General features: G+C 48.3%; 3 protein-coding genes across 12 annotated transcripts; 2 read left to right on the forward strand and 1 right to left on the reverse strand.

Moving 5' to 3' along the window:
• Nucleotides 1-291: 291 nt before the first annotated feature.
• Nucleotides 292-6,990, reverse strand: LOC104353454 (parathyroid hormone/parathyroid hormone-related peptide receptor-like). The gene is made up of 13 exons (XM_086478175.1): nucleotides 6,913-6,990; nucleotides 5,125-5,230; nucleotides 4,570-4,680; nucleotides 4,322-4,446; nucleotides 4,021-4,115; nucleotides 3,474-3,660; nucleotides 2,873-3,026; nucleotides 2,624-2,684; nucleotides 1,985-2,051; nucleotides 1,592-1,686; nucleotides 1,076-1,217; nucleotides 911-952; nucleotides 292-654 (listed from the first exon to the last, which is right to left on the reverse strand). Exons 1-13 carry the CDS (start codon nucleotides 6,988-6,990, stop codon nucleotides 292-294), a joined length of 1,626 nt encoding a protein of 541 aa, XP_086334301.1.
• A 3,619-nt stretch (nucleotides 6,991-10,609) lies between these two features.
• On the forward strand, nucleotides 10,610-16,056 carry LOC104348945 (myosin light chain, embryonic). Of its 2 annotated transcripts, none has more exons than XM_086477930.1 (6): nucleotides 10,610-10,723; nucleotides 11,519-11,546; nucleotides 13,991-14,170; nucleotides 14,666-14,839; nucleotides 15,263-15,340; nucleotides 16,028-16,056. In XM_086477930.1, exons 1-6 carry the CDS (start codon nucleotides 10,625-10,627, stop codon nucleotides 16,054-16,056), a joined length of 588 nt encoding a protein of 195 aa, XP_086334056.1. In that variant the 5' UTR covers nucleotides 10,610-10,624. The 2 variants fall into 2 exon arrangements, with proteins under 2 accessions (XP_086334056.1, XP_009952647.1); XM_009954345.2 differs by having other exon boundaries at nucleotides 10,625-10,723; nucleotides 13,991-14,140.
• A 5,396-nt stretch (nucleotides 16,057-21,452) lies between these two features.
• On the forward strand, nucleotides 21,453-53,836 carry CDC27 (cell division cycle 27). Of its 9 annotated transcripts, XR_015184026.1 has the most exons (20): nucleotides 21,453-21,479; nucleotides 27,610-27,685; nucleotides 31,001-31,148; nucleotides 33,253-33,378; nucleotides 34,357-34,454; nucleotides 34,971-35,125; nucleotides 35,238-35,452; nucleotides 36,123-36,237; nucleotides 39,671-39,786; nucleotides 40,220-40,319; nucleotides 40,592-40,799; nucleotides 41,631-41,803; nucleotides 43,075-43,227; nucleotides 44,489-44,697; nucleotides 45,383-45,500; nucleotides 46,312-46,440; nucleotides 48,236-48,310; nucleotides 50,127-50,307; nucleotides 52,460-53,256; nucleotides 53,631-53,836. XR_015184026.1 is itself a non-coding variant. In XM_086477816.1 (19 exons), the coding sequence occupies exons 1-19, from the start codon at nucleotides 21,453-21,455 to the stop codon at nucleotides 52,540-52,542; spliced, it is 2,523 nt and encodes an 840-aa protein (XP_086333942.1). In that variant the 3' UTR covers nucleotides 52,543-53,836. The 9 variants fall into 9 exon arrangements, 8 of the variants coding, with proteins under 8 accessions (XP_086333942.1, XP_086333944.1, XP_086333946.1 ...); XM_086477816.1 differs by having other exon boundaries at nucleotides 39,653-39,786; nucleotides 52,460-53,836; XM_086477818.1 differs by having other exon boundaries at nucleotides 39,653-39,786; nucleotides 50,127-50,283; nucleotides 52,460-53,836.
• The last annotated feature ends 292 nt before the right edge of the window (nucleotides 53,837-54,128 follow it).

Consider the following 54,128-nt stretch of genomic DNA (forward strand, 5'->3'; position numbering starts at 1 on the left):
TTGAGCGTGGAGGATCGTTTCCTGGTGATGGTTCAAGGCTTTGCGGGCACGGACATCACTTACATCAACCGCTCGCGCATGGAAGGGCATGAGGTTTTGAACCGGCTGCTCGTTTTTAGGCCAGGTAGGTAGAAGGAGCAGGAGCCCGTGGTCCCTTCGCACGCTGGCTGTGCGAGGAAGGGAACTGTGTTGTTCCGGCTGCTATCCCCTACCCCAAAGCATGAAGGGAGCCCAAAGCATGAGGATCAGCATCTTTCCAGGCACCGCCGGGTGGGAAACGCACCGTTTGCTTCACAGCATCGTCTCCAGCTCTCTTTTCAGGCTGGGGTGACGCTGATTCAGGTCTGTGAAGTCCCCTATGTTGTCCCCGCAGGCTTTCTGGCTCATCTCCTGGGGCGGACAGGGTGAAAAGTTCCCCGAGGCAAAGGAGCTGGGGACGTAGCCCGGCAGGCTGGCCCGAGCAGGGAGCAGCAGCCCGCGCTGCTGCGTGCTCCCGGCCCCTCGCCCCGCGAGGCTCATGCTGAAGCTCGTGGTGGCGTGGGAGGCCAGCCCGCCGTAGCAGCAGCTCCCCGCCGCGCCGGTGGCACGCGCCTTCTGCTTGAAGTCCAGCGCCAAGCTTCTCCGAAAATGGGCTTTCTTGATCTCCGCCTGCACCTGAAGGAGAGATCAGAGATGGCTGCTGGTGCCCAGAGGCAGCAAAACAGGCATCCCTTCCTTTCCCCATGGTTTTCACTCCTACTGATTTTTTTTTTTTTTTTTTTTTTTTTTTTTTTTCCCCTTCCAAATCCTACCAAGAGGGATGGATCCAAGTTTTCTCCTCCGGTTATCCCAGCCTGGGGGCTGCGGGTTAACTTTGCCGCCCTTAAAAAGGCTGGAACAGGGAGTTCAGCTGCTCAGGCTTCTAACTTACCTCCCCGTTGCAAAAGCAGTAGATAAAAGCCACAAAGAAACCCTGCCAAAAGAGACAGAGGTGGAGTTTGAGACCTGAGCCGGGATGCCGTACGTGTTCCTCGCCCCTTCCCGGATGAGCACCGCTCGGTGTTTGGAGCAGGCAGGCAGCCCCGTGGCGGCGTACCTGAGAGGAGTTAAAGAGCATCTCGTAATGCATCTGGATCTGCCACAGGACCCCGGAGACTTCGGTGTAGGGCATGGCCATGAACACCACGTAATGGACTCCGAAAAGCGGCATCAGCACCAGCGTGGACTTGAGCAGTTTCCTGAGAGGAGAAACGCTCTGAGCCGCTAGCCGGGACCTGCCAGCCAGCCTGCAGCCCCCATGCAGGCGTTGGGAGGCGTCCTAGCGGAGAGGGCAGTCGCTTTAGGTTCTGCTGCTGCTGCCGTGGCTGGTTTGTGCATGTGTCCAGCTTGGAGAAGCGAGCAGGCAGAGCTTGAACTCCTGAGCCTGCCGTGCTGCTCAAACTGAGCTGCCAGAAGCGCCGGCTGCCATCGTCTGCCACCCTCCCTCCCTCCTGCAGCCATTCCTGCGCCTCTGCTCTTGGTTCACGACGCCCTGGGGAGCCACCTCAGCTCAACAGGCTGAAAATGAGCCAGACCAGGGCCAGGCCACGGTTTTGCTGCTGCCAGCACTTGCCTGTACTGCTGCCGGGGGTCCAGCTTCCCCGTGTTCGTCTCCCAGAGCTTGGAGGCCAGCACCCGAACGATGTTGAGGAAGAGGAAGAAGTTCACCTGCCGACAGACACCCGCTGCGGTTTTGTGGCCGCAATGACCTCGGGTCTGCCCGAGCAGCCCCCGGCACGAGGACAGGCAGTTCTGGGTGAGCTGCAGGCAGGGACGTGGGGGTGATGCTGTGGTCAGAGCAGGAAAGGGACCGGTGCCCCTGGATCCCTCTGCATCACCTGGGCCCTCCCTGTGTGCCGGGGTGGCTGGGGACACAATCCCAGTGACCACAAGCGAACAGCTCTGGGTCTCTGTTGATCCCCTTTCCCCAAAAAAGAATTGGGAGATTCAGCCCCGGGATTCTTACCACGATGGCGGCCAAGATAGGGACTTGATAAATCCACTTCATGTTCCCTGCGCTGAGGTCCCAGCACCTGAAGAGACCAGTAAAGAAACACCTTGGAGAATCCTGAAATCACTGGTAAGGAAAATTGCCAGCTGATGGCTCCTTGTATCCCCCAACCAACATCCCCATCCTCCCACCCTTCACTCCCTTCGTGGAGTTTGTGGAAATCTTGACCCAACTGCAGCCATGCTACAAACGTTCGTAACCATCACAGTGTGGCAAATTAGTTTTAAATTAGCACTGATGTTCCTGAAGGCTCCTCGGCCAACTCATCCAAACCTCCTGCTGTAGATTTGGTGGCCTTTCTCCTTTCAAAATGCTTAACTCTAGAACATGCCCTTTAGCATTCATCTTTGCATTGTTTATTGATTAATTTACGGTGTAAACCTGCATCCCTCTTCCTCCCAAATGCAGAACAAAACCACTATCGGTTTGGATTACTGAGAATTTTGTGAACAAGCCTTGTACATGTGCTCCCTCCTCTTACTCTTTCTGGAAATTTTCGTTTTCAAAAGTTCGGGTGCCCACAGGTATTTTGGGAACATTTGCAACCAGTCTTTCCCTCCCCAAAGGACTGTCGGAGAAGGTGGACCTACGTACTGTGTATCTGCCAGGGAGGCCCTGACGCTGGCCCAGACAGACACAAACACAGCAGGGAGACCTGGAGGGGCAGGAACCAGAGTGAGGAGCACGGACGAAGCATCGCATTTGCAGACTGAAGCAGTTCCTGGCAGCTGGTCTGCATCCCACTGCCCTTATCTGGGCACTCGGTGCCGCTCAGCCACGGCTGACGCCACAGTTCCCAGCTGGTCTCAGGGGCCACAGCGTGGGGTTGGGGTCCGTGCTTACCCCAGCCGATGATGATGAGGACCCACAGGTAGCTCTTGTTGGAGAGGAAGGCCATGAAGATCAGGCTGTGAAGGTAGAGACCTTCCACCAGGATCCAGTAGTGGTTGGTGGCCAGAAAATAGAGGAAGAGAGTCACCACCACCTTGCAGCCAACCTGTCAGAGAGGTGCCCATATCAGGCTGTCCCCTGAAAGCAAAACCTGGTGGCTTTTGCCCTCTGGCCAGCAAAACCCAGGCTGTGCCCCACAGGTGGCTCACGTTCCTCCTCTTGCAGGGAGCTACATCTCCCTGGGGTGTTCCAGCGTCAGACGTAGAGCAGCTGCTCTAGGTCTTTCCCACAGGAGAGGTATTTCCCGTACCAGGGCACTCGGAGCTCAGCTGGCCTGCGAGACCGATGTCCCCTCTGGCTCTGATCTCTACTGTGATGCCAGGATGGGGAGAAGCTGGGCAGAGCTGTAGGTGGGCCCTCATCCCTCCCCAACTGCACCGCCCCTGAGCAGCACAGCCCCGATCTGGGAGGACGCCAAGCGCATCCCCCTGCACCAAGGCTCCTAAATCCCCTTTTCCCCTGATCCTGCCTCTGGTCTCAGCGCGCCACTTGCCAGGTGGCTCCGTTGTCCTGGCGAGGGACCCATTTCTGCCTTGAAGTCGTCCTCCTGCATCTTCTCCGTCTCGCTGGCCAGCGTGTTTGAGTAGAGCACCATGTCCTTCACGAAGATGAACACCGCCCGGCAGATGAAGGAGGTGAAGAGGTGGACGTGGATGTAGTTGCGTGTGCAGTGCAGGCGCCTACGGAGAAGGGGGGCGACATGAGCCCAGCCCCAGCTGCCCAACAGCTCATCACATGTGGGCTCAAGCCATTGGGGGAGTCCCAGAAGTGACCTCCAAGGTGTCAGCCCTCCCGTGGGCACAGAAGCCAGATCTGGGGTCAAGGGGGGTGTCAACACCTTCAAGAGCAGGTTGGAGCGGGTGGGGAGCTGGTCATACCGGGTGTGGTTTGGGCTTTGGGAAATTATCTGACGTTTGTGGTGGGGTTTGGGGCCTGTTCCCGCTCCCTTAGGGGCTGCTCCCCCTCAGGGGATTGTGTGCGGGCGATGGGGAGAGGATGGTTCTCCCCGACATGGGGATGGGGCTTTGGCTTCTCCTTACTTGAAGTACGAGAGGATGCAGACGGCGACGATGAGGGAGGCCAGGGAGATGGAGTAGCCGACGGTGTACATGAGGTGCAGGCGGTCAAACACCTCCTGGAAGAGAAGGGCTGAGCTCCATGACCCCTCTGCAGCCCAGGCTCCCCACGGCCTCTGGGCTGAGAGCACGGGGGTGCAGGGCTTGTTTGGGGAGCGGAGGGGGAAGAGCCCCCTGCTCCCAGCCATTCCCCTGGCCTTTGCTGCACTCTTCCCAGGTGCCCATCCCGACCCCTTTTCCCAGCACCCTTGACACGAAAGGTCACCTTCTCGCGGCTCCGGCTCTCGGAGGAGAAGAGCAAAGCGCATTCGGTGTAATTGGCCCAGGTCTTGTTGGTGCTGAGAGCCATGGCCCAGGTCCCGTAGGCGCTGCAGTACCTGTAGGCATGACCTGGGAACGGCGACGGGGGCTGTGACAGCGGAAGGACCCGCGGGAAGCCTGGACACACCTCCCTGCTCAGTGGAGGATTGTCACCGAGAGGAGGTCGCTCCCCGCCCAAACACAAGCACTTACCCTTATGGTTGAAGTCGTAGATGTAGTCGGGGCAGGGGACCGCCACCTCCTGGCTGGGGGAGCCCTTTGGCCAGCAGATAATCCCGTCCCACTCTGGAAGGCAGCTGGTGTCTGGCCAAAGAGCAAAGACACGTCTCGCGTCTCAAAGAGGGCCGGGGCGTGCCGCCGGCTTCCCCAAGCGCGCGCTGGACCAGGGCGAGGAAAACGCTGCCACACGATCGCCCCTGGCCTGCAGAGCAGGGGGAGCCGCGGGGGGGGCGGGCAGGGGGACACGTCCCATCACATCCCACCTCCTCCAGGGGTGGCCAATGCCCCTTCACTGCTCTCCTTTGTGGTGTGCGGGGGGCGGTCTGGAAAATGGGGCGGCCAGCGCTGGCTAATCAGGGTGATGATTTGATTAGTGCTTAATTGTGCCCAGAGCAGCCAGGGTGCCAGGAGCTCTGCAAGCCCTCAGGAGCCATGTGTCCCTGGCCCCATCCCACTCCCATGGGAGGGGACAGCATTTCCCACGATGTAGCCAGCACCGCTGGGCCATGCGCAGGGGAGGGACACTACCTTTGATCTGCTCCAGCTGGGCTTTTATGTCTCTCTGACATTTCTCCTTAGCTTCTACCAGGAGATAGATCTGCTCTTCTTTTGTGAGAACATCATCGGGGTCAATCTGCCAAGACAAAACCGAAGTGATGACCCCACCGCCTCCACGTGGCTTGGCTCAGCCTGGCGGTGTCAGACGGCAGCTGGGCTCAGGTCTCTTCTTTGTGCTCACAATTTAGAGATTTATCCTCCCTGGAAGACCTCGACCCACCCTGGTGATCTCCATGTCCCCCGAGAGCTGCTCGGTGACATTAGCCACCTGTGGCTGGGACCCAGGATCCAGGAGCTGGGAGCGAAGGTGCTCTGTCCCAGCAGCACCCTGAAGGTGGCTGATGAGACACCCTCAAATGCTTCCTGACTTGGGGCAGGACCCACGTCGCTTCTGCTGCCACGAAACACCCTGTTTCTCCCTGTCACCGATGCCTGAATCCACCAGCCAATTAACACCAAGTCCAAAAGCACAAGGGGCTCAAGGGCCGTTATGGGAACATCATCTCCTGACATGGAAACGCCGCTTTGCTGAACCCCGCAGCGTGGTGGTGTCGCCCATTGACTCATAGCGTGGAGCAGGACCATCCTTGGGACAAGAAATGAAGGTCAAAGCCTCTTCAAGAGACGGGCAGAGAAGACAGGAGCGCAGGTGGAAAATGGACGTGCTGGTAGGCAAAGCTCGTGGAACAGCCGCGGCACAGCCGTGGTCTCCCAGCCCTCCCCAGGTGAGTCAGGTCTGCGTGGCTTTGGGCAGCTTCAAACAACATGGGGAAGAGAAAAGCGCTGCCCGCCTTCCTGCCCTCATTTTTCCCCCTTACAAGGCTGAAGCTGGCCACGAGCCGCCCCTTTCCACCCTGTCCGTGGTCCACATGCACGTCCGTTCGTGTTTCTGTGCTAGAAATTCATGGCACGTCGGGCTTCTGCCCCGGCTCCCTCCCACCCACCCCACCAGCAGGGCTGGGTGTCCCCGTTGCCCACCCCGAGCCCTTCAGAGCCGGGTCTGGCAGCCCCTGGGTAAAGTCGCCGGCCGGGGCTCTGCAAACGAGCGGGTGCCCAGCGCCGGGGGCAGCGCGATGCAGCCGGGTGCAGCCTGCGGCGGCTGCAGCCTCCGGGTCGCACCGCACGTGCAAACGTCTTTTGGGACATTTGGGGCTGAGGTGCTTGAAGGAGTTTGGAGCTGGGAGGAGGAAACACTTTGGAAGTGAAAAGGAGCTGGGGCGCAGGGGGTTCGTGTTGGCTCCCGGCCTGCCCATGTGTGAGCACGGCCAAATCCTGCCCCAGGGGGGGCACCCTGAACTCCCGTCCACGCTCTTCCCAAAAGCAGCCGTCTGGGTGGGTGGATGGGGGGGCTGGTGAGGGGTGCAGGGCAGGAGTGGGGGTCCTGGGCTTTGGGAGATGCACTGGGCGCACCCAGCTCTGCCCTCGCCGCATCCCTCCGGCCTCGCCCGCGCTGACGGTAAATCGCCCTGCTCTTTCTGTTCCCCTGGTGCCTCCGAGGCAGCGAACCCTGCCCTGGATGCATCCAAGAAACGGAAAAAAAAAAAAAACATCACATCGCGGTTGTCTCTATGGCTGCTGGAAAGATTTTAGCAGGAGCGGAGAGGCTCTGCCCTCCCACCCGGCTCCTGCCCGGCAGCTCTGCGGAGCGGGACGTGCAGCCGGGGGGCACGCAGCCCCCGCCCGGAGCGGGATGCACAATTAGCAATATTTAAAGCCGGGAGAGGGACCGGAGGAGCCCACGGGGCCACGCAGACTTACCAGGGCCCACACAGAGCTCAGGAGGCAGCAGCAGAGGAGAGCCACCGTGATACCTCCCACGGGGATGGGTGCCCCCATGGTCCCACCGTGTCACTCGGGTGGGGACCTCAGGGATGGCGAGCTGGAGAAAGCAAAGCCTTCGCCTGGGCACAGCAGCCTGGGCAGCCCGACTCACTGCCAGCGCGAGGCTGTGGGTGATGGAGAGGGCTGGCTGGTTCGGCAGGACGGAGCATCTTCTGGGAGCACCTTCCCGGCTGCCGTCCCCGTCGAGGCGAGGTGGCGGCGGTGGCACAGCCCGTCCCTGGGAGCTCAGGGCTGGGCGAGCACCCTGGGGCGAGTCCGCTGTCCCCGTGGGCACTGCCCCGGCAGCGCTACAGGGATCTGCTCGCCGGCTTACCAGGTACGGGGGGTTCTCCCCCCACCATGCTTGCTCCCACTCAGTCGCCACGTCTCGCCTGCTTTAAGCAGCTCCTGCCGCATGTGCAAACAATTCCCGTTCAGATGGGGATGGCAGAGGTTTATTGGCTTAGCCCTAGGTGCTAAAATCCCCTTCATTCAAGGCAGATTCCTCTTCTCTTTTCAGAAACTTCTCTCACTGCCTGGTGGCTCATTTTTCAGCTGTCACAGCGTCCCCCCGCTGCCCCCACACTGCTCAGTCCCCTCCAGCCCCAGACTGGTCTCAAGGAGCCAAAGGACGGTGGGGAAAATCGCAGCGAGGTGGCTGGAGGTGGGGAGGCAGAGGGTGCAAGCACGTGAGCATCACCTCGGCACTGATGCTCGGGAGATGGGATGTCTTTCAGGCAGATGCCAGTTTAACCCTTTTCTTTCTCTTGGGCGTTTTTTGGGGACACATGCTGTGTCCCACTAGGACAAGCACCTCGCTGCCTTTGTGCATTTGCTTTGCAGAAGGACCTCACTGCACAACTGCAGTGGCCAAATCAGCACTGCACCAGCAGGCAGGAGCAGGCAGGAGCAGGCAGGGCAGCCAGACAGTCCTGGCAGCGGGGAGTTTCCATCCTGTCTCGCGCACCAGTTCAGAGCTGGTCCCACTGCGGCCGACACCGTCCCCATCAGAGGGGTCCCTTGTCACCCTGCATCCCCTCGGCAAGGCCCCAGGGCTGTCCCCTGCGTTTTGGGATCATGCAGATGCCCGGCTTGTTCCCACCACCCTGCCAGCTCGAGCACCTTGTGTGACCCCAGCAGCCCAAGCGGCCCCCTGGGGAAATGGGGGCACAAAGCGGGGAGTCCTCGTTCCCCGAGCAGGTCGTCATTAGTGGGATGAGGCTGAAACTCAAAAGCCCAGGAGCCTCAGGCTTCCCGCCCAGGGCCTCTCCCCTGGCCCATGTAGTGCACGGCCGGGCACAGCTATTGCTTCCTCCGTAAATGCCAAAATCCTGCACGGAGCAGAGCCCCCGGAGTCTCCCGCAGCGAGGGAAGGCGTCTCAGCCGGCTGAGAGAGCAAAGCAAATCCAAATGACAGCACCCAGGAGGGGCTGCTGCTCCCCCTGATTAAACCAGACAGAAAAAGAAGCCTCTCGGTTGCTTTCCCTGCCACGGCAATCAGCTTTAAATCAAGGAGGGATTAGGGGCATCTTCAGCAGCTGCCCGTCTCCCCAGCCCGATTTAGCCACCGCCCCGGCCCATCGCGTGGGTGCCGACACCAGCCCGGTGGCATCGCTCTGCCGAGCGGCACCGCAGCTCCCGCGCTTGCTCATCGGGAGCCTGCGCGGGCACGGAGGGCAAGAGGAGGGATAAGCAGATAAATTGCAGGATTCATGTTTTCTGAAGGCACTTCTGGGTACCGATTTCTGACCCAGAAGCTGCTGGGGAGTGAGGACGGAGTTAAGGTGAGGTTATTTTGGAGTCGCTGGATGCTGGCTGAGGAGGAGGCAGCAGCTCAGGGGCTATTTGATTCCCACTGCCAGCGAAATCTGACCCAGGCTCCGAGTTTGCAGTTAGCAAAACATGTTGGGTTTGGGTTTGGGTTTTTTTTTTGCTAAATTACTTGCTATATTATGGATCTGGAAAGTAATTATTGCAAATGACACCCATCCAGCCCCCTCAGCTCCCCGAATCCGCTCTAGCAAGTGGGAGATGACGGCAGACAGCAAATTTCCCAGCAGTTTGCGGCTGCTCCCTCCTCCTGAAAGACCCCCGTAACCCGGCTGGTGGCGGCTCAGCCTCCAGCTTGAGCAGCGTTTTGGCAAGGAAGAGGCTGGGGGGGGGGCTCTGAGGACAGGGCTGAGCTGGTGACGGCCCCTGTTCCCTCCTAGCCCTGCAGCAGCTCCGGAACAGCAGGATTAGACCTACCCGGTCATGCCAAGCCTGAGCCGTTGCGGTACAGCGTGGTCAGCCTGACTCAACCACCTGAAAATACAAATATAACTGTGTTTTCTATAGCTGTGTGGAAACAAAACTTAATACATACACGGTGTGTCCATAGATCAATGTACAAATATAATGTCTCAGACTCCAGCCAGCACCAAGACCTCGTAGCTCTCGCACCAGGACTAACAGCATCTCGCAGGACCCTGTTCCACGCAGCGGTTTGGGACCATCCCTGCAGCCCAATTTAAGCAAGTGCTGGCCGGGGAAATGAGGCAGCGTCTCCACAGCAGAAAAGATGCTGTCATCTGTGGCAAATAATTTTTTGTTCTTTTATTTCTGCTACCAGAACACCAGCTCTGGGACCCGAGTGCGAACCGGAGACGGGTGTTTCGCCTCCTGTGCTCCGTTGCAATCTGGGTATGTTTAAGCTGATGGTTTAGGATGTCTCGGTGTAACGCTCGAGCCCCATTTTCTGGGATGCTGAACTCGACGACTTCTTCTGCCTCTTCTGCAGGTCTTCAGACAGTTGGGAGAGGAGGGTGAGAGCAGGAGCATCTCCCACCTCAGCCTGCCCGGCGCCTGGAGGGGAGATGAAAGGAGACCCTATCGCCCGCTCCGCCCCGCAGGTTTTGGGGGAGCATGGGACGAGTGGTGCAGGGCTGTGGGAGACCCCGAGCTGATGAATTAAATGCCTGGCTTCAGCCATCGTCTGCATTACCCCTCATTAGCCACCCTGACGGAGGTAAGCACAGCTTCTCGCCTGCAGCCTGGCCTTTTCCAGGCCACAAGGTCAGCCCTGGAGAGGGACTGGGGCAAACCAGACCCTGAGCATGAGGCCAGGGGGATTGTTCAGAGAGGACTGAGCTCCTTTGAAGCAGCACTTCATAAATCCTGGTCTTAAAAAGGGCTCTGCAGCGTCCGCCCTTGCAGGCCTGCCTAAAAACAGACACGCTTTTCCCGTGGGTATCGCGGCAGGTTTATCAGCCGTCGTGTTGCTATTTTCTTGCCAGGCACCCGGGGCCGTTCGCGGTTTGGTTTTCAGCGATCATTTAGCAAGTAGCCCCCATGCAGCCCACCCGGTGCAGGTGCTGGAGGGGGAGATTGTCCCCCCTTTTGCGGCTGGGGGGGGGGGGTTTTGCGGCTGGTGGCTTCGATGTGCCGGGAACTGATGACAATGGGCAATTGTCAAGTTGGGGCCCCTCTCGTTTGAGTTTTCTTCCTTTTATAGTAAGTAGCAGTTGCTCCAGCAGCTGGCCTGCCCCTCCGGGGTGAGGACAGGGCTCCGTATATAAGGGAAGGAGCAGACTTTGCCTTTCATCCCTCCGTTCGGCTGCTTCGCTGGGCGGCACAACTCATCCCTGCACCTTTGCAAAGACCCAGCGCGATGCCGCTCAAGAAACCTGACCCGAAGAAGGAAGCAGCCAAACCAGCTCCAGCCCCGGAGCCACCCAGAGAGCCTGCCTTCGACCCCAAGAGCGTGAAGGTGAGTGAGGAATGCAGACGTCACCGTCTTTCTCTGTGCCTGTCATCTGCCAGGAACAGGCGATGCAACGCGCCACACAAACGGCGTTAAGCCAGGCTGAGAGCCAGGGTTGGGAGGGGAAAATTATCAGGCTGCATCGATGCAGAGTGATGCTCTCCTCGCTGGGGGGATGTTTCAATCCTCCCCTATCCAGCCCTGCACAGCCCTCGCCCAAGGAAACAGCCCAGAGCTCTGGCTGCGGAGTCAAACACCCCATAGCTCCTGGCTGAGCCCCCGCGTCGGGGCCCCGGCAGCAGTAAAAAGCTTTTCTGCCACCCACTGTCTCCACCCTAAAGTATTTCGCCTTCTGAGTTGTCTCCTGCACATGAGAACATCTTTTATCCAAGTTTCTACAATGGGAGCTCACGTCTTCTGTGGTTCCCCAGGATATAGTTACAGTTTTAAGCCAGAGCTGTGGCGGGAGAGTTGTTAATTGCAGGCTCAGCACGGAGGCTGTTTAATCGCTTGAACTAGGGACCAAGCCTTGAAATAACATCCTTTCCAGCCAAACCAGCCCTGACTGTGGTCCCAGCATCCCCACTGCCCGCCCACCCCTTGTCAACTGTGCTGCTGCCGGCTGCGCTTCCCGCAGGGATCTCGGCTCCGCAGCGAGGGCGGGAGCATTCCCGGACACGGCGTGGATACGGCCCCCTGCCCCGAGCCGGCTGCGGAGGGAGATGTCCAAACACGGGAGGCAGCCCCCTCGTTACCCCGGGGGTAACGCAGCCCTCACGCTCTGTTCTCTTCTCCCAACAGATTGAGTTCACCGCAGAGCAGATCGAAGGTAAGCGCAAACTTCACCTTCTCCCAGAGATGGCATTAGAAACGGGGAGTCCTTTTTTCCAGGTAGCTTTTCACAGCAGACATGAGAGCCGAGGCCCCACACATCAAATCTCCTCCTGGGGGAAAGCCCAGCATGGTCCAGGTACCCCGTTCCCCCCACCCCAGCACACTGCTCATCCTCCAGCATGGGCTTGTGAGGTTTCCTGGCCAGGCAGAAGGGACATAGGAAATCAGAAAGTCGTGTTCCCCAACAAGGGAGACAGTAAGGAGGTGGGGAAGAGTTCTGCTGGGAAAGGAGGAGTCAGGAGATGGAGACAGGAGCAGTGCTGGAGGTGAGGGGGAGCCAGTGCAGGGATTTAACTGGGACTGCAACGCAGGGCTGTCGGGAGCAATGAATGGATCCTGGCTCCTCGCTCTGCGCTGCGTGCCCCAGCCAAGAGGATAATCCCAGCTTCAGAGCCTGGCAGGGAAAAGGTATTTTTCCATTCCCGGTGAGAGATGGTGCGTGGTTCAAAGTCTGGGATTCGCGTGGGAGGAGCAGCCTCTGGCAACGCAGGGGCAGCTCCATGACGAGGGGCTGAGCTGGGGTTGGGATTTCTCATCTCTCCATGGACAGTTCTAACGCCTCTGTACAGACTGGGGAAGGGACAAGACCTAAGGGCAGATCTTGGTGGGAATACTGGGAGAAGGAGATCCAGTATCCTGCAGGCTTGGCCCCCAAACCAGCTTTTGAAAGGAGGAAAGAGAGCCAGTGGACATGTGAGCAAGTTAAAACGTGAAGGTATTTGGATTTAAACTGCAATGACATCCCAAACCATGTGACGTGCTCCCGTGGCTCCGGGTAGCTGAGAGTGGACATCACTGAGCACCTTCACAGCGGTGCCTCTTGACCCAGGGACTCGCAGGCGGTGATGTCCCTCCCTGGATCCCCCCAGAGCCAGGTGGAGGGATCTCACCTGCAGAGATGGAGCTGCTGTGAGGTCAAGCGGGATAACAGCAGCACCCCGAGGTGCTGGGGGGGACGATTGTGGACAGGACTACAGGGACACAGCATGGACATCGTGGTGCAGTGCCATGGGATGGTGAGGCTCAGCAGAAGATATAAAGATGCCAAGTAGAAAACAGAGCAAATCCAAAGCCCTGGGCAAGGATTGCCACCAAACCCAAGGCAATGCCTACCAGACCACGATGTCTCCATCACCACGTGGAGACTGCGATCGTCTCATCCCTGCCAACAGCAGGAGGAGCAGCAGCTCCGCTTTGAGGGAACTATCATGAAGATGATGGACCAGAACCTGGAATTCATTAGTGCCATGGACAAGAAACTCATAGCTCTGAGTGCTCACGTGGACAGGCTGGAAAGGCTGACTACCTGCGTGGGGCGGGCAGCCAACTGCTCAGGCGGACTCACTGGCTTGGAGGCAGCAGGATGAAATCCAGAAGCGTGTGGAGCATCTGCTGCAGGAAAACCACCGTCTCACTGCCTGTATGGAGCAGCTGGAGAGGCAGGTGCCAGCTACCAGCCTCGGGGTCCTTGGCTCGCCTGCAGAGGAGGAGGATAAGGAACCGGCAGGTGTGTTTCCTGGAGGACTGGTTTCCCACATTTTGCACCTCGACACCAGTGAGGAGCCTGTTGAAGGGGAGAAGATCTTCTGGGCTTGAAACAAGAGGCAGCAATCAGGCTCTGAGCGGCGCAAGTGCATGGTTGTCCATGCAGCCAACATCGGGATTAAAGAGAGAATCCAGCAGCAGGTCAGAAAGCTGAAAAGCATCATACACAGAAGGAAAGCGATCGTTGATTGTTCCTAATTTAAGCCTCCTTCCTCCAGGTAAAAAGTAACACTCAGTGGCATGATACTAGGTGGGAATGAGCTTGGAAATGAATCTCCTGTGTCCTTCCACACAGGGCCAGTGTGACATGTGGTCTGCAAGGCCGGGGTGGACATGGTCACCCTGGCCCGAACATGAGCAGCGCCGTGCTATGTTGGCCTGGCTGGGGCTGGGGGGATGGCAGCAGAGCGGACAGGGTGTTGCAGGTGTCACGGGGGTGCAGCAGGCGGGTCACGGGGTCCCCAGGAGGCCTGAGTTGAAAAGGGGAAAAGCAAAGGGGATGTTCTGCAGCAGAGACAGCAGCCTACACCTGCAGCTGGTGCTGCCAGCACAAGGTGGTGCAGGAATCCCAGCAGGATTTGTCCAGCCAGCTCCACACGGGTGGTAAAACCTGCTCGAGAAGCTGAGCGACCCGTTGAAGGAGTCTGGCGAGCTCCAGCGGCTCGTTGCCCAAGCAAGCTCAGGGCTGCCTGCCCTGGGCAGCAGCGAATGGTGCAGAGGGCACCCACCACACACGTGTCCATCCCTGCCCGGCGCACCGGGCAGGACCTGCTTCGGTGGGGTGGGAAATGGGGTCGGTGTGGCAAGGGACAGCTGAGCTCTTCTTCTCCACAGAGTTCAAAGAAGCCTTCAGCCTGTTTGACCGGACGCCCACGGGAGCCATGCAGATCACCTACGCGCAGTGCGGGGACGTCCTACGGGCACTCGGCCACAACCCCACCAACGCAGATGTCCTGAAGGTGCTGGGCAAGCCCAAACCAGAAGGTGACAGCAAACTGGGGCAGCGGGGACAGGGTGGGACAAGCCATCCCTGTGCTCCCTGGCAGCAAGTGAAGGATTACGTCCCTGCAAGATGCAGTAATTGGGAAGGAAATGACGCAGAGAGGCTTAATTCCTGCAAAATTCCTTCACACCCCCTCCCTGTACCACGGCTGACGTAAGGGATAGACTGTCCTCAGCTTGGGATGGCGGCAACTGATGCTTAGCAGACCATATCCTGAGCTGGTGCAAACTGGTGTAACCTGATCACTCCCAGTGCAGCTGCACTGTCCTGGTTTTAATTTTTGGCTGTATCAGCAGTCTGTGTGCAGTCCCCAGATGTTAATACTTTAGTCCTCATATGGATCTTCCCATCCCAAATATAATATACTAATAGTCCCATCGCCTTGTGGGGTTTCTTCCCTGTACTCAGATGGAAATGAGACCAGGAAGGTTAAGTAGGAGGTCCTCAGAGGCTGACTTCAGTGCAATGAAGTTAATCTCTGACCCCATCTCCTCTCCCCCTTCCAGAAATGAACACGAAGATGCTGGACTTCGAGACCTTCCTCCCCATCCTGCAGCACTTCACCCGCAACAAGGAGCAGGGCACCTTCGAGGACTTCGTGGAAGGGCTGCGCGTCTTTGACAAGGAGGGCAACGGCATGGTGATGGGAGCCGAGCTGCGCCATGTGCTGGTCACGCTGGGTACGGGCTGGCCCTGGGGAGGGGAGCAGGACACAGGCCACCCCTAAGGTGTTTTTGGGCACATGGCTCGGGTTAGTTTGCTGGTCTCACACATTGGAGAGACCCTTTGTATTCTTGCTGCTTGTAGGCTTTTGTAGGAGTGAGTGGCTCCTGAACATGTGGCCTTTTCCATCTTAGGCCACAGCTTCATGCACGATCCAGGTGAGATGGAGAGTCTGTAAAATCCTCAATTGTCAGACAACTCTTGCAGCTCAGTCCTCTTTCCACAACCTCCCACCAGCATTCCCCAGTCTGTAGCAGCGCACAGCTCTTTTTATAATCCCCATTTCCTTCCTCTGGTGGCTTGGGCTCTTTGGAAGAAGGACAGGAGGGTCCTGGTGGGCTGAGAACCCTTCCCCTCATCTCTCCATCCTCCTCCTCCAGGGGAGAAGATGACAGAAAGTGAGGTGGAGCAGCTCATGGCAGGGCAAGAAGATGCCAATGGCTGTATCAACTATGAAGGTAGGAGCAAGAGATGCCCATCGGGGCTGTCCCAGACATGGTCATCTTGTCTTAGGGAGCAAAATGTGTCCCTTGTGAGGACACTGGTGATCTCCGAGAGGGAGGTGTGGACCACCATTCAAAGCCTCTCTGAGGAGAGCTGTGAGACTTGTCAGCTGGGGTGGGAACAAAGCTGTTGCGCCAGTGATTTCCAGTAAAAGCAGCTGAAGACAGCATGTTTCCAAAGGTTTCAGGACTGTTTTATCCCCAGTTTTGGCACCGTTTTGCTGTTAAGCTATGAAAAATAAACAAAGCCAGCATCTTTCCCAGCAGAAGCTAATTGGGAACATTTGGAGACCCAGATTGCTCACTGCTCCAAGAGGGTAAAAATCTGGCATAGGGGGTGGTTAAATCTGGGAACCCCTAAAATTGGAGAGCACGGAGGAAAAAAGGGTACCCATTTCCCTTGGCCTCAGAAAACTGGGTATAGTGGTACCTGCTCGTCTCCAAGAGGGGTTTGGTATCACTCTAACCAGGTTTGAAATGGCATGTGAAAGGTGGGAACAGAAGAAGGAATCTCAGTCCTGGCAGAGCACATCCTTGGGGTGCCCTGGGCTGGGGATATCCCCAGCCGCCTCTCTGCCCGCCCCACCACAGCTCACGGCATGCTTTGGCCTCTCACGCTCTCATTTCTCATTTCCTCCTCAGCTTTTGTCAAGCACATCATGTCTGGCTGAAAGAAGAAACATCAGGTGAGTTTATCGGGGTCTCCCACTGCTTGCTCCAAAATCCCAAAGCACAAAAAGCTGTGTTCATGATAACGAACCTCATTTGTAACTCGTGCAATTTAAAATTTATCAAGACAGCGTCAACCCCGTGATGACTGTCAGTCGTGATCTGGTTAATTGTGTTGATTCTCGGCTCGGAAAGAAAGAGGTTGGCATGGCTTATGGTGATACATTTTCTAACCCACCAGGAGCTAAGGTGGTCATTGAATAGCAGGCAATGGAAATAAATATTTAAAAACCTGCAGCAGTGAATGATGCTAATAAAATACTAAGTACTTAGTGAGGAGATTTCTGAACTAAGAAATACAAACTTTCCCATTAAAACTAGAAAGAATATGGAAATCGTACCATTGATGCTTGTTGAGCTTCTTTGCATGCCTCTAAGTCTGCCTGAGGAAAACAGAGAAACAGGTTTCTTTTAGGATGAACTGTCCCTCTGAAATCTATTCAATTTAAAATCAAATCCAAATTACCAAATGCTGGCCCCAGCCTCCCTTTGCCAGTTTCATTACCTCGCTTACTTCTCCTCTCCTCAGCTGTGTGAAAGGCAGCAACCCCCCAAGAAAAGAGAAGAGATAAGATGACCTTCAGATACTGCTAAACACACAAATTAAGCATTTAAAAATCTCTTTTTTCCCCCGCTCTACAAATCTCTTTAAACATCAGAAGGTTAAACCAGAGACAGACAGAAATCTGAACTTTGAATGTTCAGCATCCTTTTCATCTCGTTTTTAATCCATTTCTCTCTGGTTCCCATTCATCAGCTCAGCAATATCGGTGGTTGGGTGGCAAACGCTGCCAAGGAGATCTAATTCTACGCAAAATTACTTGCATGTAAAACTGTTTTTTGTAATGGTGTGGAATTACAGCTATTGACATTTTGGGTTCATCTGAGAAGGAGCACTCTTGTCTCAAAGAGTTCAGGGAGTGAAACCCTCTCACACTTGTCTCCCAGGCTCTCGGAAATGTCTGAACCCACCTGAGCACCACGAAGAGTAAGATTCCTCCATCCAGGTCCCTTCCTCCCCGGACGCCGCACACCTGCAGAGATGTTTCGCGAGAGCCACCATGAACAGTTGGCCTCCACATGTGTGTGCCTTCACCTCGGTATACAACAAGACATCTGCAACCTGGTTTTAAACCTTAAGTTATTCTTTCAGGTTTTTCTTGGGACATTTGGCTCATTAAATTTGATTTGTTCCTCCCTTAAATGGTGTCTCTGCTTTGGCTTTGGACTCCTCATTGAAGCGGCAGATGGAGGAGACCCCTCGGTCTCCAGCAGCTGTCAGAGATAGGAGGATGTTCCCACAGAGAGGGGGAAAAAGGCAGGGTTTATGACTGCTAGATGTGAGGGAGGAGTTCAGGCTTGGGGGTGGGGGTCTTTGTTCATCACCCCACCCTCAGCGTAGGGCCAGGAGCTGGGCTGCAGTCCGGTCATGCCTTGCTGATGGAGGTGGGTAGGCCTGGAGCAAAGTGAGCACGAGGGACAGGTTGCATCAAACAAGACGCCCTGTTCTTGGTTCTTCACCTCCCTTCTGCCCTAAAACCAGCCCTTTTTCAGACCTGTAGCCCATCCGCCCTCCAGCACATGCTGCCCCATGAGCGTTCTCTCCAGGTCCAGGCTGAACCGTGCCGTGGAGCAAAGGTAGACGCACTTGGTCCTGTCACAGGAGAGACCAGCAGGCACCGCTCCTTCACCAGTGTGCTGCCTGTCCCAGAGAGAAAAGGCCAGAGGCTCTTTAAAAAAAAAAAAAAACAACAAAAACATGAGAGAAAACATTAAAAACATTCTGTGTTCTACATCGACAGGTCCAACAGTCTAGTTTTGAAGGCTGCTTTCCAGGGAGTTGAATCCTAATGAATCAACAAGGGGGAAGGAAAATAGGGAAGTGACAGGTATTTCTGGGGCAGGTCCCACCTCCACCCTCATGGCATGGGACAGCAGGTCCCGGGGGTGCGGGTAGTGTCCTGCCTGGGATGAAGCCAAGCCAGGACAGGGCTCCCTGGACGGTTCCTCTCCAGGCAAAGAGTGTGTTTGCAGCCAGAAGCTGTCTGGGGGCTGTGCAACACAAGCTGGTGGCCCTCTCCCTCTTCCTACCTGCAAAAAAAAATCACCACAGCATCATTAGAAGTCGTGAATAATTCATGATGGATAACTCAGCCCTCCCATCAGCAGAACACCTGGGAGCAGAAAACACTTTTCTTTGATTTGTTCCTTATTCCAACACCCTCGCTCTGTGACTTTGACCAGAAATTGAAGGCGTTTTGCTCCGATGTGGCTGACTTCAGCAGCCACTTGCTCGTTTCTGTGCAGTGACTGAGGAACAGCTGCTTTCAATTCCCACCGCTTGATTCAAATGCTCATTAAAAAGCAACATAAGCTGTTTATAGATGCAAGGTGAGATTTTAGCTTCTGCCTGTGGCACTTCTACAGCTTCCATTAGGGAGAATCTGGGCATCTCACATCTTTAATGTACTATCTGTGTTTGAACCTGGTGGAGGACCACGGTGACCTGGTGAGAAAGGACGCTGCTTGCTGCACACTCACTCCGGGGTCACGTTTGCCTTTGCCACCACTGTGGCATTGACTCCTGCAGAGGAACGTGCTGGTGCAGAGAGGAACCGAGCAGAGGAGAGGCGGGGGACCTGCCCGAACTTGCAGAGGAAATGCAGAGCAGAGACTGGGGCCCTGCTAGCTGCGATATTCCTGCCCTGGCAAGCCGAGAGGCTGCACTCCCGCTCCTATATGCAGAGTACGAGCTTTGTATGTGAGCCTCCGGCTTCTGTGCAGGCAGAAATGACACTGTAAATTAAAACCAAAGCGACTCCTGCAAAGAGACAGACAGAAAGAGCGCAGTGGCAGTGACAGAGAGAACTAGAGAAAAACGTGAGGGCTGTGGAATCCAGCCTTTGAAGCACCCTCGGGGTAACAGCCAGCCACGCTTTACTTTGGGGACCTGTTCAGTCTCTGGAGGATAAAGCAGAGCTGGTTTGTACCAAAGCAGGTTGGAATGACGCACTTGAACAAGCGCGGTGTATACCTCTATATAGCTGTAGACCTCTATATCTCTATAGCCACATACGTGCCTCCGCGCTCTGCCTCCTCCTCTGGAAAAGCTGAGGATCCCGAGGAGCAAGTGGGTTTAGTCCCACAGACATTTATAAAAAGCATCTGTAGACGTCAGTGAGTGACCCCGCATGGGGACCTGCACGTTGGGACTGGAGGATTGTCTATAAATCAGGATGTCCCAAGACAATAGTCAACACTCTGTCCTTTTATAGTTCGGACACTTACTTGATGTCCAGGGGAGAGGAGAGGTAAAAATAACCCCCCACTCTAAGGAGAGCCTACGCTGTATCTCCTTGGGCTGCGATAAGACAGAGACTCATACCAAAGATGGTCTGGATGTCAGGAGTTAGCGCTGTGCCCTGTGAAATGGAAGAGACAGATGGAGCCAGCTTTCATCCTGAGGAGTTATCAGCAGCGCACGGCAGGGCAGCGAGATCAGGATAAGGGTGATGAGTATGGACTGTGCTCCTTGAAAGGCTCCCTCAGACCCCCAGACCCACGTACGCACACGTCACCATCACCACCATCAGTGTGTGAGGCCAGAGGCCTTTAGGGAAGGCAGACACTTCACCATATCGTGTTGTTTGCACCCTTCGTGCCTGGCAAAATGACTCAGGTCGACCCGATAGCGAGCCAGGTAATCCATCCCAGGGGGAAAGCACTGCTCTGTAACCCATTTTGCTATTTGTCTTAGGTCAGGGATTGCAGAAAGCTTTGCCTTTCCATGCCAACCTGCTCACACCCTGAAAGCAAACACCTGCAGATCTACGGGAGCGATAACAAACCTGCAAATACGCTTTTCAGAAACACGGAGGAAGACATGTAGAGAGAGTGGGGAAGCAGGCAGGCCGAGCCCTCCTGCTCTACACGCCACTTTTCAACACAAGCTCCACGCACGCAGCTTCCTTAGGTAAAGATGCAGCCCCCTGTGCTCTGCGGCGCTCAGCAGCACATCAGGCAGGGCCAGGACCCATCCACCAGGCAGGGCCAGGATCTGTCCTTCAGGCAGTTGAGTGCAAGTGCGAAAGGTATTGGAAGCAGCAGCAGAGCAGAGAGTCTGTGCGTGGAGGTGTGCAAGCATAGATGTGTTGTGGGTGGTGTTAGGTGGCAGCTGTATTGCAGGAAGCCCGCGGAGGGGTTTGGAGGACAGCCTCTGCTAGTTGCAGGTGGCTACTGACAGGTCAGTGTTTTTAATAAATTGAAGTTTAGTTGTGTATCTTTACCCTTTTGGGAAAGCAGCAAACCTCTCTCTGTGCCAGGAGATGAGGCACCTTCAAACAGATTCAATGCCGCCCTTCCCCAGTACCCCAATCTGGCCGGTTTACTCCTGGCCATCTTGGCTGTAGCTACTTGGGGAGATCCAGCAGCACGGCACCCCTCGGGACTGCCCTGCTAGGGACAGGGACAGCTCCTGGGCCACGCCGACCCCCTACATCACGAGCAGAGACAAGGGAACCGCCAGCCAAAGCCCGGCACCAGGGGCCGGGCTGGCAGAGGACACAGCAGGCCTCCAGCCATGGCGGGAGCGAGACCACGGGGCAGCACGGTGAGGGAGGCTGGGGGCTCCTGACAGGCCCCCGCGGCACGCAGGACACCCCAGAGCCCCAGTTTTTTTGGTGCAAAGTGCAACTTTCTGCCTTGCGTGGGTGCAAAGGCGCTGTGAGGGCCCCGCAGGGGGCTTCCCCGCACCCCCTCACGCCGGGCGCCAGCGCTGAGGGCCTGAGGCAGCCACCGCCCTCCCTGCTGCGAGGGACGGAACCGCGCGGCTCCGTATTCCCCATCCCCGCCCCAGCCGGCCAGTGTGGGCGCCGTGCCGCCCCAGCTGCCGTTGCCGGTGCTCACGGGCACCGAGGGGAGGCCGGGACCCTGCAGCGGCCCCCGCCGCCGCCCAGCGCGCCCCCTCCCGCCCCGCCGCCCCGCTCGGCTATCTCCGTCCCCGCTCGGGCGGCTCCGTCAGCCGAGGCGCTTCCGCCTGGCTGGTGACGGGTGGGGGCTTTCCCAGCTGTTTTCCGTCGGCGCTCGGCTCTTTCCGCCTGGGGCTTCGGGTATTTCCGGCAGGCTGTTCGGGTGTTTCCGCCGCTAGCTTCGGGCGGACTCGGCTCTTGGCCGGCCTCGTTCCTCCCTCCCCGCCGCCTGCCCCGGTAACGGTCGCTGGGAGTTTAAATGAGCAGGGGCCGGGTCGGGCCGCGCCGCCGCCGGGACACGCACTGAGGCGGGGCCGGGGCCGCCCCGCTCCGGGCTCGGCGAGGAGGAGGCGGAGGCCGGGGAGAGCAGGATGACGGTGCTGCAGGAACCCGTCCAGGTACCGACCCCTGGGCGGCACGGGCTCGGGCTCGCCGCCGCGCTCAGGCCCCAAGGCCCGGCCCGGCCTGGCCTGGCGGGGGGGAGCTGGGCCCGCCGCGCCGCCCGCTCCCCGGGGGAGGCCTCCCCGCCGCCGGGCCCTCTCCTGGGGTGGTGGTGGAGGGGGCACCGCTCCGCTCGGGCCGCTCCCGGGAGGGGCTGCGGGCCCCGGGCGCCCCCTCCGCCGGTGGGAGCGGGCCCGGCCCGCAGGGCGCTCCGGCCGCTCTCCCCCGCCAACCCGGGCTCCTCCGCCCTCCCGGCTGGGAGCCCGTGGGACTGCTGGGCTTCCTCGTTCCTTCGTGCGACCCCCTCGCCATCCTCTGCGCCTTTGGGACGAGCTGCACTCGCCTTTTTGCCCCTCTCGGGCCCCCGCCCGGGGGCAGCCGGCCTCCCCGCCGGAGGTGTCGGTCTCCGGCGGCGCCGCAGCTGAGTCGGCTTCCAGAAAAGGCCCTTTCGGCTCCCCTCGTAGGTCCCCTGGGAGACCTGTTGATACCTCTCTCCATCTCGCTTACCTTTCTGCATTTGCTACTATTTCCTTTTTAAATGCTCGCAGCGTGCTGGGCTCTGTACGTGTTGTGCAAATGAAGGACGTTCCTTCTTCCCGAGGAGTTGGTATCTTCAGATCAATGGAGGACCTAGGAGAGAGGAAATAATGTAAATTTCGGTTTTCTACCATATTTTACTCTCGCCACAGTTACCCTGATGGGCCTCCTGCACTTATTCTCAGTTTTCCCATTCAAAAGGCATGATTCACAGCATTAAGAGCTGTCTCTTCTTTCCACCTTCCCTGTATGCCCATTACTCTTAACTATTCTATAATCTTCATTAATCAGTCATCTTATTCGTGGTCTTTTTTTTTTATTATTATTTTTAGCGTTTTAACAGGGTGGGGTTTTTTTTCTAGTTATGCTAGGAACCTCTCGCTGTAAGTGTCTTGATAGTACGTGATGATGTTCTGAAATGAACATTAGTGAAAATTCTTGCTTTTGGCTCTTCTCTCTGCTTTTCATGAAAAGGTGGGAGGGAAAGAAAGACCTCTCCTGTGGAAGACTGGCCTGCTGACTTGACCCTGTCTGAGCAAGATGGTGACAGTGATGGCACTCCTGTAGGCCAAGGGTTTGTTTCTTCGATGCTGCTGTTCTGTTCGTCCACTCTGAGAGCTGGAAGTGCTTTTGGCCGCCTGATCCCTCTTCTGCGGTGGTTGTACTTACACCATTGCTGTTACCCTTGGAGCTGGACTGGTGTTTTGCACCAGTTGGGTATTCTAGGAAAATGTGGGATTACAATAGAAAAGGAAGCAAGAATGCATTGCAGAGTGAATGACAGGAAACAATATTTAACGTTTCCGGTACTGCGCTAATTAGACTAACCAAGTGGAAAATACTTGCTATTCTGAGAGTTCCCTGATAGAAATGTGCAGTCTTGTTTTCATTTTTCAGGCAGGTAAAGCCCTCTCTAATGTCATTCTCCATTCTTAAGCTCTTATCAGCTTGGATGTTTTGATGAGGCTTTGCTACCTTGAATGTATCTGTTCAGATTCTGCCTCCTTTCAAATGCCAAATAGGGGGTTTTTTGCCGGTGGCTCTTCTGCTGTTAGCTTTGCTGCTATTCCTTGCTGACAGCAACACTGGTAAGTTTAGGATTTGTTATTTATTGTGTTCTTGCTCGTATTGTTGCTCTTAATGGTAAGGAAGCCATGAGTGCACCATCCAAAACGGGGTCAGTGTTTTGAGTTCTGCCTGGATCCGCTGTTGTAGCTGAAGTCCCCTTTGTGCCACGGCTGCAAGCCGTGGTGTAGGGGTTGCACTGCTGTACTCCAGGACCTTCCCAAACCAGCTCCTGCTCGTTTCCTCACTAGTGTAGCGTGTCCAGTGAGTGGTCTCTGTTTTGCAGTACACATCTGGGTGAGGTTGACTGCGTTTCTGAATTCCCATTTCAGTTGCAGTCCGTGTACTTAGCTCTGTCTTTCTGGTTTTGGTTTTCTTTTTAATGATACGATAGGAAAAGTTGACACTACTTCTCATTTTTGTCATTGCAGAGATTCTTCCTGTCTATTTGTCTGTTCTCTCCCAGCCTTTCAGATATCTACAGGGCTTGGTGTTCCAGGAAGAAACTGTCATCTTTACAGTTGTGATATGCAAAGCATGATAGATAAATAACGGAATCTCTATGTGTACATTGCCTTATAAATGTTGGGGTTTAATTGCATGAAATTAATGTCCCAAAAGGCATCCTGTTCACTAGTTAGATTTTTACTAACTTCTTTTAATCTCTTAAGATGAACAAAAGTGCCAGAGTTTACGTAGACACAGACCTCTAGTGTATTTCCTGATGTGATCAGCTTGAAACTCCTCAGCTCAGACATAAAGCATTGTATCCATGTGCTGAGAAACAGCCTGGATGCCTTCCAGATATTTCTGAAAAACATCTTGGAAACAAAATGAACACTTTCCCTGGAGTTTAGCTGTTCAAGGTGATCATCTGCTGTGTCCCACTTGAATGGTGCTTGAACTCCAAGGCTACTGCCACGGCTGAAGACGTGCAATACCAGTGGTGGCTTATTTAATGGGCAGAGTTTGCATGACCAGTAAATGCAGCACATCTTGTTACAGAAAACTCTCTTCCTCTCTGCCCACCCTGAAGAAGTCTGAAATCATGATAGAAACTGCTTAGTGTGTCAGTAGGCTATAAAGCTTTGAAAATAATTTCTGAGGCTATATAACTGTCAGAAGAGAACACCTATCTCTTAAGAGCTCTTTGGCTTAGATATGAGGTGACGCTTGGACAATGCACGGGATTTTCTGGATCGAAGATGGTCCTGTATGAATCTGTGTTTGTTTTCTTGCTCTCCTCTCTGAGGATGTTTTGCTGCAGAGCTGTGGCTGGTGTGGTAGTCTTGGAATTCCCTGTCACTTTGCATTTGGAAATTAATGCGTATTTAAAATGAGTGACTAGGACCCGGAGGTTTATCTGGTCTGCAAGCATGCTTAAATAAAACTTTGAAACACTTCAAGCTTCCCTCATGTCTATGTTTGTAGCTCTGAGGACAGACGCTGCAGCCAAAGTACCTCGATTGCTTTGCAGGCTCTTGAGGATGCTTCTTTGGGTTTCTGTTGACGGGTTCCATGTAAAATTTGGTACTACCATAGGGAGGAAACTAAGGCTGCATTGGGATTGTATTTGTGGTTGTACTGTGTTTGTCCTGCTCTGAAGTCTTTTGGGATGAAACAGTTTTTATAGGATAAATGCCCCCAAAGTTGTTTTTTTTTTGCTTCAGACCACTCTTCTGGTGTGGTTTAGCAGTTGTCACATGCTGCGAATGCTGTGTAGATGCGTTAAAATTCTGCTGGAACAACCTAATTACTCTTCAATAACGAGATTGATGTTCCTATCCAAAATGTACATCCTAAAAGGTGCACAAGAAGTCGTCTTTTTCAGTAGCTTAGACATCTTTTCTCATACGAAATTGTTGCTGCATAGGTATGGCTGACTCCCTGCCACCTTCCTTTCCTCCTCCTGCTCTTTTGGGAGAGTGTGTGCAAGGATCCAGCCTTTCAGCATTCGTCTGTTGAAGGTGTGAGTCCAACTTGCACCTTTTGGGTTGCAAAATGACGATTACTATGTAACGAGGATACTGCCAGCTGACTTCTTGCTTTCACTAGGGCTCTGCTCAGCAGTGATTGTTATTTGAGCCAGTGGGTCGTGTAACTTTTACAGTGTGGCTGTGATATAGCCAAAAATCACTTGTGTCCCCTCTTAGCCAGGTTGTTTGTGTCAACTTGCTCCTGTTGGAGAAGTCAAATGACATTGATTTCAGCACCGCCACCCCCATACCTTTGTTTTGTAAGCGTGCTGAGTTACAGCCCTGTAGAGATGGCATTTTTAACCTGAAGATGGCACAGCTTGGATAGATCGTCTAAATGTCACTCGTGACTTGGTAAAAGAAGAGCTGCTTCTGAGAGCAAGAGAAAAAGGAGACCTTGGGCTGCTCTGACTTGGGTATAGCCTGAGAGGTTTTAGCACCCTCCTTCTGTCTTTGTACCGTGCTGTCTGCAGCGCACAGAGCGATGTACAGCCTTGGGACTTTTCAAGGTAAAAAGGGAGTAATCATTTCAGGCAGACTCTGTGGCTGAAGTTATCTGAAGCGTGGACTACAGCTAGAGAAAAATAAGAAGGTGTTTGTGTTATAATAATCAAACTAAGAGAATTAATTTTTAAATACTTTCGCACAAGCTTAGAAGTACTTGTTGACTTTTTAAGTAAGTTGTTGGGACCTGCTGATAGAAGAAAATAGTATCTCTGTAGAGATCCTCTGTATAATATATAGTAATTGGAAACTCTGGTGTGTACTGTTCATGAAGACTGTGTAGGCTTCCCGTGAGGAGAACTTGCACATTTTTCACACCCTGAGTTTGTCAAGTTTGTGTTGGAAGTAGCAGCATATGGTACGTGTAACTCCATGTGATGTTTGCAATTTTTTTTTTTAGATTAAATTGGCACTTGCCTTTCCTACTGGGAATAGCATTACAGGGTGCTATTTCTTTAGCTCTGGAAGATTTCTTTTAGTTTTGCAGTGTCTGATAGTATCAGAAGCTGATTCTGTTTGTCTTCAGTTGCTGGTGAATATTAGAGAAATACTAGACCACAGCATGTCGAGTTCATAAGTTCAGAAATTGTTTGGATCAGTAGCAACAGAACTCCTGCAAAATGGCTGTTTGCTTCTGGTGGGAAACTGCTTTGGAACTTGAACAAGACTGCCAGATGGGAAGGAGCTACAGTCCTGATACCAACCCTGCCGACCTCGGAACACAGCCCCTGATAAGCAGGCACACCACCGCTTGTAATAGGTGGGGAGGAAAGGCTGGCTAGATCTTAAAAGGAATTATTATTCCCATCCCACCCCTCTTTTACAGATAACAGAAGGCTTTTAATCTGCTCTCAAGAAAATCGGCTGAGTAGTGTTTGTTGCGAAACCGGCGTACCCCAGCCCTGTTCCCTGGCTGGACAGCTCTTGCTTGCGGCTCAGCTGCTGGCGGCAGCAGTGCGGTTGTGACAGCGGTGATGGTGTGCAGGGTGTGTGCACCTGGGTGTACACTGGATTTGCGTTGCGCTGGAGTAGTGCCATCTTTCGAGTGCACAAATAGCGACGGTCCCAGACTCTTGAGCTTGGCGCTCATGGCGGCAGAAGATAGTGCCGCTGAGCAGGTGGCTGGTGGTGACCCAGTATGGGTGCATGAGCAAAATGCAGAAGTAGGTTGACCTCGTGTGGGGCCGTAGGTATCAATTTGTCCGTCTCACTGGCGTTGCGTTCATTCTTGTACGAGACCTCACAACCCTTATCAGTGGCACTCAAGAGGTGGCTGATGAGCAAAGCCTCAAACAAAACACGGCAGCAGAAAGCAGAGGATCGCGTCCATCTTGGTTCTAAAGGGAACGCTGATGTCCCTTCAAGGAAAGTGCCGTATACCCGACATCCTTAATCCACAGCAGTCTTACAGCGACAACCTCGGACGCTGACGTGATTTCTGGTCCTGTTGGGTTTTGGTTTGGCACATCTCAGGAGGAGATGGCTTAAATGGATTTATGCATAATGCCATTAAAAGGGGTTGGGCACTGGAGCTTTTCCCTACCTCCCCTGCCCCTCCTTGGGCACAGCTAAGAGCGAACTGGAATGCTTTGCTAAGCAGTTGGGGGCTGGTTTTTGTTCTTACCTTTTACTTAACATGTTATTCTTTGGTAGTTTGCAATAATTCATGCTCAGTTATGTACCAGGCTAAAGCTCAGTGACAAGTGGAAGTACTCGCTGTTATTTCGCAGCACGTTGGCTGAGGTTTATAGATGGCTGCGTATGGTAACTAGCGAGCAGCATTCTTAGACTGGGTCATGACTTCAGTGCTGATGTTTTTGGGTTTTTTTTTTAAGTCTCCTTACTCATAGTTGAAACAACTAAAACTTGGGCTGCATATTTATCCTTCTCTGTTCTTCTTATGACTCTAGTAAAACAAAATTGGACTTTGCCTTTTGACAGTAAGAGCTAATGAGTTTTGCATTAAAGCTTCTCTCTAAATTTAGATTGTTTTCTTGTCTTGCAGGCTGCTATATGGCAAGCACTTAACCACTATGCTTACCGCGATGCAGTATTCCTTGCAGAAAGATTATATGCAGAAGGTATGTACTTTGCAAACATAAAGCTGATGCTTTTTTCAGTTTTTATTTAAGGTTTTTGAGCCTCTGGTCCTGCTTTGTTTTGCAGCTGCTGTTGTGATAATGAAGTTTAACTTTCTGCTTGGGGAAAGCGGAAGAATGCCTTGCAATTAGGTTGGAAAATCAAATCATGTAACAGCAGCAATGTTATTTTACAGTAAAACCTCCTTAAAAAAGTTAAACTTGAGTTGTGTGTTTAAGTATAATGTTTACAGTGATGTGTACAGCATGATATTGTGAGAGGTTTTTTTATATAACCTTAAGCATTGCCCAGGGCGCTTGAGGATAGGTGCAGTACGCAAATTCTTCAAATTGTCTTGATATTGAAAGCTGTCTTTGCTGATAATGCTGTTCAGATATGTTGGCTGGTGTGTTAGCTGAAAGAGATAATCTCGTGATGATGAGAGAAAAGCATAGTGAAATTGAGACAATGAGAATCAGAATATATGGAATAGGTGTCTTCTGTGGAATTCTTGTTAATTGTTACTTCATTGTAATGCTGTCAGATCTAGGACGTCTTGGATACTGAGCAGGCAGCAGTAACGCAAACCTGTACTTTTCCTGGGTCCTTCAAAACCACTTTTTTTTTTCTTGTGTTCCAGTCGCTCTTCTTCCTTAACCCTTCCTCCATGAACTCAGATAAGCTTTTTGTTGTTCTTTACTTCTTTCTCCTCGATTGGTGTTCAGCTCTTCTTTATTTTGAAAGGTATTGTCCCCTAATCACCAACATGAAAAAAACCAACCCAACCCTTAAGCTAAAATATAAGCATAATACAATTTCTCATGCTAAACAACTTGACCTTATAATGTCAGTTAAACTGTATAACCTGTTTTATGCTCTATGTTTTGTAATGAAATGTTTTGCTTTCAATGTTTGGCCTGACATGCCCACAATGCATTTCTTAACAATGGAAGCACAAACTTAACTTTTGAGAAATAAAGATTTTATTTTATTTTTTTCTCTTATGTCAAGGTTACCCATGAAATCTGGGGTCTTTCATCTGCTGCTTAAATGACAAATGTTGCATAGAATATTATGGAACCTTATAATCTAGGTGTGCATAAAGGAAATAGTGCTTTAGGGATGACATATCTCCCCTGAATACGGCGTACTGCGAGACACAGGGAAATGCTAGACTGAAGGTAATTGCTGAGGATGTAGAAAGGAAGAGAATCCACTTTTTGCAGCAGCCAAGAGAAGAATATATGACTTGATACTGACTATCTTTGCAGAATAATACTCTGTAAGAGAACTTCAAACAGCTTTTTTTTGGTAACCAACAGCACTGAGAGAGAACAGCATGCATGCTGTCACTTGGTTCAAGCAATTAACTGCTAACAAAACATCTGGCTTCTGGTTAAAAAAAGTGATTCTACTGCAGAGTAAAAGCTGCTGAACTTGAATACAGTGACTCCTTATTTGCAGTAGTGATTTTACCCTGAAAAGAACTTCTTTTAAGTCCACCTGCAATTACTGTCCTTGCAGGGACATCTGTGGCTTGGTAGTTTCCCAGAACTCTTGACATGTGATAAATTAGTGGATAAAAGAATTGATTTAACTTTAATTTTCAAAAAGATCTTTGGGTGTTTTTAGGATAAGGTTAATAAAATGTTCTCTCTTTGAGTCCTCAGTCTCTATTGTCACTGTCTAGGTGATGACACAGACTTAAAATAGTCGGTTTTCAGTGTAGCCAACGATTGGAGCAGGTTGCCCAAAGAGGTTTTTGTACAATGCTCGTATTGATTTTTCTGGAAGAGTTCCATATAGGTGGGTGAACAAACATCAGAGTTGTTTCTTTTAGTGCTGAATTCCGTTTGCATGGTAGTGTGTTCTGAAAACTATGAAGTATTGTGGGTTTCTTAGTTGTTCAGGGATGTAAGTTGCTTGCCTTCATAGACAGCCTTTCTTTGGTTTAAAATATGCCATTGAATAAGGGTGACTTGAGTCTAACATTTGGGGAAGTACAAAGAATAGGGTAAGACACGATGGCCATACAATAATCTGTGAGTGTGTCTGGATATCTCCCTCTTCTTGTTTAGAACCCAGAAAACAGAGTTAAAATGAAGTCATACAGAATCTTCACACAATCATAGCTTAATGCTCGAATTACCACCGCAGCATGGTAATGCTCACTTGTCTCACAAAAGGGTGTTCTCTGGCATTCAAAGCTTCAGCTGATAACTTTACAGTAAGGTTTTAAAGTTAGTTCACGTGTTAGCTCTCTGTCCTTCATGCTGTAATCACAACTAAAATTGGCGAGTCTGACCTCAGTCCTTGGATGCCAAGTCAAGCTCTTTGAATAGAATGTTCTCAGTGTGGTACATAATTCATCTCTGCAATGGAAGAAGTGTTGAAGCAGACATCAAATCCAAATACATCCAGTTCCTGCCATAGAGAAATGTTTTCTGTCTTGATTTCTCCTGTTAGCTGTTTAGATAGTTTTGGGTTTTTTTTCCTTGAAGCTTGACTACTTCATTCAGAATTTAGGAACTTGTGAGGACTCAGCTTGGGAAGAGGATTTGTAAGAGAACTATCACTACTTCCTAACATAAAATAAAGCCGTGTTCCCAATGAAATGATGAGTGCAGGCAGCAAAAAGGACGAGACTTAATGTTGGGGTAGAGATGGCTGGTAATGGACTGACTTTAATAGTCATTAAAATCAGAAAATCTGCCTCACTAAGTCATGTGAAGATACAGCATCAAGTGCTTTAGAAGAATTAACAGAAGTAAAACTGCAAACAGGAACAGACCACTTGAAGTTAGGACTGAAACTGTTAATTAAGCTACTTAGGCTGAAATAGATATTCCTTCTGAAAGTTCCTGTACTTCCTAACAGCCACCTTTGTGCCAGTGTTTATGCACTTCTTAAGCTAGTGCAAAGTGTTATTAACAGGCGTGATAATACCTGGAGCAAGACTTGGTGTGGCCACTGAGTTGTTAAAGTAGCTCTGCTCTACTAGGAGAGGCTGCTTTGCTTGACTAACTGTTATTTTAACAACAAGCTGGCTCATCACTTACTTAGGTTGGGTAGCCAGAAGGATTGAAGTTCTCTTACAACAGTAGATGTGAAGAGTTGGTCTGACTGTACAAGAAAATGCCATATGGGAGTGTGTTATATGCTGAAGGATAAAGAAATGCACTTCATTCAGTCATGAATTTCTCAAACATCAATACTCATTTTCCTGTATCTTGTTCCTAGCTGGCTTTTACTCCTTGCCCCCGAATTCCTGGTATCAAAATGGAAAATAACCAACTGATGATTCTTTTCTTTTTTAGTACATTCGGAAGAAGCACTGTTTTTACTGGCAACATGTTACTACCGCTCAGGAAAGGCCTACAAAGCATACAGGCTCCTAAAGGGACACAGCTGTACTACCCCGCAATGTAAATACCTGCTTGCAAAATGTTGTGTTGACCTCAGCAAGTGAGTAAATACTTTATGTTCTGTCCAGGGTTACAAATGCTTTTTGTTTGTTTGTTTGGATTTCTCTTTGAAAGCTGTCATATTGCATAAACTAGTAATTCATTGGTCCTTTGGCTCAAAAGATTATTATAAGTTCAGTTCATTTTGCTTTCAGATACGGACCTAATGAACGTTAGCCCATATTGCAGAAACCTCTAAAAGGTATTGAATGACTTGCAAAGGAGTTGTCGAGTTGTGTAGGGGGAGACCACACTGATTGCTGAGATGACTCCAGGAGGGCACTCTGGGAAGTGTTTGATTTGGCTTTGTGTTTCTCTCATGCTTTGCTTATTTCATTAAGTGTTTCCAGGATGAATTTAATGGATAGACCACTTCCTCAAACGGTATGCTTCCTCCTCTTGCCCAGTTACTGCTAATGGGTGGGTGAGGGAGAAGATGACAGACAGAAATCTCTGCTTTAAAACCCGCAACAAACCCACCTTGAATCCACATTCAACATGAGAATTAACCTTGACAGGGACGTGGTGGTGTCAAGGTATCTTGCTGGTTTTCTAGAGTCCTAACAGCAAGAGTGTATCCTGGAATTGCTCAAGCTACAGGCCCTAATGCCCTGAGTTTGTTACTGAGGGTATTTCACTTCTATGTAGACCTTTCTGCTCAAATGTAGGAAACAATGTCTGGCTGAGGTGCAGAATGGAGAGGATGAGGCACCGAGAGGCAAAATCTTGCATTCAGAAAACTTTAAATGCTGTGGGGGTTCTTCACGAAGCTTAAATGTGTCTCTACAAAACAGCTTGTGGTTATGTGTTGTGGCTTTTTTTTGCTTGTGTGTTTTTGAGTGGCCGTCTTTCAATGCCCAAAAAGAAGAGTTTAATTTCTTTAGGATAGGTACCATGATGCTTGGAGTTTCACAGAGCGTGATGTGGTTATTTTCATGATTCAAGATCCTGCTCACAACATGTAACCAAAATGCAGGCCTCTCCAGAGGCAGCAGGGGCAGCTCCGTGGGAGTGTCCTTTGACATCTCTTGAGCGAGAATGTCTTGACTTGTGTGTCTTTTGACAATCTTTTAACACTTTCAGAGCTGTTAGGATACAGGTTTCTTTGCATCTTCAGTTGAAAGGGAAGTCATGTTAGTGCTTTACTTGGAAAGGTCCCAGTGGAATAAATTTGAAGCTGATTGTTCCCTCCCTTGCTTCTACAAAGTCTGGTGTGTCCATATAGTACTGATAGCTCCTGAACTGATTTTAGTTAGATAGGTGGGATTTCTTAAACACGTTTCTTTAGAATTTGTTAAGTTTAACTGTCATTGCTGTTACACTTATGAGCTTATTTGTACAGATGCACCTTATTTTCTTGTGGGAATGGTCTGTGCTGATAGAAGCATCTATCTTCAAGTATAACTTCAAGTGGAGGCAAGAAGGGATGATTTGTTTGTGCAGGTGTCGATCTCAAATGCCAGAAGAATCCCACCCACACCCCCATCCCCAGAAGGTGTATAAAGTTGTTTTCAGGCCTAATAGTAGGTGGCCCCTTCCATGTGAGCGGTACTGCTGGCATAGTAGATGCAAACAGAGCCTTTGTTCTCCTTTTGAGCAAGAAAGCAAGGCATTAAAATCCAAAGTCTGTCATCAACATCCCAATATTGGATTTTATCTGAGTATGTGGAGCCTTAGGAATTGTGTTACTTAGTTGGGAAACGAAGCCAAACTAAGTGTCGTCTTAGCTTGGTAAAGTACCTGTGAAAATGTAATGTCTAGAAGACTTCTTGTCCTCAGTTTAGTGTTCTACCTGAGATTAATCACCTCTGCAAGAGTCATGTGGCATTATGGGTCTCTGGTTTTGGAGTGTGTGGGGTTTGGGGTTTGTTTCAATTTTCTTCCCTCCCAGTAGAGGTGTTCGGCTGCAGAGTACTGCCCGCCTCCATGTTGCTAGAGGAATCCATCGATTATTTAAATTCATTTGCAGGAACTAGTTTGTCTGTGGTTTGGAACTTGTGAACACTGACAGTGGATTTCTGTTTTTGTTTGCAGCAGGGTGAAAACACTGGACTACCAATACTGTGAGCCTTGTAACCCCTTTAAACCTCTTGTTTTTTAAAAAGGCTTGCAGAAGGAGAGCAGATCTTATCTGGTGGAGTGTTGAATAAACAGAAAAGCCATGATGACATTGTTATGGAGTTTGGTGACTCTGCATGCTTTACACTCTCCTTACTGGGACATGTCTACTGGTAATGTTGCTTTTTTATCTTGTCTAATAAAGCTTGGGCGGGGGGGTGGGTTATTTGACCAAGACCAATTTTAGTTAAATATATCTTTAGTCACCCCACGGTACACCCGTCTCTGGGCTATATGGCCTGCACAGTTCCAGAGTAGGATAGGTGCAGGTAGATAGTTGGGGAAGCCCTCTAACTTGGGAATGCAAGAATGGTTTGTCTTTCACCCAGAGCTTCTGACTGAAAGCAGATATTCCTTTTTCCAGGCTGTTAAGCATGCAATCCAAGAGTCTATCTTTTATACCTTTGGGTTTGTTCTGTATTCTTCCTTCAGGGAAACTCTCAAGGCCTGTTTCTCACTGTTGCCATTTTGATTTTTCTGTATCTGTTTGGCAGATGTAGGGCTATAACCCTCAAATGAGAGTTTTGGGAACTGCCAGTCAGAATAACTTTACAAATTTGTGGTTTGCGTTTGCCCAGATACGAGAAAGGTTTCAGTAAATGTAAACAGATTGAAGAGGAATAGTGGGGTTCTTGGATTCTTCCCTAGTATACCTGTTCTCAAAAAGAAGAGTTTATTTCAGAGCATACGAAGCTTTCAGAAGAAGCTATGTTTGTAGCCAGACGCTTAGATGTTCGGTTTAGCCCCTAATTTAGATTCAAAAGTATTATCCATAAACATTTAAAATGGCTGGTAGGCTGGCAATCAGGTTGCTGTTTGGAAAAAACCAAAAAAATCTTTCTAAAACAAAAATTCTCATACTAGTGCTTATGTAACTTTTTTTTTTTGGCGGACTGTGTCTAAGTAACTTTCATCTGAGTCTAAATATGTCAAAAACTTCAAAAGATCTCAGTATTACTCTGTGGCTTGAAAAAAGGAGGAATGTTGCTGTGACTCTCAACATGTTTTTGTTTTTCAACTCCTTTTCTGGAAAGCTATCTTGAACAAAAGTGCAATTCTCAAGTTTCCCTATAAACTGTTACTTTTTGCAGCAAGACAGACCGGCTTGCCAAAGGATCAGAATGTTACCAAAAGAGCCTTAGTTTAAATCCTTTCCTCTGGTCCCCTTTTGAATCACTATGTGAAATAGGTAAGTCTGCAGAACTGTTTTACTAGTGAAGATGTTTTCTACGTTTCTGGTTATGTCACGCTTTCTGATTTGCCATCGCCCTTGTGGCAAGGGTTATTTTACTCCTTGTTTAGAACTAGCAAGGAAAATGCCAGCAGGATTCTTTAGGAGTGGTTTCGTGAGCAATAATGCATTTTAAAATGCTTTGCCAGTCTTGAGAGCTTTTGTCCCGTTTTCTTCCGTTTTCACTAGTTACCCATTTTTTGATTTAACAGTACCATATGTTTTTCAACCTATAGTTAGTAGATGCTTAGAAACTATGCTTCTGAGAATAACTTAAAGCAAGTCTATTTTTTTCATAAAACTGATTGTCCAGAGTTTTGTAGTGGAAAAGCACTTCCGATTTAGCGCGAGAGGTATTAGAACAGTGAAATAAGAACGCACCCCTTCTAAAATGCTTTGTGCCCTGTCCTCGTTGTTTCAGACTGAATATAGACTCAGGAATAACTCTGTTTAAATCTCCTTCCAATCTCACAGGTGAAAAACCAGACCCCGACCAAACATTTAAATTAACATCTTTACAGAACTTCAGCAGCTGTCTGCCTAACACTTGCACAACATTGGTATCTAATCACAACATATCCCACAGACAGCCTGAGACTGTCCTGATGGAAACGCCGCAAGACACAATTGTGAGTTTTGCTAAAATAATTGTATTTAAAGCAGTCTTTCCAGCTTAACTGAAAAATGCTAATTAGAAACTACGCTGCGTGGGTATCTTAACAGCTGCCTTCCATTTTTCAGGAGTTGAATAGAATCAACCTAGAATCCTCCAATTCAAAATATTCCTCCTTGAACACGGATTCTTCTATGTCTTACATTGACTCGGCTGTAATTTCACCAGATTCTGTCCCTCTTGGGTCAGGAACTTCCATATTGTCTAAACAGGCTCAAAATAAACCAAAAACTGGGCGGAGCTTACTGGGGGGACCTACATCTTTGAGCCCACTAACTCCAAGGTAAGTCCTTGAGATAGCAGAGCTGTAGACAGAAGTTGGCTGTTGAGAACGTTTGGGATTTGAACCAGGAGAGCTGTCTGGTGCCGCACAGCCTACTCGAACACACGTGTTGATAGTGTGTTATAAATAATGCTGCAGAAGCAAAAGCTAAACAACTTCAGTAACTGCTCTCGGTTCTTGTGTTCATCCCTTCTGTTTTTTAAACAAGCAGTTGGTATTTCTGATTAGAAGAGAGAACCTCTTGATTCAGTGTGTTGCTTATTGTGATGTTCACGCTGGAAAAGTCTTTAAAGGAGTACGTTTCTCTCTGAAGTAAACTCTTAAGCACATGTCTTGAAGAATAGCTCTCTCCTAAAGACCCTGTAAATATATGGTCTCTCCTATATGCTTATTTAAACGGCACTATGTTACAAGCCATTGATACTTGGATGGTCTGTGTCTTAGTTTTTACACAGGCAGGCAAAGAAAGTTCTGTATTGTTTGGTTTCGGGAATAAGAATATTTTCTGTAAGGGTCTTTTCTAGATGGGGATAGTAAAATACTGGAGGGTTAACATAAATCAATGAAGTAGTTCTGAAATAAAGTTGACCTCTGTTTTAACAACAGAATCAGGCCAGCTCTCATGGTCTGACATTCAAACGCTGACCCTTCCCCTTTGTTTTGTTCTCAGCTTTGGAATTTTGCCACTAGAAACCCCAAGCCCTGGAGATGGATCGTATTTACAAAACTACACAAACTCTTCTTCTGTAATTGATGTGCCATCCACAGGAGCACCTTCGAAGAAGGTATCTTGTGTTCTGGGATATGATTGCTGTTCGATGAGTGACATTGCAGTGACGTAAAGAAGAATCCATAATGCAGATGAAAAAACATTGCATGTGAGCTGAACTGTGCTGACGGTGGGAGAACCCAGTTTACCCCCTGTTTTACAAAATGTGGTTTGAAAAACAATTTCTCTGTGGAACTGGTTGCAGTCTCCTTTAACCCAAACCATTTCCACAACCAATTAAGTGAGAATTAAATTTGTGTATAATTTGTCTAGAGAGTTGGGGGGCAACCACAAAAACAAAGAAGGGCTGGCTCTTACTAACTGTTGTTTAATGCAGCAAAATAAAATGTTGTTCACCAGCTTATGTATATTTACAGGGTGGTGAGGTTGGGGGTGCAGGGAACAGTTTATTTTTAAGTTGACTGCAGCTCGTCAGGTATTTCCCTGACAAAATTTTTTTACTTTTCTGAAGTGTTGGTTAAAGTTAAATTCATTGTAGAATAGTCTGTTAGATTGAAACAAGTATTTCTAAAGCCTCAATAGTGTTTTTTATTTTGAAAATCTTTTCAGCTAAGCAAATGTGGCAGCAAGGAAAAAAACCACGATTCCACAAGTAAAGATGGCTGCGTTATAAAGAGTTTTCAGCTTATTGTGTCCCTTCCTTTGGCTACAAAACAGACTTCTGTTTTCTCAACTTTTGTAGTGATAAGCAGTAGTCTTTTTAGTGCTAATTAAAACAAGCCCTTTTTTCCCCACCCAAAATGCACAGGCCTGTGCAGACTGCCCAGCTGATGTTGCTAGAGGCACCCTGAGGAAGGTGCTGTATCTTCTGTCCATCTGCTGTCAGAGGAATGTACAAAGGCTGGTGCTTCCAAGCCACAAAGGATTCGTAACTTTTCGGTGTGCAAGGTGGAGTCTGAAGACAGCCCAAACTTGCAGTTTTCACTTTGTTGTTTTTCTTTTTTTTAAAATTAATGTATTTTCAGGGTTTCGCATAACCCTAGAAGCCTCAAGTGAGCTGAAGCTACTGCTTTCTTGCAAGCAGTTCTTGAATTCTAGCTTACAGAGCAATCGAAATACTGCTGGCGGTCGGTGGAGGGCTGACTGGTAGAATGGTGCTGTTTCACTTGGCGAAGTCTTGTGCAGAGGAAACTAAAAATTGTCTTTTTTACTCTGTAAGAAACTGCCATTGTTGCCATAGTGATAAATGAGAGGTGGAATGTTGGTGACAGTTGAAGAACCATTTGTTCCTTTCTAAAAACAAAAAATCTGAGGGTTTTTCCCTGTATTTTTAGTAAATCCGAAAGTTGCATGAGGGACGCTAGTGTTTTGTAGGTGGCCAACTCTTTAAAATAAAAACTCAGTGCAAGTAATAGTGTTGAATTCCTCAAAAAGTAGAACTTGAATTTCCAACTTGATGCTCTGGACAAATCAGTTGGTGCTCAGCTTGCTGTGCCGTTCTGTAAGTGAAACCTGGGAGCTGTTAAAAACTGTGTTTGTCTTCTCTCATTGGCCCAATACTTAAAAGAATAAAAGCCAGTAAGCAGATAACTGGGTTTTTTTTTTTCCCCTTTGGATGGTCTTTTGAAGCCTGTGACTGGGAACTCTGGAATCTCCTTGTGTGAGCCACTGTGGGAGCCTTTCTCTAGACATCTCATTACTGCAACACTTTCTGTCAGTTTTTTTTAGTCTTGTGTTTTGTTGGGGCTGGACTGTGCTAAAACAGTCTGCTAGAGATGTGCTTTGTCTGGCTGATCCCATTCCCATCCTGTAGTTGCTCAGGACCAACCAGTTTTCCACAGTGCAGTTGAACACAGTGGTTTGTGATCAGTTGTGCCTAGGTAGGAAGGTAAACTTTCATGGGTGAGGAATGGAAGTAGCAAAGTGCAGCTCTTCAGCGTGGTACTCACCTGCCCTTAGTCTCACGTGTGTGCTACACGATAGGTGAAAGGCTTTGGGGAATCAAGACATATTTGCTGCGTTTTGTTGCTTTGCTAGTATGGCACAGCAGCACCCAGCTGTGAACTTCACTAATCCCTGCTGCCTAAACACAAATATTTAATATATTTTAATAAACAGTTTAGGATTCTGATGCATGTGTTGTCCAATGCAAATAATTACTTGGCCAGTTTCGCTTCTGCTCTTCAAATTACCCAGTTAGAAAAGGTTTAGTGTAGCTGGGGCTCGAATGTGCATGACTTAACGGAGGCAGTTTCCTAGGAAACAGTTACGTAAATGAATGAAACATTAGGATGAATCCAAAGGCTTCCTATGTGAGTGGGCAAGCGAGGGTGCTGGCCGCCTCAACTGTCCCCTGATAACAAAGAAACGGAGAAGGGAAGGACAGGACACAAGTCAGATAGACATAAACTGGTGTTGCTTGTGCTGTCATTGATCCCACTTGCTGTTTTCTAGTGTCTTAAAGAACCTCTCTTCCGAACAGCCATCACAGAGTTGGACGTCAGTGTCCCTGGAGTGGGCAGAAAGATAGGGCTTAAGCTTTCTTTGAAAGGCAGGGAGGGGAGGACCTGTTCCAAATCCTTTGTAGGAGGTCTGCACATCAGACAACTGATTTCTATCTGTACTCGTTCCTTGGGTCTCAGATTCGCAGTCAGGTTATCACAGCTCTAAGTTCCCACACCTCAGCTGTGCCAGGGTAGGTGTCAAAGCGCACATTTTGGCGCTCTGAAGATGTGTGAAAATATAAGACAATGTTTTGGTGCTGAGTCGTATTACATGCTTGTAACCTGTGGCAAATAAAAGGTACCAGAACAGAAATGTGGGTGCACACACAAAGCGTTGCTCAGCTGCCGTGCAGTAACTTGCTGCCTGGTGTTAACTTGACTGTGGATTTACTTTCTATGCTGCATAATGCAGGTCCCTTTTTGGTGAAGCAGTTTATTGCTCTGTCTGCTCCAAAGGCTCGTGCAGGAACGATTCAGTAGTGATTTATGCTATGAACAGGTTTGCTGAACAGGGCAGTGGCAGGCTCGGGTGTACAGTGAGCACCGCAGTGAGGTGTTAATAGTGCCTGGCTTCTGGATGTGGTTGTCATATGGGAACTGAAAAATCCTTTTCTTTCTGTGGTTGGGGTTTTTTGTACAGCTTTCTGTGGTGAAGGAACTTTAAATATAACATCTTTTATTCTTGCACAAACATCTTAAGATACAGTTTCTTGCCACTAGATGGAGATTCTATATCTCTCAAATAATGTGCATGAAGTTGTTAGACTTGGCGTTACTGGTGTTTTAACAGGTAGAAAAAAATGCTTTTGATGGGTGCTCCTTGGAGGACGACCCTCACCCTTTATTGGAAGAATCTGTATTTATCCTATATTTATCCTCCTTTGTGGAGTGTTTGATAGGCAGAATGGATTTGGTTTGATATAGCAGAGATTGAGACATCTTAGTGACATAATAACAAACCTGTAGAAACTTTGTGTTATGCAGACTGTCAGCAGGATAAGCCAAGCTGGAACAAAATCTGTCTTCTCACAGAGCGGAAATAGCCGGGAAGTCACTCCAATTCTTGTTGCACAAACACAGAGCTCTGGCCCACAGACAAGGTAGGGGGAAAAAACACAAAAAATCATCTTGGTATTACCTTTTTCCATCTCCTTTCTTGAAGGAATTTGACACTTTATTTGCCCAACCTGTGTGGGTGTTCCTGCAGAATTCCTCTTCGGATGAGGAACAAGTGTATTTTTTGTTAGGTAAAATAACTTCAAGGGCTAAGTAGGAAGCTCGTGTGTGGTGGTTTGTCTGTTTTAAATCTCCTGTGCAATTATACCATTTCATCAGTAAATGAAAAAGTAGCTGGAAGGAAATTCTGCTCGTGTTCTTGACATGCAACAGGTAGATTTATGTTTTTTCATCTCTTGGAATGGGAATATCTGTGCTACAGTACTTGAGCATTTTTGTTTAAAGCCAATATAAAAGATGTTTTTTGTTAAACTGAAGCTCTTTGCTCCATTTTTTTAATGTGCTGTTTGTTTTCAGTACTACACCTCAGGTATTGAGCCCAACAATTGCTGCTCCACCAAATGCACTGCCTCGAAGAAGCTCTCGCCTCTTTACTAGTGATAGCTCTACAACAAAGGTAACAAACTTCCTGTGTTTTACGGACTTGTGGGACATTTGTGGGAGTACTCACGGACTGTAGGTAGGCAATGTGAACGTTTGCTGTTTAAAAGTGAACTGCTAAACATTTTCAGTGAAGTTACTGAGTGTCTGTGTACTTAAATGAATAGTCAAACGGCTGGGCATCGGCTGCAAAGAGGCATAGGTAGAATCTGACACAGTTCACTTCCATGTTTAGTTACCTCGATCTAAAGACTTCTGTAATGTAACTCTTGCTCTTCTTGCTTGCAGGAAAATAGCAAAAAACTAAAAATGAAGTTTCCACCTAAGATTCCAAACAGAAAAACAAAAAGTAAAACAAATAAGGGAGGAATAACTCAACCAAACTTAAATGACAGTTTGGAAATTACCAAACTGGACTCTTCCATCATTTCAGAAGGGAAAATTTCCACTGTTGCACCACAGATCCAGGCTTTTACGCTACAGAAGGCAGCAGCAGGTCTGTTTGAACGCTACTGGACTGTAGTAGAGTAAAACTTCGTAAATCTGTATTTTAAGGTTGAATGAAAAAAACGTTTTTGCTCCAGTGTGTGTTTGTTTCTTGTTTCAGTTAGCCTGCAGCTATCACCTTTGTGTAATTAGAAAGATACTGAATTCAGTATCTTTTAGTTAACTTAAAAGAACACGTGAAGAAGTAGTAACAAGTGGCTGGTTGTAAGCAGATATATCTTGCGGGCTCTGGTCCTCACGAATGATTAAAATATTTTCAGGCAAGGCCCTTGGAAACTGATTCAAAGGAGCTATGAGTAACCCAGTCATCCTTCCTCAAAACTTTTTTATGTTTATGTGTCTGTTCTCCCTTCCTGTTTCCCATTTGTTTAAAACCGAGTCTTTATTCAGATTGTCAGAAAATCCTAGACAGACTGCTGAATTCCTCTCTTTTGGCTCAATAATGTTTCCAGGCAGCAAGAAGGTGTATCCGTGGATACCAGACATGTGGAAACTCTGCTCAGAGCTAACACAATGTCTGAATAGCTGCTGTAAACACAGAACTCCAGTTGCCCTAACTTTGGAGTTTCTCTGTTCCTGAGCGTTCCGTTGCTGGCTTAGGAGGTCGTTACTGTCTGACTTCCAGTACAAAGGTTGATGTTTAGAGTATTGTGCCTGAGAGTCCGTAAGCCTGTGTTTGGGAACTCCCAGAAGATCATAAGCAAATTCAGGAGCGGTGCCTGCCACGATGAAGGGCTTTTGGGATTAGCAGTTTCAAGTAAATAAGTCATGGCTGTCTTTTTTTTTTTTGCCACTTTTATTTATTGTATTTTTCTCCTAGAAGGTTTGATGAGCCTTCTTCGTGACATGGGGAAAGGTTACTTAGCCTTGTGTTCGTACAACTGCAAAGAAGCGATAAGTATTTTAAGCCATTTGCCATCCCACCACTACAACACTGGCTGGGTGCTGTGCCAAATTGGGAGAGCTTACTTCGAACTTGCAGAGTATATGCAGGTAGGAACGGTGTGGGATGGGTCTTACTCTTTCCACTTTTATTTTGCGTAGCTTCGCAGAAAACCTGCAGACTTCCTGCAAAAGCTCAGGGACGTTTACAGTTGAGATAACTGTGTAAACGTAAAAGTTGTACCTGGAGTGGATTTAGATCTTGAATCTGCATCAGTAGTCGTTGAGCTTTCCTGAGGAAGCTGAGTGCCACTTCAGATTTCTTGTACTGTTATTTCCTCTTGCGTCCAACCATTGGGGTCTCCTCCTTGCCTCTCCCTGTCCTCACCCTCAGCTGCGCTGATGCAATTGTCTGTACTGCAGTGTTGTAAATTAGATCACTGAAACAGTGAGTTCTAAAAATGAGATCACTGAAACAATTTGAGTGCTAAAAGCAAAAACTTCTGTTGCCCTTTGTGGTTGACACAGATCGCATCGATGATCTAGTTTCCTTTGCAGCCTCAGAAATGACAGCGTTGGCGCAGCTGAGGTGATGTCACACTCCTTCAGAAACAAGTCGAGTGGTTAAGGGTAATCCAGCAGTTTACCGCTCCTTGTCACTGCTGTCCTGACAGCTGATGTGCCCATTTCCTCAGGAGTTTTTTAAAACACTTTTTGACAGATTGTGTGCAGGAGACAAGTGCAGGAGGTTTCAGAAGCTGTTTTTACACTGTACCCACAGTCTGATTAGAGCTGGAGCACATTGTGCTGCCCGATAGTTTGTTTTGAAAACTGAGGCTGCAGACCCCACGGGCTTCCTAACGCTGGGCTTCTCGTGACGCTGCTTTGATGGTCTGAGCTGGAACTGAAGTTTCTGAAATAAATATGTACGTCAGGGACTTCATTAGTGACCTGTTGAGAAGCAGCATAGCTGTCTCGAGCGACAGTAAAGCACAGATATGTGGTGTCACGTGCTTACCCACACCCCCAGCCCTGGGTCTGCCCTGGGTACTGCGGACATTGTCATGTTTCCTTTTGCCTTGTAATTATGATGCACGGTGTCTGGTATGAGCATAATACCTGTCACCTGTTAGAATAGCTAATAATGGTAACTGGCCCAGAAAAGTACGCTTTTTTCTGATTTTGTGGGTAACCTTTTTGCCTGTACTGGGGTATAGTCCCTTCCTTCGCTTGAAGGGGAAATTATGGGGCTTGTAGCTCTGCGTACTACCCGGGCAAAGCCCTGAGGGTGCTCGGTGTGGACAGGTGAGGCTTCTAACCTTGACCCATGTGCTCTGCTTTGGTGGGTGGGATTTTGTTTAAAGTTTAATTTCTGTTCTTAGGCTGAGAGAATATTTTCAGAAGTAAGGAGGATCGAAAACTACAGAGTAGAAGGCATGGAGATCTATTCAACTACGCTGTGGCATCTGCAGAAAGATGTTGCTCTTTCAGTTCTCTCCAAGGATTTGACGGACATGGATAAAAACTCACCAGAGGTATAAAATGCTGCGGTCTTGAATGAGAAGAGGGTAACTGTATGTGGCAAAATCAATGATTCAGAACAAAGCTCTGAGCTATAGTCTAGTCGAAGTGTATTCTCCTGAGAGAACTGCATAGCAAAAAGGGAGAGGGAGGGGGCAGGATTGCCTGTTGAACTGCTGATGCCTGAAATGGCTTCTTAGAATTGGAATATCAGCTTACATGGAACAGGTTGAAACCTTTTATCTGGTTATTTCAATTTGCATTGGCACCATTCATCCAGGAAGATCAGGGGTTAGTCAGTCAGTCACTCCTACGGCTGCCAAGATAAGGAGTGTCTTTTTTCCTGTACCACCTTTTAATTACTGTAGTTAATTCACTGGCACTTAAAATATATTTGCTCTAGAAATTGTTTTCAGACATAATTTGCACACTTTTATGCCAAAGTCCATTAAACTGCGGAGTGTATGGTAGCTTAAAGTCGTGATAAGCAAAAAGCCAGGCATCTCTTGATGGATGCCACAGTGAAAGTAATAAATGTATGTCTTTCTAAATGTGTTCTTAATGGAGTTGAGAAAACTGTAGATTATATTGGGATTTTTTTGTTGTTGTTGTTGGAGAGAATCCTGTTTATGTTGTCTTGTTATCTTGCCTAATAGTGGAAAAATCAAAACCAATGAAGCAGTTGGTAGTTGTAGTAAGATAGTCTGGAGAGAAGAAAATGTAGATTCTAATAACAAGGAGCAGAGAACAGTTATGCAATTTGACAGTGGTGCTAACAGTTTGGGAGAGCAAGGGAGCCTGGGCTGTGATGCTTTACAGTCGTGATGCTGGTTGCTGAGCAGGAGGGAAAGAGGAAGGTTGCTGCTAAAATTGTTGCTCTGTAGATTTCCAGACTTGTCAGTTGGAGGGAGCTGAAGAGTGAAAGTGAATGTTCATTATTCTTAAGTATCTAAGATGTTTTATTTCTAGCCTTTTCAGCAGCCTCAAAAGCTTTAGTCATTAGTCATCGAAGTATCTAATTGGCACAAACTTGTTGGGTGTCCTTAGGCTCTCGATTTCTGTGCTTCAGCTTGTCTAGCTATAAGGTGTATTTAGGCCTATCTGCCTCTCAGGAATGAGACTTAACTAACTGTTGGTTTATTGTTGTTATTTTTTAATCTAGGAGGAAATTATATGTAATTATGTAAATCAGTATGGAAAAAATCTGTTCAGCTCAAACATAGTTACTGTGAGTTGCAAAAAAGCGTGCTAATCTTGCCCTGCTGTTTTTGCTAGGCGTGGTGTGCTGCAGGAAACTGTTTCAGCTTGCAACGAGAGCATGACATTGCCATCAAGTTCTTCCAGAGAGCCATTCAAGTTGATCCAAACTATGCTTATGCCTACACCCTGTTGGGGCACGAATTTGTGTTAACAGAAGAACTAGACAAAGCATTAGCTTGTTTTAGAAATGCAATCAGAGTCAACCCTAGACACTATAATGCATGGTAAGTTTTGCTTCATCCCCTCCTGTTGCACGTGATGCAGAACTCCTGTTGGAGAATATCTCCTGGATGCTGCCACTGCTGTCGTTTCCCTACCACTCTTCTCTCTCAGAAGAGAGCAAAGCTGTTTCTGCAGCAGATGTGGGCCTCATCTGTTTATTAAACAGTTACTTCCACAAGGAGAGCAAAAAATTGGCCCTTTTTTGGTTTCCATTGATCTTCCTGGCTGTATTACCCCAGCTGTTTTGTTCTGTCCAGCACTTGTCGTGCACCTAGTTCATTGTTCTTCAATTGCAGTTGGAGAGATGAGAGATCTGCCCCTTTATACCTTAGGATACAGTCAAGTTTCTTACAGCTTTTCCTGTGGGGAAAAGAAAATACCTATAAAGCAGTAAAAGTTAGATCTGCTAGTGTGACTCACCGAGTCTTGAGAAACTTCTGTGTGCTTTTAACTTTGTAGCTGTGTAGGCAGTCTTCCTGTGTATTGGATATTAATTCTTCAAACTAATTGAGAAAAAAAAAAAACCAAGATAATTCTAGACATAGCTTTTTCCCCACAAGAAATCATTTCCCACCCTGGATGGGGTTGGCAAGTCTATAGACCATTTCTGCCAGGTGATGCTCACTGACAAAGCCTAGTTTGGTTAGAATACAGGCTTACTTAACAGATTTGTTTTTCTGCTTGCAGGTATGGGTTGGGAATGATTTACTACAAACAGGAAAAATTCAGTCTAGCAGAAATGCATTTCCAAAAAGCACTTGATATCAATCCTCAGAGCTCAGTCTTACTGTGTCACATCGGAGTAGTAAGTAGATTGCACTTAACTCTGTCCTTGTGTTTTAATCTGCTGCTGTACTTTGTTTGCAGTAGAAAAGCCATTCTGAACGTGTTTAGCAAAAAAGCCCAACAAGTTCAGAGTGCCTGCTGGAGCATAAGTGTCATATGAATGAATAACCACGGGATTCATGTGTCAGAAAAGAAACCCTCTCTCTCCAAACTACTTGTGGCCTGTAGTGAAGTTACGCTGTTGGGTCATGTTTGAGTTGGCCAAAATAGGAGTGATACGAAGATCAAGACTGTGTGCAGATACTAATGTGGAAGGAGTATTTCTAGGGGATTTTTATACTTAATGCATAAGAAATCAACTGGGTTTTAGCTGCTGTGGCAGGCACTTGGACCAGCACTTCCAGTTCTGTAAAATGCCGAGGCACCAGTTTTGCTTACAAAGTCGGGACACAGTTCTCTGATATCTGTGGTGGTGACTGAAGGCTGTGGAAGTGTGATGGATGCTGGCGTTCGTTTGCCTTCTGTGTGGCAGCAAAAACCGTGTCAAATTCTACAGGGATAGTGGCTGCTTCTCACTTAGATACAGAGAAAGGCGTTGAGTTCACTCCTGGCCAAAGGTTAAATGATTTCTGTAAGCCGTTGGGTGGAGAGAATGTTTCGAGGTGGAGATGGGCCAAGGTGAAGTTAGGAAAGCTTGCTAAGACTTGGTCTAGAACTGGACAAATAACTTTTTTAAAGGAACTGATTGTGAGTAAATGTAGTCAAATGGATTTTGTCTGGCAGATGAGCTGTGATTTTTTGCTTTTCAAATTGTTCTCTTTCTACAATAGGTCCAGCATGCACTGAAAAAATCTGAAAAGGCGTTGGATACTTTAAACAAAGCTATTAACATTGACCCCAAGAACCCGCTATGCAAATTCCATAGAGCTTCTGTATTATTTGCGAATGAAAAGTACAAGGTAGGATTGGGTACATGCAGACGCCCTCAGTGATCTTTAAACTGCTGCAGCTGGGAACAGGGGTGCCCTGGAACCTCAGTGTTTACAGGCCAGCACTGGGTAGCATCAGGGCTTGCAGGAAGAGCCTGAGGCATCGGCCCATCTCGTAGAGGCTAACGTGAAACACTCGCTTCGACAGGGGCCACCCACCTTCGCGAAGGGAACGATGTTGAATTTTTTGTATTGTTATAAAATCTGGGGCCAACTGGCGATGCGTTTTTAATAATCAGTATTTTAGTCCGACCCTGGAAAAAGAAAGGAAAGAAGAGGAAATTATTGCAGCTGTCACTGACACGTGGCTGTATCGTCCTGAGTTTATGCTAAATTACTAAAAAAAGGCCCAGCAAACTGCTCCCTAACCGACTGCCGCCGTAAGAACCAGCTATTTCAAAGGCTGTGCTACAGAGTGAAAAATAAGCAGCTAAGCAGTTTTGGTCTGATCCCCTGCTGACCTGTACCCTGTTTCGAATGAGCAAAGACCTTCCCACAGTCTGGCTTTCCAGTGACTGTTGTCCTCTGGCCTGGTGTTTGTTTTGGGTTGTTTTTTTTTGGCCGCAGAAGACAAGCTGCAATCTGGCTTTTGAAACCTTGCTCCTTTACATGTGCACACACGTTTCTGGGAAAGCTTTACCTGGAACTTTTTTTTTTTGAAGATTCATAATGAACCAATTAAATATAAAATATATTAAGATTAAGGACTTAATGAAGTGCTGATTCGTAGATTGTTTTTTAAAATTTAAAAGCAGAGGATAAATACAAGAGGGGAAAAAAAATAAATCTAATAGTCCACTGTCCTATTGCCCCTGCGCTACTGAAGGAATTTGTTGATCACGGTGGAGTGATGTTTTATTAGGAAATAAAACATTCAGACTCTATTCTTTATCAAGCTGAGACTTGTGAGACTAAAGTTACGCTGTTCACATAAACTACATAAAACATAATGAAATGTTTTGGTTTTTAGCACCAAGAGAATTTTGGTAGTGTGATAAATTTGGCTAGTGTTAGGTAAATAAATGTAGATTTACACTCCCGTTTGTGTGGCAAGCCCCAACTTGAAATTGTCTTCGCATGAATAAGTTTTGGAGGGTTGAATGGAAATTTTTATAACTAAAACCAGTTTTGTTTCTAACTGCAGACTAAAATTTTTTTAGGTAGGATTTCTTAATAATGCCAGGTTACTGTCACAGCAGGATAAATTGTTCTAGTGTCAATAATTAGTTTAAAAGTAAAGCAGAAGTTTCGCTAAATACTTTGGACTTGAAATGTCATGTGTAAACACAGTCATTTGTAAAACGACGCAGTTACATATCTAAAACCAGAACCTTTCAAAAGCATAAGCTGGAGAGCAGTACCTCCAGCCCAAAATACATCGATATTCTCACTTTTTCAGAAGCTCAGAGTACTACAGGCAGTGCCCGCTGTCAGCGGCTTGTCTTCTGCGCCTGGCTGGCTGTGACGGGGGCATTTTATCGCGGAGTTGTTGGATGTTGTAGGAGACCAGAGCCCAATAAACTTGCTCTACTTCTGTGATGGTGGGGCTAGAATATGCTGCAGCCTTTAAATGAGAAGCTGCCGTGAAAGGAATTTTAGATGCTCCTCGGAGATTGTACTATTGTTCTTGATGGAATATACTGCATGTAAAAGCCAGGAGGTTGGTTTTTTTGTCCATGAGCGCTACATCACAGTTCAGTGATGTCAGAACTGTTGCTGGCTTGTACTCACTAAGCTCTTTTTTTTCTTTTTTCTTCCTTTGCAGTCTGCTTTACAAGAACTTGAAGAACTGAAACAGATTGTTCCCAAAGAGTCTCTTGTTTACTTTTTAATAGGAAAGGTAAGTAAAACTTAGCTGTGATCATAAGTTCTTTGGTTTCTGTTGTTCTCTACGCCTAATGAGAAAATGTGATGCCTGTCACTAAGCTGCTTCCATTTGGAGCAGTATTCTGAAAATTCCCAGAGCTTTAAATAAGGTTTACTGCTCCCGGGTTTATTATGTGTTGGCTTTTAAATGCAAAAGACAGTTATTACTGGAGCAGCCTTCAGCTGTCTTTGAAACAAACCAAGGAAAAAATAACCCAAGCCAGTGTTATTCTTTGCCTGCTTTGATTTCACCACTGTCAACTTGAAAGATAATTAATTTAAAAAACCCAAGAAATTGATCCTGATAAAGATACTTCACTGAAAAGAGATACAGCGGTTGTGCCTACAGGCATATATCTTTCCCTTGGAATGGAACTCTCTCAAGGCTTGATTCAATACGATGGCAATGATGTGATCAGTGGAAATCCTAAAAATTTGAGGGATAGACCAGATCATGTAGCTATTAAAATCTTGAATCCCATTCTAATGTATTGTATCAAAAATGCTGAACAGAGAGTAATTGTAGAATACTCTGAAGTCTCCATCAATAGCCTCAATGTCCTTTTCAGCTGACAACTTCCCCAAGAGACTTGTAGAAGGCTGTTGGTTTGAAATGAGGCTAGTAGAGTAGGACAGGAAAAGATATGACTAGTTTGTCAGCTGTGTTTGCATTCCAGCCTTCTTTGCGTTTAATGCCAGAGAAAAGTAATCTGGTAGAAATCCTCCTTCCTCACCATCCCTGCTAATGTGCTTTAAGGAAGTTCTGCAGCTTTCTTCTTCTGTGGGGTGTCTGCTCATGAGGAGGCAACAGAGCAGCTCACCTCTAGCACAGCACTGGATAACTCATCATCAGCCACGTTTCTTTATTTTTTTTTTTAAACTGGAGAGAGGTAAAAATATTTGTGCTGAAATTTCTTGACTGGTATTTGTCCAGGAGTAGCTGGGCCTCTAGATTGACTTTAGTTGCAATTTCTTGACAAACTTAAGTACCTTCACTGTTTAAATGCTTCACACAGATAAATTACTTGCTCCTCTGTCCTCAGCAGTAAGGAGAGCTTCAGTGGAAGCTGCGGTGACGAAGCAGGTACAATGTGGGCTGGATTCTGCAGCGCAGTGTTGTCGTGAAATCGTTGCCTGTCATTTCAGCAGGCCAAGCTGGGCGTCACTTCATGCCCTGTTAGTTTCTCCATCTGCCAATGACAGTTAAAATGTCACTTGAGGGTGTAAGAACGGCCGTGCTGAGGCAGATCCAAATTTGTCCAACAGTGTGTCCTGCCTTTGCTAGTCCTCAGTGAGAGCTGTAGGGAAGAGTATAAGATTAATGTGTGCACATGGAGATACTTCCCCAGACTATTCTCTGGGCCTCTGACATTAGAAATCTCAGACTTTGGACTTTTCCTGAGCACAAGTAAATTTGGGGTTACAGTGACTCAAGAAATTGAAAGAGTGGTGAGGGGTAAGACCCAACAAAACCTGGACACTGATAGCTTTTGCACCACCCTGCTGCAAAGTTCCAAAGCTTCCATTTGTATCTGAAGATCCACCTCCTTATGGTTTTGAATCTGTCAGCTGCTAGTTTAGTGTAATGGTTTTGAGCCTTAAATAGAAACATTGGCTCATTCTTTCTACACATATTTGCTGTTTCCCTTGAGACTCTTGTAATAAGGCTTTCACATCTACCCTCTGTTGCTTTTCACAGAGTCTGTCAGTTCACTGGCTCGGTATGTTTGTTGTCTGACCCTTCAAGTAGCCACTTCATGTAAATGTAGCCTTTTATGCTTTTATTTTAGGTTTATAAAAAACTGGGTCAGACGCATTTGGCCCTAATGAATTTCTCATGGGCGATGGACTTAGATCCCAAAGGAGCCAATAACCAGATTAAAGAGGCCATTGATAAACGTTACCTTCCAGATGATGAGGAGCCGATAACTCAAGAAGAGCAAATCAGTGAATGTTACCCCTATGAATCAGGTTTGTATTCCCAACCCTTTGTCGTTCAAGGAGGTATTTCCACTTAGGTGGTAGGAAGAATCCCAGTTTTAAGAAGTGGAACGTGCTGCTTGACCTCGCTGCTCGGCAAGTGAGACCTCCAGACGTTCTTAATTCAGAAGAATTCATTTATGTTTCCTACAGTAAGCATGAAGTAAAGGATTGTGACGTTTCTTTAGAATCTGTAGATGGGGTAGGACAGAGATAATGACTACTGTAAATTCATACAAATCGTGGCTGGCTGATAGTATCCTAGGAGAGCCAGATGTTCCCCGAGCCACAAATGTTCCCTCACAGAAGCATCAAATCATTTCAAGGTAACTGAATGGCAACTGAAATAGTCTGTAGAGGCTTTGTCAAAAGTTAAACTGGATGTTGGATCTGCAAAACACAAAAGGTAGATTTTGACAAAAGTCATGGAAGCAGGTTCATTTGAATCGAGAGAAAATAAACCACTCATACTCCTTGGGAATGATCCACAAAAAGGAAGGGCCTGGGTTTCTCTTCTTTTTATTATGAGCTTGAGTTCCATGAGGCATGGGCAGCTTTGTGAAGCATGGGTAGTCATGAGTATTGACCTCTGATGCAGACTGAAATAGTGATAGAAAATAAATACTAATAAGCAATTTAATTCTTTTGCTATAAAGAGGAAAATACAGCAGGTTTGGGTGTATGCTATGTTCTGCAATTCTACATCTTCAACTGAAAAAGCTGTCACCCTTTCCTCCTGTGTGTCACGTTGACTTCTATTGATCCTGTCTACAGTGTGTGCTTTTCAATCCTGGAAGCTTCCCCTGCACTGCCTGAAGTATCAAGAGTTTTTTTCTCTCCTGGCTGTTGTGGTTGGGCTGACTTAGAATGCTGCCTCGCTGGGGGCTGAGCGTGTGTCTGACCAGGAGATGGAGACAGAGTCCTTGTACTGCTGGGGTGTTGCTCAGCAGTTTAAAAAGAAAACAACAACAAAAAAAACCCAAAACACCAACAACAAAAAAGAAACACTCGACCAACAACACAAAACAGAGCCCCCACACACCAAAAAAAGCACCCCAAAACAAACAAAAGAAAATCCCCAGCAACTTAATCTGTCCAATAAACGTGCACAAAGCAAAGCAGAGTTGGGCTGTGTGTAAGCAGTTTGGCTTCCCTGGCTGTGCAGAAGAGTTTCAGTCTCAGCTGAATAACTTTAGTTTACTTGGCACATGTATCCTAAAAGTAGGACAGGGCGGAGGGGGGGAGTTGTGTTTAATCTGCTGGCTGGTGTAGGCCCTTTTGTGCATTCAATGGCTCAGCGTGGGCCTGGCTGAGTCCATCGTACAGGAACCTGCGATTACATTAAAGCCGTAAAAGGCGTCTCTGTTTCTCCCTGTGGAACCACCTGGGAATTTACAATTAACGTGCTAAATTGCGCTGCGGAAGGCAGACCCGGGTCGCGTTGCTGTGTGTGAAGAACAGCCATCCTTCGAGCTTCGCCTTCGTTTAACAAGCACAGAAGGTGACTGTTTAAGGGCAACCCCTGGGCTTCCCCTTTCCCTTTCAGGCTGTCTTTGTGCAAACAGCAGGAGGGCTCCAGCTCTCCTGGAAGCTCTAGGCTGGCCATCCTCTGCGCTGGGCGAGCAGAGTCCTCCTTCAGCATCAGAACCATCTGATGGGTTTACTCAAAGGGCATCTCTCTGCTCTTACCACACAGCTCACACGGTGTTCTTTGTCACGGGAGCGAGTAGAGGCTGCCTGACGCTACTGACTGAATATTGATTATAAGTTGAGTGGTCACGAGGCACTAACGCAGCGGGTAGCTAATGCGAGCCTGAGTGTTTCGGGGGAGTGGGAAGGTTAAATTGCTCCTCGGGCAGTTTGGGAACCCTCTGTACCAATCCCTCCCTAACTGGGTGTCAGCCCTTTCACAGAAGATGACCACGGCAGCGTGTGTTGCCAATAGGCACTTCGTGTTCGTTCCTTTCTAAATGATTGATTTAGACTTCATTGAGCTGGCAGGGAAAAGCCTTGCGGCTTTAAAGCATTTAGAGGGGAAGCCCAAGCCCATTGCCGCTGTGTTTCTGGAGCGGATTGTGGAGGAATCTTTGTAGCGAAGCAGCCCCGTAGCGTTTGACTACTTTGTGTTTCTTTTTCTTTCAAGTTGGCACGGACGAATCCCAAGAGAGCAGCATGACGGATGCAGATGACACACAGCTCCACGCAGTTGAGAGTGATGAATTTTAACCTCCCAAAGCCAGTATCTGAGCTTGAGTGTGTGACTGGTACTGTTGTGTTCTCCCCTTCCTTCGCATCCTGGGTCTTCATGTCACTGAGCCAGCATTGTCATTATTCTCCGCTGACACCACGCGTACACCACCCAGACGAAAACTGTACACCGAGTTAATGGCAGTGCAATATTCAGCTGCTACCGAGTCTGACTAAGTTGGCTCTTAGACATTTATGAAAGTGACTGAGGAGGAAATGCTATTTTTGGACTCCCCTTTGCTGGAAAAATATCATGGAAGAAAGACTTGTGGTTTGCTGTAACGAAGCCAGTAGCTGTGGGGATAGTACTAATGAAGCAGTGTCTTGTTCTTTTTCCAGAAATGTGTCTTAGTTTGGTTCTTTCTTGGTAAGCAGAGTGCTGAACCTCATTTCCAAGTTCTTCAAGGACAGTGTTGACAAATGCAGGCTGTTAAAAGACTTTTGCATATTGTAGTGTAACTTAAATGCCAGGGAATGTACATGACCTTAAAGCTGCAGCGTCTCCGGTGAACAAACAGGACGCACGTGCTCGGGCCTGGGAGCGTGTCAGACCACGGCGGATACCCCGTGTCCCTGCTTAGAGTGCAGACTTGCAGGAAATGTAGCAGGAGGATCACATTGCAGAATCGAAGCTTTCCTGGAATGCTTTCGTGTTCTACCCCAGAATTAATTTATTCACCTAGTTTCTGAAAGGTCAGTGTTTACTTTGTGCTTCAAAGAGACAAGTCGGCACCACCTTGCTTCATTTTTTCATATACCCCTTGACTTGTTCTTCCCCTTCTAAGAATAAAAATTAATAAAGGGCAAAATCAAGAGAGAAATGTAGATATAACTGTAACCTGGAAACATCAAACCCTTAATCCAGAGTGCGTGGTTCTGAGCAGATAGACTGGGAAGACCGTGGAAGCCTTAATACAATCACAACCTTAGTCAAACGCATCAAATAATTGTCTGAGATTGATTAGTATCATTTTTAAAACTGTTGTAACGTGTGGTCCAAGCAGGATGCAAAAATGTGCAATTATCTGTCTTTTTTTTTTTTTTTCCTTCTTTTTTAAACTGTTAAGATTCTCACTCTAGGAACACGTCTCTCATCTACAGCGGCTGCTTCTCTGAGGAGGAAGCTGGGGCACGTTAACGAGTCCAAATTCTCTTTCTCTGTAGCGTTCTGCAGCCAGAGCTGGTGCCCTTCATGCAGCGATGACAAAGTGTGTGATACGAGCAGTTTAAAGAGCAATTTATGCATAATAAATTGGGAAGGATATAAATTTCATAGCAATATTTGTTGTGATCAGTCTTGATAGTCTTTTTATTTCTTTAATGTACTGGTTTTTAGGGGTCTTTCAGTCACCTTTAGAACTTCGCTGTCTCGCCTTCTGCCCTTGTCTTACCCTGGGCCCATCTTTGTCACCTCTCCTCTGGGCAGAGCCACACGGACACCTTGATCCTTTCAAAATAATCCACAAGTGCTGAGCAGAAATAAAATTCTCTGATGTATTTTTTTTTTGGAAGTAGGAGGCTAACCAGTAAAAAATAGGCTTAAACACCCCCAGTAGCGTGAAAAG

The sequence above is a fragment of the Leptosomus discolor genome, chromosome 25, assembly GCF_034619465.1.
Source record: "Leptosomus discolor isolate bLepDis1 chromosome 25, bLepDis1.hap2, whole genome shotgun sequence".
NCBI lineage: Eukaryota > Metazoa > Chordata > Aves > Leptosomiformes > Leptosomidae > Leptosomus > Leptosomus discolor.

Bases quoted from the DNA above. Each gene is read 5' to 3' on its own strand.
- CDC27 (XM_086477816.1), top strand. From the start codon at position 21,453: ATGACGGTGCTGCAGGAACCCGTCCAG. The intron at 21,480-27,609 runs GTACCGACCCCT...CTTGTCTTGCAG, and splicing joins TGCTGCAGGAACCCGTCCAG to GCTGCTATATGGCAAGCACT. The intron at 43,228-44,488 runs GTATAAAATGCT...TGTTTTTGCTAG, and splicing joins TGGATAAAAACTCACCAGAG to GCGTGGTGTGCTGCAGGAAA.
- LOC104353454 (XM_086478175.1), bottom strand. From the start codon at position 6,990: ATGGGGGCACCCATCCCCGTGGGAGGTATCACGGTGGCTCTCCTCTGC. The intron at 5,231-6,912 runs GTAAGTCTGCGT...TTGTCTTGGCAG, and splicing joins TGAGCTCTGTGTGGGCCCTG to ATTGACCCCGATGATGTTCT. The intron at 3,661-4,020 runs GTAAGGAGAAGC...CCTTCTCCGTAG, and splicing joins TGCATCCTCTCGTACTTCAA to GCGCCTGCACTGCACACGCA.
- LOC104348945 (XM_086477930.1), top strand. From the start codon at position 10,625: ATGCCGCTCAAGAAACCTGACCCGAAGAAGGAAGCAGCCAAACCAGCT. The intron at 10,724-11,518 runs GTGAGTGAGGAA...TTCTCCCAACAG, and splicing joins TCGACCCCAAGAGCGTGAAG to ATTGAGTTCACCGCAGAGCA. The intron at 15,341-16,027 runs GTAGGAGCAAGA...TTTCCTCCTCAG, and splicing joins TGGCTGTATCAACTATGAAG to CTTTTGTCAAGCACATCATG.